Below are 72,089 nucleotides of genomic sequence, written 5' to 3'. Positions count from 1 at the left end.
TGAACTCAAGATCTGAATTAAGTGAATAAATCCTTGACTTCCCTGCTAATTGTAAGGAGTCCTAGGAAACCTAAAATTCACTTTGCCTGGGTATGAATTCATATGCCTTTCTTGTTACAATTATGGAAGACTAATAGTATTTCCCATTTTCCTAGCCTTTTCAAGGAGGAAAGAACAATAGTATCAATTCCCACACAAACAGAATTATAAAAGAGCACATTTTTGTGCAATGAACCATAATGTTTTTACTTTTTTTTTTCTAATTTTTTTTTAATTTATTGGGGTGACAATTGTTAGTAAAATTAGAGATTTCAGGTGTACAATTCTGTATTACATCATCTATAAATCCCATTGTGTGTTCACCACCCAGAGTCAGTTCTCCTTCCATCACCATATGTTTGATCCCCCTTACCCTCATCTCCCATCCCCCACCCCCCTTACCCTCTGATAACCACTAGACTATTGTCTGTGTCTATGAGTTCTTGTTTCTCATTTGTTTGTCTTGTTCTTTTGTTGTTTTTGGTTTATATACGACATATCAGTAAAATCATATGGTTATCTGCTTTTTCTGTCTGACTTACTTCGCTTAGCATTATACTCTCAAGATCCATCCATGTTGTCACAAATGTACCTATATCATCTTTTCTTACCGCCGAATAATATTCCATTGTGTATATATACCACAACTTCTTTATCCATTCATCTATTGAAGGACATTTTGGTTGTTTCCATGTCTTGACCACCGTAAACAAAGCTGCAATGAACATTGGAGCACACGTGTCTTTATGTATAGATGTTTTTAGATTTTTTTGGGTAGATACCCAGGAGAGGGATTGCTGGGTCATATGGTAATTCTATTCATAATTTTTTGAGGAACCTCCACACTGCCTTCCATAATGGCTACACCAGTCTGCATTCCCACCAACAGTGTATGAGGGTTCCTTTTTCTCCACAGCCTCTCCAACACTTGTTACTATTTGTCTTGTTGATGATAGCCATTCTGACTGGGGTGAGGTGATATCTCATTCTGGTTTTTAATTTGCATTTCTCTGATGATTAGTGATGTTGAGCATTTTTTCATATGTCTACTTGCCATTTGCATGTCCTCTGGTGAAATGTCTCTTCAGATCCTCTGCCCATTTTTCAATTTTTGTTGTTGAGTTTCATGAGTTCCTTGTATATTTTGGATATTAACCCCTTATCGGAGGCACTGTTTGCAAAAATCTTCTCCCATTCAGTTGGTTGCCTCTTTATTTTGTTGATGGTTTCTTTTGCTGTATAGAAGCTGTTACGTTTCATATAGTCCCATTTGTTTATTTTAGCTTTTACTTCCCTTGCCTTTGCAGTCAAATTCATAAAATGCTCTTTGAACCCAAGGTCCGTAAGTTTAGTACCTATGTTTTCTTCTATGCAGTTTATTGTGTCAGGTCTTATGCTTAAGTCTTTGATCCATTTTGAATCAATTTTGGTACATGGTGACAGATAGCAGTCCAGTTTCATTCTTTTGCACGTGGCTTTTCAATTCTCCCTGCACCATTTATTGAAGAGGCTGTCTTTCCTCCATTGTATGTTTTTAGCTTCTTTGTCAAAAATTATCTGTCCATATTTATGTGGTTTCATTTCTGGGTTCTCAATTCTATTCCACTGGTCTATGTGTCTGTTTTTCTGCCAATACCATGCTGTTTTGATTATTGTAGCCCTATAGTACATGCTAACATCAGGGTGTGTGATACCTCCAGTATTGTTCTTTTTTCTTAAAATTGCTTTGGCTATTCGGGGTCTTTTGTGGTTCCAAACAAATCTGATGGTTTTTTGTTCTATTTCTTTAAAAAATGCCATTGGGATTTTGATGGGGATTGCATTAAATCTGTATATTGCTTTGGGTAACATGGCCATTTTAACGATGTTGATTCTTCCAATCCATGAGCACGGAATGTCTTTCCATTTCTTTGTGTCTTCTTCAATTTCTTTCAAAAATGTCTTATAGTTTTCAGCATATAGGTCCTTCACATTCTTGGTTAAGTTTATTCCTAGGTATTTTATTCTTTTTGCTGTAATTGCTACCTTTTTTTGTAGTGGGATTCCGCTATGATTGTTTCATTGAATCCAATAGTGAATACTTTTGGGACTTAGCTAATTAACCCTCTTCAGTAAGAAGTCTGACTTCAACTCCATAACAAATATATAAGATTTCTCATTATAGAGCTTTCAAAATTAACGTTGAATTTCTTCAGCTCAATTGTTACTGTTTTCAAGGTTGTCACAGGGAGCTCTTTCTGCTTTATTGTTCTTAGAGTTAATCATTCATTCTTACAGTCATTCATTGCGTTCAAACCCCTACGAGGCATTGTATTTTTTCTCACTTCCTCGTGAGAGAGATTGAGAAAACAGGAGAGGGAGTTGTCTGATTTGCACACCACTGGATGCTTTCACAACAGCTAGCTTATTATCTGTCTTTACCAAAAAAATGTACAGAATTGGTAAAAAGCTACTAAACACTAATTTCTTTCCAGCTTCTGTTCTACCATGGTTCATATTTCACAGAGGGATATAGTGAATGATGGATTTCCAAAAGACACGTGGAGAAGCTGGGATCCTCTTCTTAGAACCTCTCTAGAAGCAAATGTTACCACTAGACAAGGGTTTCATAACACCTGATGCTTCTAAGGATGACTTCTACCAAGTAGGAAAATGTCCCCTCCCCACTGTCTCATTCTCTGTGTGCCCTAACACAGGTGTTCCATATTTCCTATATTCTAACCTAATACCTGACATTTTTAACATCAGGACATTTTTCAACTTCTCTGATACACCTTGCCCCTCCTTTCCCAATGTCATTTTCCCAACTGCACATGGGAATGTGAGAAGACAAAAATCTTTCAGGTACAAATAATGGTTATCTTAGAACGTGGCAGAATTGCCAGTGAATTGGTATTTTTTAGAGGGAGGATTTTCTTTTTAATATATACTGTCTCCTTTTTTTATTACAAAAGTAATCCACACTCAGGGCTTAAAAAAAATTAGAATGTATAAAATAAATATGCAATCTAAAAATTCAAAGTCTGTAATACTTTTATCATTTCTAGAAAAGGAGAAGGAGTACTACCGTTTCATCCATTCAACAGAGCCCCTACATTAAGAAATATTTACTGTGTTAATTATGAAACCAATACATGTCCATTGTAAACCAAAAGTATGAAAAGAAAATCACATTTAATTAAAACAGAAATAACAACTGTTAATATTTATATATAATCTACTGGTCACAAATTTTGATTTCTTAGCTATAAAGTATAAGGGAATCCGATAGGTGAGAAAATATCTCCAATTAGTCTAACTTCTCTGTTTCAAAATATAAAACTTTAAAATTAAAAACAAATAAACTTACCTATGGAATTCACTAAGATCAGTATAAATTTGTGAATAGGGTGAAGCCAGTTTTAAATGTCTTTAAACAGGGAAGAGTGTATCTACATGTTACATGAAGATAATCTTCACAATCGAATTAATGTTGAATTTTTAAACTTTTTTCAACTTTCCTTTGGGACATTTAAGAATATAAGTTTATTTATTGACCAATACATAAAAAATTTAGAACTAATATTAGGTATGCTGCTTTATGCTTTCTAATAAGGCCTAATTTTTAAAATAAATAATATCGCATTCCATTAGATAAACTTCTCTGGAATCCTTTTGTATCTGATAACCTCAAACAAAGTACAAATAGGTTTAAATTTTTTAAAGCCTTTTTTTTCTTTTCCTTTCTAGTGAGTAAATCATTCAGATACAAATAATGGTTGTCTTAGAATATGGCCGAATTGCCAGTAAATTGTGGGTTGCTTTTTTTTTTGGGGGGGGGGTGTTAATATATATAGTCTCCCTTTTTATTAATAAAGTAATCAATACCCAGAATTAAAAAAAATAGACTATATTGTAAATTTGTAATCTAAAAATTGAAGGTCTATAATCCTACTCCTCAAAGATAACTCTGTTAACAGATTGGTCTATATTTTTTCTGATTTTCTTTCTCCTTTTTCTTCTTTCCTTTCTCCATTCCACAACTGTTTGCTACTTTATTCATTTGAAATGGGATTCTGCTATATACATATATGAAATTTTAATTTTCAGAAGTGAGATGAATTTTGTTTCTTTGTGAACTAATAGTCATTTCCATAAGGTTGATTTGTGTGTGGAGGATTAAAGTTGCATTATTACACTATGAAAGTTTAAACCATACTACATACTCTAAAGTGTAGGCAAAGTTATTTTAACTTTTCAAGCTTCAGTTTTCTTATAGGTAAAATGGGGGTCATAGTAGCACCTACTCATAGAATTGTGAGGTATTTAAAATAAAATCATACAGGTGTGTGTATATCCTCTGCAAATTTAGTTAATATTCTCCCCGAAATTATTTTTGCTTGACTAAAATGTTTTACTTTAAGATATCTTTATGGTGTGTATCAAATATTTAAATAAAAGCTAGTTTAATCCATAAAAATATTTATAGTATCCTAATCAATTTTAAAATTATTTTTAAAATTACTTTTTACTAAAATATTCATCTAATGTAGGTTTTAGAACATGGTTGTAAACATGTTCATCATGATATTCATAAGCAAGCATATATTGGGTATCTTAATACAAGTATTGAAAGATATGTTTATAAACAATAATCTTATACTAATGTTGCATATATATTGTTCACATTGAAATACTCAGGGCTTAAAAATGAAAGTAAGACTAGCAATAATTTTGTACAATTGTTTCAATAATAATGTGAAGAAAGGCGTTTGCATTAATGGAATGCATAACACATGTCAAGCACTATATTAAGTATTTTTAGTAATGACTTCATGTATTTTCTCAACAACCCTATAAGTTCTAGGGTATCCTCATTCTCCAAGTGGGAAAATTGAGCCTGGGAGAGGAGACATAACCTACCTCAGGTCACATCACTGGGCAGCGGGGTGGACTCTTAAACCCAGGCAGTCATAATCAGAGACCTCAGCCTTAACCCCTGCACCCTACTGTCCCCTCGGACTCTAATGACAAGTTTTGTAGTAAACTAATTTGAGAGGAAACCAAATGCATATGTGTAATCCATTCTTCAAGCTAGTAAAAAGGAATTAGAAGAAATTCTCTTACTATGAATACTTCCAAGATCAGTACTAACTTTAAAGTCTGATGATAAATTTCCAAGCACCTCTATATGCATAAGCCAAAACATTCAGAATATCTCTTTTCCCTGGATTATCCAAAAAGTGAGTCTTGAATAACCCTAAATTGTATATGCTGTGCCTGAGTGTATGTATTTGTGCATCTTACCACCGATTAAATGGAAGCTATGTGTATCTAAATATAGAATTTAGTCTTCATGGTGGTTTAGATATCCTAAATGAAACCACATAAAACTCCAATGAAAAATGAAAATGAACTATAAGAATACATTTCTAGAAAAAGAGTCATGGTTATTTGTTTAATAATGGCATATTGTATTAATTTGTCCCAATCAGTGTGATTATAAAAATAAAATGTAGGGTTTTTGTTTTTACTATCTCTTGTCCTATAGATGATCCACGCTATTGAAATGCATTTTATACTTTATTATACTTAATAATAGTATACCAGAATGAAAGTGAACATGAGAATAGGGAAAAAAACGATTTAGAAAGAAAAGGAATTTAGCAAGAAGGGTGAGAAAGATCCATTAGAAGTGCTAAGATGAAAATGGTAGCAACATGAGAAAGAAAAGATAGCCCACCCCTTACCACCTTCAAGAAATATAATGTCCTGAGATGTAAAAATTCTCATAAATCATCATGTGCAACTTATCATATAAGGCACTAACTTTACAAATTAAAAATCTGTTTTCTGTTTACAGCAAATACAGAACATTCGTCTGTTGAATATATCTGGAACTTCTGTTGTGTGTCCAGAACAATCACTTTCATAGGCCATTGCATTTTCCCTTCACATCCACCAGAAGATATTATTTACCACTTCAGAAAATTTCTGTGTGTCCAATATGGGGTAATGAACAAATGTTTACACCAGCCTCTCACAGTGTATGTTAATTCAAATTTGTTCTTTTAGAAAATTACAAATTATTGCATATCTTATATTGATGTTTGAGAGACACGGTACTCCAAACTATATTTGAAGAATCCTGTAGTTTGATATACTGTGTACTATGAGTTAAATATATATACTGTGTACTATGTAGAATCATGAACTCTATAAAGGTTCTCAGTAAGAATTATTTGTTGTATTTGGATTATCAGGAAGATGTCTAACATGGGATATAAAAGGTTAGTTTCTGGTAAGTGAAAATTGGTGATGAATTGATTTGATTGCTCAGAAGTAGGAGAGGTTTGTTAATTCTCTGAGGATTTAATTTCAAGGTATTCCTGTGTTTTAAGTAATATTCAAATGATTTATTTAATTCACATAGTTTCCCATCACTAATTCTACCAGTTCATTGTATCATTCAGGGAAACACTTTAACTTGCAAATGAGACTAGAAGTGATAGCCTGTGACTAAGCAAAATAGATTCAAAAGAAAGTGACCTTATGACAATTTACAGCTAAAAAATAATCAGTGGATGCCAAATAGCCTGCTGAGCTAAATACATTGCTAGCTGTCACCTAAAGAAAATGTCATTAAGAGCAGCATCTTGGTTTAAAGATACTCAAGAAATATTTAGGGAAAGAACAGCCAGGCTTTACCTTCCTAACAGCAAAATCAGGGCTCTCTTGGGAAAAGGCTTAATGTTTTTTTATCTTTACTAGTATATAGATCCAGATTGATGGGAAGCATTTATCAAGTATAACTAAATGAATAAATATCAATTTGCCTCCATCTTTTTCTAATCTTACATTTCTCATGTACTATTTACGATATATGTAAATTGTATTGATTTGTATGTAAAATCCTAATATTGTATATCTAGCTACCTATCTATGCACTGATACTTTAAAAAACTTCAAAGATCATATTGTTTAAATTATCACAACAGTTTTATGAGGAAAGAATGGCAAATTTTCTTAACTTCATTTTAAAGATAAGGGAACAAAATAAAGATAAGGATTAAGAGGTTTGTCCAAAATCACAACTTTAAATGTTAGGACTTGGTCTGAAACCTTACCCTCTCCAAAATAACTAACCACCTTGTTTTTATAAATGATAGCATCTGGTGGTGGAAGAGAGATAAATGTTGTGTGTGAGAGAACACTGTTTATGTGCAGTAATTATTAAATATCTTTTAATAAAAAAAAATACTCTAGGTTAACCAAAAGTTTTAAGATTTAGTTCTACGTGTATATAAACATTTATTCATTTAGGTACTTCCTAAAGACATGCCATGATATTGAATACTTATTAAAACACCAGCATATTGGTGTTTTAAACACCATATGCAATTCCTCAAAATCAGGAGCTTAATGATTACAAAAATGTATACTAAATTCATAATATCTAAATTGGGTAATATTTTTCTGATTTAGCTAGAAGAGAATGGTATTAAAATTAAAAGTGTAAAACACTAAGAAATTAATGGAGGCATTCTAATTTTGATTTATAATACATCAAAATTGAGACTCCATTTCTGTAGTATCTATGATTATCAGAACTTCAAAAGAAAAAAAAATCAAGTAATCACGTTACCACTAGATGAAAATAGCATATCTTTGGCCATCATTTTTTTATACATGTATTAGTCCTTCCATCTTAAAAAAAAAAGCACTTCATGACTATTGGATAACTGAGATTTTGAAATGCCCTGTGAGTTTCAAAATCTAATCTTGGCTTGGTTTGCAAAGGCCAAAAAATGACACTGCAATTTCTTAATTTTAAGCCAAGCACCCTGTTTTGAGGAAAAGATCTTGGAAGGTTTGAGTCTAAACTAAACAGATCAACAGTTGATCTTAATTTAATTTACTAAACAATTTCATGTAGCAGTGTAGAGACTTAGGTTCTTTCCATAAGGGTGCACTCTTCTGGAAGGTTTCTGCTAATTGGTCCAATTTATCTTTGTTCACCTTTATTAAAGTACATTGCAAGGACTCAGAAATACCTATTTGTCACAACCCACTATTGAAACAATACATGGCAAATCAATAGAGATTTTATTGTTTTACAATTCATCTGTTGTATTACACTGTGCAGAAAATATACTAGCTCCTTTTGCAATATAAAAGCAACATATTTGAAAGTCTTAGGCTTACTCAGTTTCCAGGTCAAACCTCATTCCTGAATTTGACATGAAATCCTGAATTTTTTTCTCCTGTGGTCAAATAGCTAAACTGTGCTATACATTTTAGGTTCTGGCATTCTCAGAACCTCACTGATTTCTGGTTAACTTCTGAGATCAGGAAATGCACTTTTTGTTTATCATAGGTGACTACTAAAAATATTAGGGTTCATTATATAAATAAGATACAGCACCTAAGTTTCAAATAGTAAAACAATTACATATATTTGATGATGAGTTCATTCTTGCTGCCTCCCTCACCCAATGTAGTGTAAGGGTGGGTCCAGAAAGGCAGTATAAACGAGAGATGATTTAATTATGTCTACAATGTCCACATCAAAAAAAAAAGTAAGATTTCTTTATGCTAGAAAGTATTGCTAGAACTTGTATTTATGTATAAAGATAAATTACTTGATAATGATATTTGCTAAATACCTAATTTAGTAAATATCTAATTTCCTTCTTTCCTGGGGATGGTTTGTTTTTAGCAATGTTAAAATATATTACAAATGCTTTATTTTATTTTACTTACTTTCTTATTTTAGTTTTCTAACTAGATTTCATTATTACTGCAGAAGAAGTATACATTATTTCTCAACCTGAATATCTTGCAAATTTTGTATACTTATCAATTGTAGAAAAGATACATACCACACTTCTCAAATGATTTGTATACATAACTAACATTTTTATTCTTAATAGAACCAAAGACAGATGAAACTATAATTATTTAACTTATCAGATTACTGGTTCCTAATTATAGTAGTTGTTTTATTTTTAATTGCCTTCAATGTTGAAATAGAGAAAACAAAATTTGAGACCAGACATTTCCGACAAGACACAATCTGTTAATTTGTCAATGACTATATATTATGATGGAATTAAATTTCAAAATCAAATTACTGGAGCACAAAGTAAGTTATGAATGAGGTTTATGATTAAAGAAATAAAAACAAAATAAGGTTTTACTTATATTGTATAGAATATTGATTTCACAATATCTTTAATGCTGGGTATACTATCCCTTCAAAAGTTAGTCCTGTGAATGAAAAACATTCATTTTTTCATTCACTTAAATGAATGAAAAAAAAATATTCATTTTTTAAGTGAATGAAAAATATTCTTATTTCATACTTTAATATGTGTAATAAATGTGTGAATGTGTAACATGTGTATATTTTCTACTTTCCATATTTCATACTTACCCAGCCTCTAATTTTATTGACTAGGCAATTTTTAAAGTTTTTTTTTCCTACTTTAAAATAGTGAGGTTTAGAAATAAGTAATATCTATTGAAGTGATAATCAATCCAAAATAGGACATTTGCCAAAATTAGCCACCAGACTGTCAACTCTCTCTTCCATTTTGCATTTGTGGAGAGCGTAAGCTTTACTTATAATTGATGCAGTTCCTCTCATATTTCAAAATATACTTTTATAATGGAGTTAATAGAAAAAAATGTGTAACAAAAAACACTTAAGTATCATCTAATAGTCCTGAATGCATTTAACACCAATGTGCTGATTTATGTCTTTCTTTCTTAACATAATAACACCCAAGGCTTAGTCCCAATATTTTGTTTCCTAAAATATTTTCCTCTCATTTTTGACATATGAAAATCAACTATAAAATAACTGGGGAAACATTATTGGAAGCAAATTTAAGGATTTATTATTTCATTCCTAATCAGTTATCTACCAATTGCACACCCAACACATTCAAATTTTTATGCCATGTTATTTGCTCAGTAGCTTCAAAAATAGATTAGACATGAATTAGAATATTAATATCTAACAATATGTAGAATTACAAAAATGTATATCCAGTTTAAGTTGCAATGAATTTAGTTTTAATATCAAGTAGTGATACATTTAAAAATTATAATCAAAGTCAATTGTTCTGCTAAAATGTTTCTTAATGTGCAAAAACCATGTAGCCACCTTTATTTATTAAAATAACTGAAGTGCAAACCTTATCAAATTCAAATCAATTCAATGACATACATCTCAGTGAAACAGTGTTTAAGTAACACAAAATGGACTCAAAAATGGAAAGGTTTATTGCCTTATAATCAAAAACAAGTTAGCTTTAAATTTCAACCAGGTAACACATTTGTCATTTCTCAGTTGTCCTTGTAGTGGGAAGTTTTCAAGAACATTTGACATTCCTTAAACTTGCTATCTCATTTGTCCCTATTTACAAACCTCAAGTTGAGATGCTAAACCATAGGACAGGAAGAAGAGGACAGCCAAAGTTCCATAAAATATATACATCAGCATTGGCAAATACCCTGCATGGTGTGAAAGGATCCTTAATTGCCAAAAGGAAATACTATCTCTCATTCCCTCAGTTCTTCTTTTCCCCTTTCTGTCCTACCTCCTTTCCTCCCTTCTCACTCCCTTCTTTCCTTTCTTCCTTTCTTTTTTCCTTTGTCTAAAGGTGCAAACTAATTTGGGACAATAAGGGATACTATTAATTAATTGCCCCAGTAGAGACATCAGAGTTCATATATCAGAATGAAAAAACAGTGAATAAATAAAATACTGCTGTATCCAAATAACTACGAAAGCCAGAAATCATTTTTCTCATAAATTCAAGAATGATAATCTTTCAGTCATTTTTTAGCTTTATACGAAATATAAACACATATTTTCAGTAATTTCACAAAACTATAACTAAAGGAAGGGTGTTGAATTGATACATTCCCTCATCTAGTACTTTCTGCTACATCTTATATAAGGAAAGTAGAAGTATCAATGGGTGTAGAGTTCCAAGTTAAGAAAGCGATTGAAGTACAAAAACTGAGCCTTTCTAGTATAATACACCAAGTCTCACCTTTTGACTTGGGCTGACCGGGTCCTTTCTGTACTAACCCTGTTTTGATCTTCAATTTGAACACAGCAAAGTTCAAGCTACACAGATCATTTCCTTCCAATGTTTGATTTTTGTCTTTCTTACAGGAGAGTAGAAGATATTTTAGTGTCAATATATGTTCCATATTCCCTAGCTGTGATAATTTGAACTACTGTAAGAATCCTGGGAATTTTTAATATAGTAGAGGTCCCATTAAACTTAGTTCTCAAATAGCTTCTTAGAGTTAATTCATCAAATAATTCAGGGTATAAAAGTAGCACATAAACATTAATTGAACAGCCATTAAGCAGTATGACTGTTTGTTTTTGGTTGATAGAGGACATAAAGCTTTGTACCCTGTGGTGGAAAACAATTAGGTCTTATGAGGAACATGCCGTTGAATATACTACTACCAGACTTAGAGCAGTTGCACTTTAGAAAATAGCAGTCAGCTGCAGTCAGAAGACTGCCTGAGTTATAGGAAGTCATATTTTCACTGGGATGGCTTAGCTGCTTATAAGTACTGTAGTGTGCCCTATGCCTCATGCTAATACAATGACTGACTAATGGTTGTCATTACCTTCATTCGGTCTCATAAAAAAACTTCCTCAGGAGAGGAAGCTCATAGCTAGAATGCTGCTTGAAGTTAAACGGTTTTCCTAAAACACAGAATATAAAGAGCACTTAAGTACAAGAGGTTGGTTGGATAATTTATTTTGTTTTGAGTATGTCTGACAGCTGCTACTTTGGTTAAATTTGCCATGAACCAACTTGATATCCCATACGGGAATGGCTTATAGATGCCTGCATGTGCAATTGCATAAAGCTTTAACATTGTTCTGCTCCTCTGGGACTATAGGTGAAGATGTGAGATCAAAAAACCGAAGGCTGGACTAAATCGGACACTGACTGTTTGGAGGGTCAACGTTTTTAACGATGGAGGTGAGTCCCCTCATAGGACAGAAACCATTTGCGATTTCATTTATGCACTCTGCTTACTAGATAGGCACAGACCATTTCATTATGAGCCTGAAAAGAAATGCTTACCTGGATGAAGCAGCTCTTTCCACCTCTCAGAAACTAATTGGGACATTAAATTAATGCCAAACAAGTGAGAAACTTTTAGTTTATTATATGTGGGAGCTGCGTAGCAGTAATGTGTTGATTCTCAAATCCACATGCTTTTCATGTCTTATATTACCAAAGTTAATGTTATGAATTTCTGTGTTACAGAGTAAAAACCCAAATGAAAAAATCCATGAATAAGAAAAATATATTGGGTTGAGAAAATGTGATAAATATTCACACTGTTTCTGATAAGAAGGGGAGCAGGGAACAAAAGGTTCCTGAGGAGACTAAATGTCATCTGCCATCCCTGAATGGATTTTAAGGAGCCTCTGTCTATAGAGAGTTATGATAGTTGTCCTTTCTAATATCACCTTTGTGTATTAGCGGGAACATTCAGTCCTATCAGCAAGAGGGCTGATGTATACAGTGGGCTTTCAATAAATGTTTGCGGAATGAAATGTGGTGGAATGGAGCAAAAGGGAACAGACTTGACCGTGAGCATTTGCTCCCTCGTAAAATTCTAATTGGGTCTGAAACAAAAGGAGGAATAAACGTATGGCTGCATGAGTGGTCAGTGATATAGATGAATCAGAAGTTTCTGTTTCCTTCTTTATATACCCTTGTATATAAAAAGGACTTAGAGTGTATACATGACAATGTTTATGTTTGTTTAATGAGACAGGAATTGCGTAAGAGATTTCAGTATCTCTTAAAATACTTAATTTTTTTTTTTAATGAAAGTTCATTTCCCAGGGTCTTATCTTCAGAGAGAACTTAGGAAAGACTTCAGCTAAGTTATAAATAATACAGAAACACCATGCCTCCTATTTTGTCTAAGATGAGCTTGGAACAGGCAGCACCATGCTTTTCTGCCCATCTTGAATCTGACCCCTACATAACATCTTTCCAAAGAGTTCCATGTAAATTCTCCACACCCTATACACTCCCTTGGGAATTTGCTTTCCGCTAGAAAATATACTGTAGATAAGGTGACCATGCATCCGGGCTTATGCCTGTTGTTCCTGTGTAATCATTCATAGCATTCACTGTCAGATGTGTCCCCAGTATGGATGACAAATTATGGTAACCGTATCTACAAATAATAATGAAATGTTAATAATAAAATAACCTTCACTGGAAGCTTGCTATTTGCCAGAGACTTTGAAATGCTTTCGTGTATAATGAATTCATCACAATAACTCAATGAGGGAAGTATTTTATTGTCCCCATTTTACAGTTGAGGAAACAGAGAGAAGTTAAATAGCATTGTCCTACTCTCATAGTGGGCAAATCTGACTCCTAACAAAGGTCTGACTCTGTAACAACATATGCCAGAAGATGACACACTGTCTTCCGATTTGCTGGTCAGTATGATTAACTTGGTCTTACTTAATGCATGCAAAGATTATCAATAGTAATGTGTTATTCTTCCTAGCTGTTATTAACTATATTTTTATAAGGACTGTGCATTTTAAGAGGCAGGAAAAGAGCACTGAACTGAATTCAAAGTCAGCTGATTTTTTTACTACTACTTTAATGATAATAGCAATGGTTTATTAAATGACTAGTTATGCGAGTAACTGTCTATGGGGTTCCCCTGGGTTCTCTCACTGAACCTTAAAACAGCTGTGTAAGGCAGTACAATTGAACCTCACAAAAGCATATAAATTGTTTTAGCTACAAGCCCTAAATTGGTTCAGAGGTTAAAAATGAAGACTGTGGAATTAAATTATTTCAGCAGGCCTCTCCATCTCTGACTGTGTAGGACTAGATTCGATGTCTCTGGGAGTAACTGATAATCAGGATATAAGGCATAGAATCTGGACGCTGAGGAAAAGTCCCGGGGCAAAGAGACTTCCCAACACCTCATTTTTAAAAAATCTCTAATTATTATAATAATAATTACTGTTATTACTATTATTTATTAGTTTCAGGTGTACTAGTTAGACATTTACAGCCCTCACACAAAGTGATAACCCTCCTGCCCCAAGCTACTACCTCATATTTATTTATATTAGCTGTCATGCTAATATATAAAACATTTTTCTTTCGCTTTTCTCCTCACCATAGGCCAAATAAGAAGAGAATTTGGATTTGAACCAATGTAAGTTGAACTGCACTATGCTAGTGATAGCACGCTTCTCTGAAACTGTCTGGGGATTGACCTGACTGGGGAGGGGCGGGGGGGAGGATGTACGGGTGAAATTCAGGAAATCCGGGAATCCATAATGCAGTTAGACCTAGCGAGCTTGCAGCTTGGTCCACCCCGATATTCAGTTGTTTTCTCTCTTTCTCTCCTGATTAACTTAAGGACTGTGTTTTGTTCCCTTCCTCAAGCTACCCATACCTCACTACTCCATTTAATTAACAGAATCCTAATCTGAAAAAAACAATTTCCTACTCCTCAGGCGCCTGGACACCTGATTCCTTTACCAGTGACCCATAAAGCCCCAGGCCGCGATGGCCAAATCCTAGTTCGGAGAAAGCGTTACCTTAAAACAGACCAGGGAGCGATGTCAGCCCTGAGACCTGCCTGACCGACTCTCCCTTTCCTTTGTTCTTCTTGTGTACCCATAAAACCTTCTGACCGATCTAGGACCTGAGAGATGGCCTTTGGACAGGAGTCCACCATCCTCCCAGATGCAGGCATTCTGAATAAACCTACTTTTCTTTTTCCACCAGGTCTCTGGATTTTTAACGTTTTCAAGTGGCATGCAGCCAGAGCCTTAACATGGAACCATCTGAATAACAATCACTAGATTAAAATATATGTGGAACGTATTAATATGTTAAGTATGCAGATTAAAAAAGAGGAGGTAAATTTAGGCTGGGATTGAAAAGGATAGCTTCATAGAAGAGATGAGATTTGAATGAAATATCAGATATGGACAGAAGGTAGGTGAAACAGAACTTTCTTTTTTCTTTTCCTCTTTCAGCTCAAAATTAAATCTTGCCCTTCAAGTTGTTTTTTTCTGTGTTTCAGATTCCTAATCAGATTGGTATGGAATAGATAATAAAACTTACAACGATAAATACCTGGAAATGTTCCACTACCTTCTATTATATCTATGATATGGCTATATGCCACTCATATTTAAAGCCTTGCTTGATAGATTTCATATTATAGATTAACATTAATATCTGAAATAAAGAAATTTAATCACAATTAGTAAATTGTGATTAGTAAATTATTGATTAGTAAATTAAGACTGCAAACTGCCAAAGGGCAGGATCTGTGTTTTATTCAAATTTGGATTCTTAAATTGTTAGCATAGGGATTGGTATCTAATATATATATATATATATATATATATATATATATATATATATATATATATATATGTTGTTGTTGACTCTGATACATTTGGATTTATTTGGTTTATTCATTCCACCTGTTTGTGGAGCAAATTTCAATGGTCTCTGTTTGAAAGATAAAAGTATTTTTACCTGTGAAGGTTTGGGTTTGTTTGTTTCTTGACCCAGGACCAATGATCTGGCAATATATTCAACATCATTAATTTATAAGAGTAAGGTTTTAGGCCGTTTCTTTCCCTACAAAAATACTGAAGGGAAAGGGAAAAAAAGTGGAAAAGGCAAAGGAGTTGCAAAGGGAGTTCTCCACGCAGGTTCATTTATGTCCAGAACAGCTGGCAAATCCCTCTTCTCAGACCAGTCTCTTCAGAGGGAGGAGCACGCAGGCACCAAACCTGTGGATGGGAAGAAAAAGCCTTCACAAGCTTTCCCAGTCTCTATCTGCTAACTTGCCTTTTTGTAGAATGAGGTTGTTGTCGTTTTGCTTTGGGTTATTAAGAGATTTTTAAAGGCACAACTATCAAAAAGATCACTAAAAATCTTTGCATTACCTCTCCCCAGAAACAATCAAGCCAAGCTTCTTTAACAATTTTTTTTGATGTAGAAAAAATGTTTGGAGATATTCATATTCCCTCAGTGGAATTTTATAATACTTATGGAAACAAACAGTTTTGGGGTTGTGGGGAGCTGGGGGAGGGATAATAGGAAGAAAAAGAGTATAGTGAGCGAATGACAGAAAGCTTTAATTTTATTATTCATGGATGTATGTGTTTTGGAGAAGAAAGGAAAAAGCAGAAAGCATCACAATAGTGTGTACCTGTGCACATGTACTTGTAAACTGTTTTTAGTGGTGAGGCAGCTTTGATAATAAGGACAGTCACTTACATTGATAGTAGCGAAGGGACAGGTAGGACCCAGAAGAGGGAGCTTGGACAGAAGCAAACAGTACAGAATGCCTGGGAGCTCAGCCTGGGTGCCACCCGGGGGAAGTCCTACTTTCCCCATTGTTTCTGGTTCAGTTGACATGGCTCTGCTAAGGGGGCGTAAACAAATGGGCACTCCTCCCTAAACGCCTAATGAATGAACTCTGGAGGTGACAATATTCTGTAAGAGACACAGGAAATTCTGATTTGGATCAAAACCCAAAACTTCCAAGTTGCTAAGTGGCATCTTAGTAACTCTACTGGCTGCAAAATAGCCTAAGGAACTATGGTTTTGAAAGTGGATGGTATCTGACTCAACGCATTTATCTATTGGCTATCATGAGTGGTTGTACTTTTTCAGCCCCCCTTCTCTCCTCTCCAGCTGCTGTGTGATGACCTCGTTCCAGACAAGCCTGAGTATCATCAGTGAAACACATCCCCAAAATAAATATGACTACATTATTCTTAATATGCAGTGATTGAACATGAACATATCTAAAACAGTTTTAATTCACACTGAGTTTTATAAAACAGCTGAAAATAAAATGACTTCATGCTTTAAGACAATTTCAAGAGTGGATCATTACCTCCATGGTGTGTATGTCACCTTGAGCACAACAGCAGTTTTCCTCAGCCAGCGGTGTGCTGGAGCCACAGGCTCATGAGATCTGAATATGCTCATCTCTTCTCAACTAGGCCTTGGGTGACTTCACTTTGGTAGCTTCTAGTGGATGCTGGTGGGGCTGTTTGTACCACGGAAATTGACCAAGGCTTTATCTTAGTCTGTTTAAGCTGTTAAAGCAAATACCACAAGCTGGGTGACTTAGAAACAACAGAAATTTAGTTCTCACGGTTCTGGAGGCTGGAAGTCTGAGCTCAGGTTGCCAGTATGGTCAACCGAGGGCGTTCTTCCAGGTCAAAGACATCTCCTTCTATGCTCACATGGTGGACGTGGCTCGGAGCCCCGTGGGATCTGTTTTATAAACACTCTAATCACATACAAGAGGGCACCATTCAAGGCCTAATCACCCCCAGCTTCTAACTCATCACACTGGGCATTAGGATTCCGGTATGTGAATTTGGGGCGATGCAAGTAATCAGGGCTTTTTTTCTTTCTTTCGTTTGCAGAGCCAGTGAGTTTACCAGCTCGCCACTGAGTTACATGCGCATTGTCGGAGAAGAGATCCCGTGTCTCTGTGATTATGTCTCTGGGACTAAGATTGTTGCTTTCTGGGTAAATATTTAAAGAAGACACTGCCTAAGAGAGACTGTATTTTGTTACTGATACACTCGTATCTTTCATTAGCTGTAAGTTAACCTCCCTGTGACTTAGTCTCCCTATCCTCAAAATGAGGACATAATAATATCTACTTCATAGACTCGTTCTGACGATTAAATGAGTTCATGTGTGTGATATACTTTTAAAATGCCTGGCACAGAGAAGGTGCTCAGTAAGTATTTTCCATCAGTATCAACAAAAGATGAGACTAGATCGTTTTCTACAGTCTTCTAAAAGACGGCCTAATTTCAGTGTTGTTTTCCTTGTTGAGCTTTTATATCATTCAGAAGCCCATCCCCAACTTCCACAGGTTCTATGAAGAATAAATGAGAGCAGATCAGATCACTTTGAAATGCATAAAGCACTATGTAATTGAAAAGTGGAATAATTATATTAAAGTCATCATCTTGAATTTTGTTTATACTGCATCTCTCAAATGAGGACCACATTTTTTTCTAGGCAGTTACTGCTCCTACAGAAACAAAAACAGATGGTGCCCAAACCTCCTACTGAATAGTTTTAGGCAATGGTGTTTATCAAAATACCGCAGGTCACTAAATGTACAAAGACTCAAAACAAACCCCACATCTCAGTGTCAGGGCAGCATGGTAATTTAGGCAAATAAGCCTTTGTTTGACAATTCAAGGATTTTCTGATTTCTAGAAAGCACAATAGAATATTTTACATGTTGCCTAAATTTTACAAAATAGGATATTAAAATGCAATTTATTTTAGAGAGAAAAAAATCAGTTTGTCTTCTGATGAGTGTTTCTAGCCAAACTAATACTAATTTGGGGGCTGTGCATGCAGATGTTCCCATTTTAGGATGAACTGGCCAAGCAAAGCAGACAAAGAGGGGAAACATGTTTTGAAGATATTTTTCTTACACTCAAACCTTCTAAGAACCCAGACTTTAAAGTGCAGGCCTCCTTTTTCCAGCAGGGTAGACCCTGTGAATTCTGTACCTTAACTCTCGCAGTTGGGTCTTGGGTCAGTTTCCTCTTGGATCCATTCCTGGTACTTCCTCCGGCTCCATGGCAGGGAGGGAGATCTGACCCTGAGGCTTCCTTTCCCTGAGCTCTTGCAGCTGACTTCTGCCAGTGGGAGCTTGGAGGTGGGGCAATGGCAGAAGACTTGAGGTTGGGGAGAAGAGAGGGGTCGGGGCACTTCTCCTGACACTCAGTTTGCCTCCTGCACCTTCTCAGGCAGCAGCTTTGTCTCTTCCATGCTCCACCTCCCACCGCGGAAGCCAACCACAGCGCCAGTTCTCACCAAAGAACCCAAGGCTCCTGTGTTACACTAGCTCCTCCTGGTCCTTGCATCCTTCCAGCCTGGGGTTGGTTGTGACTTGCTTCTGTTGCTAAATCGGGCTGCCTCACTTTTCCCTAATTGGCTTCGTCTGTCTCTTTCATCACCTGTTTTGTGCTTTAATCAAGCCCCTGTGTGACAGTCCTCCATTTAAATTTTCCAAGTGAATCCTGCTTTCCTTGATTGGACCCTGACTGTCCCAAGGTCTAACACAGGCTACTGAATTCTTAGGCAAGTAACACTGTTGGAAGTGCACTTACTCTGTATTCATCCCAAAGAGCTCAGAGGACCTTCTGAAGCGTGAACTCCTGCTATCGCTCTTCCCTTTGCAGTTAAATGAAGATTCTACCTTGAGCCTGCTCCTGTGCCATGGTCCTAAGATGGAGGCAGAGAAAAGTTATTTTTCTTAGTTTCTGTTAACAGTAGGGTCACAAGACACTCAGCCATTACACTTGTTAGCCTAGCTGTCCCCCTTCTTCAGGCCACACCCCTCAAATTCACTGCAGGGAGCTGATTTACAGCTGGTTGTTAGTAACTTTCCTAAAAAGTCATAAAGGATGATAAGGTCCCCAGATTATTTCCACATATATGACTGGTAGGATTGAAATATGGATCTGTGAGCAGTTAACCACTCTAAAATGTTGTCACTGGTACTTTCTTTCCAAGGAAGGAAATTTGGGCCACAAAACAACCAATTTTTTGTCTTGTTCTTTTGTTGTTTTTGGTAATATACCACATATCAGTGAAATCATAGGGTTCTCTGCTTTTTCTGTCTGACTTATTTCACTTAGCATTATAGTCTCAAAATCCATTCATGTTGTCACAAATGTTCCTATATCATCTTTTCTTACCGCCGAATAGTATTCCATTGTGTATATATACCACAGTATCTTTACCCATCCCTCTATCGAAGGACATTTTGGTTGTTTCCATGTCTTGGCCACCGTAAACAAAGCTGCAATGAACATTGGAGCACACGTGTCTTTATGTGTAGATGTTTTCAGATTTTTTGGGTAGATACCCAGGAGAGGAATTGCTGGGTCATATGGTAATTCTATTCGTAATTTTTTGAGGAACCTCCACACTGCCTTCCATAGCGGCTGCACCAGTCTGCATTCCCACCAACAGTGTATGAGGGTTCCTTTTTCTCCACAGCCTCTCCAACACTTGTTCCTATTTGTCATGTTGATGATAGCCATTCTGACTGGGGTGAGGTCATACCTCATTGTGGTTTTTAATTTGCGTTTCTCTGATGATTAGTGATGTTGAGCATTTTTTCATATGACTATTTGCCATGTGTATGTACTCTTTGGAGAAATGTCTCTTCTGGTCCTCTGCCCATTTTTCAATTGGGTTGTTTGTTTTTTTGTTGTTGAGTTTCATGAGTTCCTTGTATATTTTGGATATTAGTCCCTTATCGGAGGAACTGTTTGCAAAAATCTTCTCCCATTAAGTTGGTTGCCTCTTTATTTTGTCGGTGGTTTCTTTTGCTGGGCAAAAGCTTTTAAGTTTCGTATAGTCCCATTCGTTTATTTTAGCTTTTACTTCCATTGCCTTTGGAGTCATATTCATAAGATGCTCTTTGAACCCAAGGTCCATAAGTTTAGTACCTATGTTTTATTCTATGCAGTTTATTGTGTCAGGTCTTATGCTTAAGTCTTTGATCCATTTTGAATTAATTTTGGTACATGGTGACAGATAGCAGTCCAGTTTCATTCTTTTGCACGTGGCTATCCAATTCTCCCAGCACCATTTATTGAAGAGGCTGTCTTTCCTCCATGGTATGTTTTTAGCTTCTTTGTCAAAAATTATCTGTCCATATTTATGTGGTTTTATGTCTGGGTTCTCAATTCTATTCCATTGGTCTATGTGTCTGTTTTTCTGCCAATACCATGCTGTTTTGATTATTCTAGCCCTGTAGTACAAGTCAGGGAGTGTGATACCTGCAGTATTGTTCTTTTTTCTTAAGATTGCTTTGGCTATTCGGGGTCTTTTGTGGTTCCAAACAAATCTGATGATTTTTTGTTCTGTTTCTTTAAAAAATGCCATTGGGATTTTGATGGGGATTGCATTAAATCTGTATATTGCTTTGGGTAATATGGCCATTTTAACTATATTGATTCTTCCAATCCATGAGCACGGAATATCTTTCCATTTCTTTGTGTCTTCTTCAATTTCTTTCAAAAATGTCTTATAGTTTTCAGCATATAGGTCCTTCACATCCTTGGTTAAGTTTATTCCTAGGTATTTTATTCTTTTTGTTGCAATTTCAAAAGGAATTGTTTTTTGTATTTCTTTTTCTGAGATTTCATTGTTAGTATATAGGAATGCAATGGACTTTTGTACGTTGATTTTGTAGCCAGCAACTTTACTGTATTCGTTGATTGTTTCTAACAGCTTTTTGGTGGAGTCTTTAGGGTTTTCTATATATAACATCTTGTCATCTGCAAAGAGTGATAATTTAACTTCTTCATTCCCAATTTGGATGCCTTTTATTTCTTTCTCTTGCCTGATTGCTCTGGCAAGGACTTCCAACACTATGTTGAAAAGCAGAGGTGATAAGGGACAGCCCTGTCATGTTCCTGAACATAGAGCAAAGGGCTTCAGTTTTTCACCATTAATTATGAGATTAGCTGAGGGCTTGTCATATATGGCCTTTATTATGTTAAGGTATTTTCCTTCTATACCTATTTTATTATGGGTTTTAATCATAAATGGTGTTGTATCTTGTCAAATGCTTTTTCTGCATCAATTGATATAATCATACGATTTTTGTCCTTTATTTTGTTTATGTGATGTATCACATTGATGGATTTGCGGATGTTGAACCATCCTTATGCACCGGGGATGAACCCCACTTGGTTGTGATGAATAATCTTTTTAATGCATTGTTGTATTCGATTTGCTAGAATTTTGTTTAGGATTTTTGCATCTGTATTCATCAGAGATATTGGTCTGTAGTTTTCTTTTTTTGTGTTGTCCTTACCAGGTTTTGGTATCAGGGTAATGTTGGCCTCATAAAACGAGTTAGGGAGTACTGTCTCTTCTTCAATTTTTGGAAGAGTCTGAACAGGATTGGTATTAGATTCTCTTCGAAGGTTTGGTACAATTCACTAGTGAAGCCATCTTGTCCCAGACTTTTGCTTTTGGGAAGGTTTTGGATGACTGATTCAATTTCGTTTCTGGTGATCGGTCTGTTTAGATTTTCTAGTTCTTCATGGTTCAGCCTTGGAAGGCTATATGTTTTTAAGAACTTGTCCATTTCTTTTAGGTTATTGAATTTGGTGGCATACAGTCCTTCATAGTATTCTTGGATGATCCTTTGTATTTCTGTGGTACCCATGATAACTTCCCCTTTTTCTTTTCTGATTTTGTTAATTAGTGTCTTCTCTCTTTTTATCTTAGTGAGTCTAGTCAAGGGTTTGTCAATTTTGTTAATCTTTTCAAAGAACCAGCTCTTTGTCACATTAATTTTTTCCATTGTCTTTTTGTTCTCTATTTCATTTAGTTCTGCTCTGATTTTTGTTATTTCCTTTCTTCTGCTGACCTTGGGTTTCTCTTGTTTTTCTTTTTCTAGTTCTTTAAGGTGTAACATGAGGTTATTTATTTGGGATTTTTCTTGTTTCTTGAGATAGGCCTGTAATGATATAAATTTCCCTCTTAAAACTGCTTTCGCTGCATCCAAAAAATTTTGGTAGGATGTATTTTCATTGTCATTTGTTTCTATGTATCTTTTAATCTCTCCTCTAATTTCTTCTTTGACCCAGTCATTCTTTAAAAGTATGTTGTTTAATCTCCATGTATTTGTGTTTTTTCCTGCTTTCTGTTTGCCGTGGATATCCAATTTGAAAGCCTTGTGATCAGAGAATATGCTTGGTACGATTTCAATCTTCTTAAATTTGCTGAGGCTGATTTTATGTCCCAATATATGGTCTATCCTTGAGAATGTTCCATGTACACTAGAAAAGAATGTATAGTCTGATGTTTTAGGATGAAGTGCTCTATATATGTCAATTATGTCCATTTCATCTAATGTGTCATTTAGGGCTGCTATTTCATTATTTATTTTCTGTTTGGATGATCTATCCATAGCTGTCAATGATGTATTTAAGTCCCCTAGTATAATTGTGTTTTGGTCAATTTCTCCCTTTAGTTCTGTTAGTAGTTGCTTGGTATGTTTTGGTGCTACCTGATTGGGGGCATAAATATTGATGACTGTTATGTCTTCTTGTTGTATAGTCCCCTTTACCAGTATGAAGTGTCCGTCTTTGTCTCGTTACCTTTTTCACCTTGAAGTCTGTTTCATCTGATATCATTATGGCTACACCTGATTTTCTCTGGGTACCATTTGCTTGGAGTGTCAATTTCCACCCTTTCACTTTGAGTCTATGCTTGTCCTTGTAGCTGAGATGTGTCTCTTGGACACAGCATATGGTTGGGTTTAGTTTTTTGCTCCAATCTGCTACTCTGTGCCTTTTTATTGGTGAGTTCAGTCCATTTACATTTAGGGTGATTATTGATATGTGAGGCTTTCCTGTCATTCTATCTTTAGTTTTCTGGTAAGGCTGTGTCTCCATGGTTTCTTTGCCTTTTTGTTGTTGTCTATTATTTCTGTGTGATGGTATTCTATGATGTTTCCCTCTGTTTCTTCTTTTATTACAATATATATTTCAGTTCTGGATTTTTTTTTGAGTGGTTACCCTTAAGTTTATGTAAAAGAAAGTTTGATATTTAGAGTATTCCATTTTCTTCAGCACGCTTACTTTCTCCATCCCATATTCCGGTTCAGGCCTTTACCCTCCCCCTTTTTATGTTTTGGTTGCCACAAATTGTCCCTGTTGATGGTGGTCAAATAGCCTCCTTCAGTATTTCTTGTAGTGCAGGTCGTGTATTAGAAAATTCCCTCAGTTTCTGTGTGTCTGGAAAGGTCTTTATTCCTCCTTCATATCTAAAGGATATCTTTGCTGGATATATTATTCTTGGCGCATAATTTCTCTGTTTCAATAGTTTGCGTATTTGGTTCCACTCCTTCCTGGCTTGTAGAGTTTCTGCTGAAAAATCTGATGATAATCTAATGGGCTTTCCTTTGTAGGTTACCGTCTTCTTTTCCCTGGCTGCCTTGAGGATTGTTTCTTTGTCGTTGATTTTAGACAGCTTCAATACAATGTGCCTTGGAGAAGGCCTGTTGGGATTGAGGTAATTAGGTGTTCTATTTGCTTCTTGGATTCGAGGATCCAGTTCTGTCCACAAGTTTGGGAAGTTCTCATTAACAATTTGTTTGAATATATTCTCTGTTCCTTTCTGTCTTTCTTCTCCTTCTGGTATGCCTATTATTCTTATATTGCTCTTTCTGATGGAGTCAGAAAGTTCTTGTAGAGTTCTTTTATTTCTTTTAAGTCTCAAGTCTCTTTCTTCTTCCATCTGTGTAATTTCCAGGTTTCTATCTTCGATGTCACTGATTCTTTCCTCCATCTGGTCAACTCTACTACCTAGCTGGTTATTTCATTCTTGATTTCTTCTATTGAGTTGTATTGAGAATCTCCAGAAATTCTATTTGGTTCTTTTCTAAAATTTCAATCTCTTTCGTAAAATGCTCATGTTGTTCTGTGATTGTGTTTCTGAGTTCATTAAACTGCCTTTCTGTGTTTTCTTGCATCTCGTTGAGTTTTTTCAGAACTGCAATCTTGAATTCTCTGTCATTTAAGTCACATATTTCCATATCTTTAATTTCCTTTTCTGGAGACTTTTCACTTTCTTTATGAGCTGTCTTGTTGCCTTGCTTATTCATGGCAATTACTGATTTACTATTTCTCTTCCTAGACATCTACAGCAGTGGCTTCTGCAACAGGTTGATAGGAAGAGGTCTTTCTTTTGTTTTTCAATACTTGTTGGTAGAATGTTTTATTTTCTCTCCGACTGCAGCCTTTTTTTTCTCTCTCACACGGTAGTGCTATGTTTTCTCTGCACTATTCCAGCTTCTCACACAATGGGGGGGATTCCCTGGGAGATGGGCTTCTCCTCTGTTAATAGTTCACCTGGGTCACAGGACGCAGTGTCCGTGTGCGTATGCGGAGAGCTTTTGAAGTTCCAAAGCTCTTCTTGCCCCAGATTCAGAGCCCGTGTGTTTCACCAGTTCTGTTTACTCCTGCAGGGATCCGCCCAGATAGGTGGGGTCAGGGGCGGGGTGAGTTGTGAGAGGTGGCCCAGAGCAATGGCAGCGACCACGACCACAGCCGGTCCTGCTTCCACAGCTCCCTCCCCTTTGCCGGAACTAGTTGGGCTGCGAATCTGTGTTTGGGGTCCACAGTTCTCAGAACAGCAAATATTCTGTTCTTTTGATCTGACACTGCTACTGTTCTGCTTCTAGCTCCGGGCAGGTGGGGGCAGGTCGAGCTCTGGGAGGGTAGGGAGAGGCGGCTTGTCTCAGTGCCAAAGTCTTCCGTTCTCTGCTCGGCAGTGAGGGCTTAAACCACCATTTTCAGCCTTCTTCCCTCAGTCTTTTCTCCAAGGTCTCTGCCGTGAGCGTTGGGTTCAGCCGTGTTATATGCTGTCCCCTCAGCCCTGTGGGCCATAAGAGGAGCCCTAGCAGTCCGAGTTCTTCCCTCTCCCACAGCTGCAGTAGTTCCAGGATGCAGCGAGCTCGGAGCACTGAGCTGGGTCTGCGTCCTGCGCCCATCCATGTGGCTCCATCTCCACACTGCTCCCTTCCCTGCTCCCCTGCTCGCGCGATTTGCCCACCTTTAGGTGAATTAAGTAGCGGTCCTCTTCATCTTGCCTGTCTGCTGTGCGGGGAGTCCTTTGTGGAGTTATTATTGTTCGATTAGTTGTAAATTCCAGGGGAGCTTTACAGAGGCTCACCTCACACTGCCATTTTGATGATGTCGAGTCCAAAACAACCAATTTTAAAATGATTTTAGGGCATTGATAATAGTTCTAGAGATATACTCTTAATCCAAAAGTATCAAAGTAGGGTTGTACACTCCGTGTTTTTGTTAAAATTATTTTGAAATTTGAACATTGAAACGTACGTTAATGCTGTGGGGACAGAGCCAGGAGTGCAGTTTCCAGGCTCTTGCCCATAAGTGGAAAGGTACTCACTCAGGTAGTAAATGGCCATCAACTGTGATTGGATGGACATCAGCTGTGGCTAGTTGGCTGTCATCTGTAACCAGTAAGCCACTGGGCACTAATATAACTGCCATGGCTATGCTAACAGCAAATGGGAACTAGCAAGATGGTGGCTGAACTAGCAAGCGGATTGCAGTTAGTAGGGCGGATTGCAGCTAGCAAGTGGGGTTGGTTGGTTGGCAGAGTAGCAGACAGCAGGTTGCAGATCGTGTGGCTCCTGCGTCCTGTGTCTCCAACCCAGCCACCAGCAAGACTATAGTGGTATGACTCCCCTATATATGGCTCCATGGGTGTTCTTTTTTGGCCTCACCACGTCCTGTTCTTATGTGGGGAGCGGGAGCTGAGACCCCACCCCGCATGCCACCTTGCGTGAGAAATGCAGTTTCTAAAAATATTTTATTAAGATTGTTCACCTTTTTCAGCACACCCCATCCTATTGCATTGCCCATGCTGCTTCTCCTTCCTGAAATGATTGTTTTCCTACGATTTTGTTTTGTTCTGTTGTGAATTCTCAAGTAACCATATTTCCAGAAATGTTCTCTGAAATTTCCTACTCATTGTCTGAGCGACTCCGCTTGTCCTGTTCGTGTCTCCATACTGCATCATATGAAATACTCTGTTTCTTTGTCTCACGTTAGTCTTGGAGCCCCAAAAGGAAAGGACTGGGTTGCATCTTTGCAGCGCAGTGCTCCGTAACTTCCTTGCCACTTAGGAATCATTCAAAATATATACTTTGAACTGATTCTGAACAGCACTCTGAAAATTCCAACACCTCTCATGCTGGACAAAAATTAGTATTAGGATCATGAAATGAAAGGTATTTATTGGTTTGGTTTCGTTTTTTGGAACAAGGAATATTTTAATAACAAACACATAGCAGACACTGGTTGTTTCACAAATGCCTAGTGTTTGTGCCCCATACATACAAGTGCTTATGTTTTGTTGAACAACATTGATACATAGGGAAATAGGCACACAGAGGAATCATGGCACTTTAGCAAGTTTAGGACAGAGCTTCTCAGTTCTTTATCTTGTTTGTGTTGTCATTCACTAGTAGTTGCATCCTCTTTCTGTGTTTGTCTTCCTAAATTTCAGTGTCCATCTAAATATATTCCCACTGCCTGCACCATCTGTCATGCAGGGTGTCATGCAGGGTCTCTGCTCCCACACCCCACATAAGAACACAGGATATGGTGAGGCCAAAAAGGAACACCCACGGAGCCGTAGATGGGGGAGTCATACTACTATATTCTCGCTGGCGGCACTATAGTCTCACTGGAGACTGGATCCACACTGTCCGCAACCCGCCATCCTAACTGCAATCCGCGCTTGCCAGCTCAGCCACCATCTTCTTGCAAGGTCCCCATTTTTCTGCTAGCATAGCCATGGCAGTTATTTTAGTGGCCAATGGCTCACTGGTTACAGCTGACGGCCAACTAGCCACAGCTGATGGCCAGCCAATCACAGTTGATGGCCATTTACTACCTTAGCCAGCACCTTTCCACGTGAGGCCGAGAGCCTGTAAACTGTACTCCTGGCTCTGTCCCCACACCATCAATTAAGTAAATGCCATGTCTGTAATTCATTTCCCTTGAAAAGGATGAGCTCAACCATGCTCTGTTTCTCTCATTTAGGACGGCTCCTTTTGTACATTTTGGTCCACTGCCTCTGGTGTTATTTCTCACGCATCTGTTTATTCTACACAATTAAATTCAGAGCTTTGTAGTCAGAGATACTTTTTCTATCTCCTCACAGTATGTTCAAAACGTAGGCTTGTAAAGTAATATCTTCTAGATTTCACCAATATCTGTGCTACTATTTTTAGTTCCTTGTCAAATGAACACATTACTCTGCAGCTGGAACCCTGGGCATTTGGTTCCCCTGGGTGGTTCCTTTATTTCACACCAGGGCGTCTGTGGGCTGGGCTGGGTAGCACAGCAACTTCAAGACACCTTTGGAACTTTTCTTTAGAGCCAGGAATATCCCTAAGCTACCTCCCCTGAGAGACTCACTTGATAATTGGTTCCCACCCTTGATAATTGGTTCTCTGTCACTGAACCTGTTCATTTCTTTCATAGCACTTAGGATAATTCGGAACTACAATGACGGACAATTAAGTTTGCAAACTCATCCTAATAAATATGCTTCATACCTCATTGCTGAATATCACTACGGTCACCTTCGAAGTACTCTCCTTGGGAAGCTATGCACCGACGCCAGTGCCTAGTCCACCCTTCAAAGCAATTTTGGAACTCTTTTTCTGGAATGGCTATCAGAGCTGTTGTTGTATCACCTTTGATGTCCTGAATGTCATCCAAATATCTTCCTTTCTGTATTTCCTTTGTCTTCGGGTAAAGAAAGAATTCATTGGTGACAGATCAGGTGAGCAGGGAGGGTATTCCAATACAGTTATTTGTTTATTGGCTAAATACTCCCTCACAGACAGTGCTGTGCGAGCTGGTGCATTGTCGTGATGCAAGAGCCATGAATTATTGGTGAAAAGTTCAAGTTGTCTAACTTTTTCACGCAGCCTTTTCAGCACTTCGATATAGTAAACGTGGTTAACTGTTTGTCCAGTTGGTACAAATTCATAATGAATAATCCCTCTGATATCAAAAAAGGTTAGCAACATCATTGCAACAAGTTCAGAAACGTAATTGTCAGACCTTGTATATACATAGATATAAAATATATGTAGACTGAGCACATGAATAAAGAAGTTAAATGTATACAAATATGTAAAATATGTAGTAGATATAAAGTATATGTATGTATATGTGTCAGCAATATATGCAAAAAACACCGACATGTATAGCGTACATACGTGCGTGTTTTAGGTTTTCATTTTCTCTTTCCGTCCACAGATTTTCTTTACCACAGCTTGCTTTACCACGTAACACCCAAGCCTAACACAGAGCCTGGCACATCGTAGGTACTCAGAAATATTTGTTGAATAAATAATATGTGAATGCATGAAGCTGCAAGAACAAAGAATTCTTTCCAATCTTAGTCATGTCATCCTAAGTATTAGAGTGAAAAAGTGAAAGGAGGAGAGAAGTAGAAGCATAGAAAAAGAAAGGAATCAATGTTCTCTCTAATCCAAAGTTTCACAGATTTGTAATCTGGCTCCTCCAAGAAAGGGGCTCACAGACTTCTCTGTTTTCACCTGGAGAGGGGAAAGAGGAAGACAAGAAAGTCTCTGCTGTCCACTGTTGGTGCTACCCACTAATAAAATCTACAGGTACATTAGCAAAAAGTTATTGATTTCCAAAAAACAAATTGGACATCCCTACATTTGCTGTTTCAACCTTCTGTTTCCTCTCTATGAGCACAATCCTGCTCTCTTTAGAAGATATCCATAGCATATGCACTCCTTTAGCTTACATAAAACCTCTGATCACTAAAAAGAAAGAATGGGACGTAATTAGGAGTATGCGATAGAGAGCAGTGGTCGGCAAATGACTGTGAGCTGGACTGCCTGGTTTTATCTCCCGGCTCCTCTGCTTTCTAACTGTGAGATTGTAGGCAACATTGGTAAAGTGGAGACAATACGAGTACCTGACTCCTAAGGCTTCTTATGGGATCAAGTAAGTTAGAACATGTAAAGCCCTTAGAACCATGCCTGGCACAGAGTAAACACTCAGTAAATGTTCAGTAATCATATTCTTATTCTTGTATTACCAGTTTTGCTGCTGTCACCGAATTAAGGCAGGTTTACTTCTATACAGAATGATTAAATTCCCATTCTACAGAGAGAGAATGCACACATAAATAATAGTAAGTATGAAAAAGGAAATATAGGTGTAGATGCATTATAAACGTAAAAACACATGGTAGAGGGTCAGAATTCTAAGATTTTATGTCCTGTTGATAAAGTTTTTTCTTTAATCCTTACTCCTGAAACAAAATGTTATTCCATACACCTTTTAAATACCTGATGATAATGATTACTCTTACTTCATCTCTCATGGTCTAAAAGATTTAGAGAACAGCTGACACAATCTACTTCTTAATAACCCCAGCCTTGTTAAGGAATTATAAGGAATTCAATTGAATGACTGTCAAACCTGTTCATTCAAAAGCTATTCATATTCCCCAGAGCTGCCTGAATTCCTTTATTTCATCAAGAAAGGCATTACATTTTCCATACGAAACACAATAGCATCTTTAGCCCTTAAAAAAAAGAAAGAAAAAACAACCTTCCCACCTAACTGCACCCCTCCCTGCTTATTTGTTCTTTATGAGCATATTTATGTATTTCATTTGACAAATGTTTATTTACTTTCTGTCATGTGCCAGGCATTTTATTAGGCGCTAGGTTAACAACAACAACAAAAAGCAATAAAACAAAAAAAGGCAGTGAATAAGACAAAGTCTCTCATTTCCTAAAACCTACGGTCTAGAGAGGGTTTTCAGCAATAGACAAAAACATAGTATGTCAATTACGAGTTGAGATCATTATTATGCCAGCAATAAATGGAGCGCTTGAGGCAGAAGAAGAAGAATGGATGGCAGGGAGGGAGAGGGCTGTGTTAGGCCAATGACAGAAGACCTCTCTGAGGAAGAGACATTTAAGCAACACCTAAAGGAAGGAAGGAAGCGGTCACTCAGATTGCTGAGAGCTCTGCTGCACGTTCGAGCAGAACGGACAGCAGTGCAGAAGTCGAGGTCGCGGTGTGGCAGAGAACATACACAGGGCACTGGGTATGTGATTGGTCACTGCGGGGGATGGCGTGAGAAGAAGGTGGAGGGCAGGGACAGGTCAGATCACGCAGGGTTTTCTGACTTGGGGATTCTCCATGTGGAGCCGGACACTGTTAAAAGGTATTTAAACAAGGGGGAGCATGAGCATGATGTATAATATGTTTCAAAAGATAACCTTGGTTGCCGTATGGGGAATTTAGAGAAAGAGGATATGAGTAAAATAAGAAGACAACCTAGCAGACTGCATTAAATCCAGGTGAGAGAGATTTGTAGCTTAGACTTCAGTGTTGGCGATGGGGGTGTGGAAAACTAGATAGGAGAGGTGCTTAGGTAGAAATGACACAATGTGATGATGGGTTAGATTGGAAAGGGAGGGATTATGTGTGACTCTTAAGTTGCTGCCTCAAATACTAAATGATAGTTCATTTACCATGAAGGAAAACCTGGAGAAGCACCACGAGTTCTGTCTCGATCGGGTTAATTTCATGACATGTATGTGACACCCCAATGGAGATGTTACATAAGCATTTGGTTATACTGATGTGAAGCTGTTACACAAGTGAGCCAAAGATGGCCTTGTGTATTGGTCTCTAGATCTTTTATTTTTTCACTGCAGGCCCATTAGCTCAAAAGCCTGCCAAAAACAAAATCAAATTTTTACACATCCATTTATGTTTAAAATAGGCCAAACAAGCAGGATTTTTTTTGTTTGTTTTTTTAGCCGTTTAGAGCCTGCCTGTTTTTTATACCTCCACGAAATCTCCCCTCACATCTGCTAGCAATAGATAAACCCTGGGCCATGAAGACCCCCAGCCACTGCTGCCCTTCTGAGCTCTCTGACCCAGAGGCTGCCTGCCACGCATGTGCGCAACATTGCCTATACACAGAAGCCCCCTTTCCAATTCCCGTCTCTCGCAGAAATTCCCTCATCCTCCTCGGCTTCTGAGTAGCAGCCATGAGCCTTTGTCTCTAAACAGACTCCTGTGAGGGATCTCCCCAATCTGTCTCAGCTGCTCCCTATAAAGTCTGTGTACGCTACTGCCACCTTGTGGTCAAATCTTTTTCCTTGCTCAGCCACAAAATCCCTTGAACCCTTTGCAGAAGCTCAAAGGAAAAATCTGCCCTCAGATGTCTGAACCGAAATAATTAGCATAGAGATGGCATTAAGGCCATGAGAATGAATGATAATATTCCAGGAGGAGTGTATAGAAATCAGGCAATAAATCTGAAGGACTAAATCTGAAGTTTCAAAATGTGATCTCTAGTGAAGAGGGAAACATGCACATGTAACAACTTGACTGGCTCCTCTAGGACAAAATCCTGTCTCCCCCAGGCTAAGCCAAGCTGTGTCATAATGAGTGCCCTTTTTTCTGCTTCTGGATATTTCTGTATTACTGTTCTACCACACATTTCTGGAAGTATCTGGTTGTTAACTGTCTGCCTCCACATGAGGCTGTCTTTGAAGGTAGAGCATGTGTTCATCTCTAAATTCCAGAACTCCACCACAGCACCTGACGCAAGTTGCTAGATAAAGATTTTCTGAATGAGTGACTGAACAAATGATAAAGTATGCAATCTATTAAAATGGGTATAGAAAAGGGTAGCGCTGATAAAGTGGTGATAGAAGTTTTCAAATGGCTAGGGAACATGAGGACACCTTTTGCTTTCCTACTATCCAGTCCTCTTTCTCAGTCTGAAGTTAGATTCCACTCTCACCCTGAACAGAGACTGTGGGACATCGGGCTCACATATTGTACCGTAGGAACCATATGTAGAGATAATGGAATAATGTGAAAATATTTCAAGTAATTGGAAAGGCAGCTGGTTCATGATGGCATAATACTGAGGGTCATTTTAAAGTATATCTTTTAATATTATACTAATTTGGTTTTGCTTTCTTTCAAGAAATTTAAAATGAAGAAAAAATGGCATTTAGGTCAAGTTGTATGTAAGATCCGAATCTGAGTCACCTTTGAGGCAATTCTCTATTCTTAACTAGAACCCGTTTTGTGTTTCAGCGCTGTTATCTTTTGAGTTTTCATTTAAGGGAGCAAGGCTGGTCCAAGAACGGCATGAATGTGTTAAACCATCACTTGCATAAATTTTTTTAATAAGATACATATTCATCTTTCACAATTTGTCCTTCGAAAACAAAAACTAATACTAGAGAAGTCTGTGACCTCTACGTCAGAGTATATAATGACTAAGGTAGAATAATCATTGATAAATACTTCATAATAAAAAATAAATGGAATTCATTAAAGATCATGGAGGCTAATATTGTAGTATAAATTTATATCCACAGAAAGTTTCTGATATGTGGTGGTACAATATTCTCTACTTCCTTAACTATGAAACAAAATTGGTTGTAAGACATTATTAATGAAAGCTTTACAGTATAAAAGACAGCAAGTTTTTGGATATTATGAGAAGTACCCTGATTTCAAGATTTAAAAGTGTAATAAGTGTGTCTTACAACTGACTTTTTAAATAACTTGTGCATTACACCTAATAACTGAACTGAATTAATTTCTATGGCTGAGGGGGAATGGTTAATAAATGTTTTAGAATTCTGTATTTATGTTATGTAATGATTTATGATTATATATAACTGTAGATAATTACATATTAACTTACATAAACATTATGTTTTACTGACTTAGGAAAAGCTGTGAAAATACTGAGTGAGGTGGTCCCGCCTTTGACATATAAACAACGAAAATTATAGACCTAAGTATAAAAATCCCACACACCATTTTAGTATTGTTGCTCTCAGTAAACATATTTCCATAATAATTTACCATTTACAGAATGCTTTCTCAATCATTTCTCAGTGATCTTATTTTATCATTAGATTCGTAACAGTAGGGGATATAAAGACAACAGAGGTTGCACATTTAAATATGCGCCCTAAGTACTCATTTCCTACTTGTTCTTTCCTGATAAAAGTTGAAAAGAAAAAGGGCCAAAAGTTTAAAAAAAAAGGGTACAAGTATCTGGGCTGGCTGGTGGCTCAAGTGGTTGGAGCTCTGTGCTCCTAATGCTGCAGTTGCTGGTTCGTATCCCGTTTATGCCGACTTATTATTATTACTCTCAGTAAATATATTTCCATAATGATTTACCATTTACAGAATGCTTTCTCAATCATTTCTCAGTGATCCTATTTTATCATTAGATTCATGACAGTAGGAGACATAAAGACAACAGAGGTTGCACATTTAAATATGCGCCCTAAGTATTCATTTCCTACTTGTTCTTTCCTGATAAAAGTTAAGAAACAAAAGGGCCAAAAGTTATTAAAAAAGGGCCCAAGTATCTGGGTCGGCTGGTGGCTCAGGTGGTTGGTGTGTTGTGCTCCTAATGCTGAGGTTGTTGGTTCGATTCCTGCTTGCACCAACTTATTATTGTTGCTCTCAGTAAATATATTTCCATAATAATTTACCATTTACAGAATGCTTTCGCAATCATTTCTCAGTGATCCTATTTTGTAATTATATTTATAACAGTAGAGGATATAAAGACAACAGAGGTCGCGCATTTAAATATGCACCTTATGTGTTCATTTTCTACTTGTTCTTTCCTGATAAAAGTTAAGAAAAAAAAGGCCAAAAGTTAAAAAAAAAAGGGCCCCAGTATCTGGGCTGGCCGGTGGCTCAGGTGGTTGGTGTGTTGTTCTCCTAATGCCAAGGTTGCTGGTTCGATTCCTGCTTGCACCAACTTATTATTGTTGCTCTCAGTAAATATATTTCCATAATAATTTACCATTTACAGAATGCTTTCGCAATCATTTCTCAGTGATCCTATTTTATCATTAGATTCATGACAGTAGGGGATATAAAGACAACAGAGGTTGCACATTTCAATATGCGCCCTAAGTACTCATTTCCTACTTGTTCTTTCCTGATGAAAGTTGAAAAAAAAAGGGCCAAAAGTTTAAAAAAAAAAGCCCCAAGTATCCGGGCTGGCCGGTGGCTCAAGTGGTTGGAGCTCCGTGCTCCTACTTCCGAGGTCGCCGGTTCGATTCCCACAGGGCCAGTGAGCTGCGCGCTGCCCCGGGGTGCTGTGAGCTACCGTGTGCTGCCATGAGTGGCCAGCAGCCAGTGTGTGTCGCTGCGGAATGCAGCTGAGCGGCTGCTGTGTGCTACCATGTGCTAGCCATGAGTGGCCGGCAACCTGTGTGGCCGCAGCCATCATTGTGCTACTGTGTGTTGCCGCGGGCTGCTGTGTGCTGCCCAGAGTGGCCGGCACCAGAGTGTCCGGCAGCCGGTCTTGTGCTGCTGTGTGCTACCCTGGGCTGCCACCGGGCGGCAGCCAGCCTCAGGCTCAATACCAGCCTCACCCCTAATACCAGCATGGGCCAACAACTAGACTGAGAAACAACGGCTTGAACTGGAGGGAAGGGGGAAAATAATCTGGTTGCATAGTTGAATGAATTTCTGGATTTTTGTGAACATGGAAATGATGATCACTAAGAATGATTTAGGCAAACGAGAAAGTCTATTTTAGGGATTCTGTTAAGAGAGTATATTTATGAGAGATGAGATGCATGGGATGATGAGAGGAAAAACAAGTGAAGAAATAAGTGAAGAAGTAAACTCTACAACGTGCTTCTACTTTTTTGTTTCAATTGTTTTCTCATAAGAGAGTTGCCACTTATTAATAGAGCTGATTGGCAGATATGAAGTGGAAAATTGTAACTGATTTTGCCAAGCTGGGAAATCAAAGATGGTATAATTCTCAAAAGCAACTTTCCAATGACATAGAACCTAGGTAGTTTAAATAATCTTGTTGAAGAAAAGCATTCAATTTAAATTCCAGGCCTCGCATGAAGGTTCTCACCATGCAAGCAGACTTTTCAAACTCTCCCCATCTCTCTCATGCCTTTTGAGAGTTTTGATCTAAGTTTATCCTCATTAGGACAGGACGTAATTTCATGTGATATGTAACTCTAATACTGAAACCTCTAAAAACCCCAGCTACAGAATTGTCTGTATGCTTAGTAAATTTACTCTTGATTAGTAACTACACTGTTCGTTTGTTCTGAAAAGATTCACTAACCCTTTGAACGTTCAAACCTCTCCGCACAGGTTATATGGTATTAAAAGGAGGGAGAAGAGGAAGCAACTGTTGAAGAGAAAGTCCCCGTGAGTCACCACTTCCCTTCCTTTTATCCCCACACCTTCTTCCATTCTTGCCCAAGTCACCTCTGACTTAGATCTAAGGGGCATTTTCTGAAATCACAAAGACCTTCTATCCTTTGTTTGCCAACAGGCTAGTGTATCTATTTTAGAAATTCTTACATTTTTTGAGATTATGATATTCCAAATTTAAATTTTTGGTAGACACTCCCCACCCCAAAAAAATGTGTTCTTTGAAAAATATAGATGCAGTGAAGTAATAGGAGATTAACTCAATAAGAAGCAATGAAAATCTAGAGAAATTGGTAGGCAACGTTTAATCTCAGGCACAAGAAGTTTTTTTTTATTATTTATTTTGTTAAATTAGCAAACTCTAGCTGCATAAGCAGGGAATTAAATATTGGTGGAAATTCAAGACAGGGTTTTTTTTGTTCCTAGCAGTTAGATATAAAATAGATAATAACCGGAAGAAACATGAATAAGTGACACAAGTTAAGAGGCTGCTGCAGTAATCCAGATGTTCCTTTATCAAAAGCAGTTTATAAGTATCCACAGTATTAATGGCACTTTATTAGAGATAAATTAATGCTTACTTGAACTAGGGCAGTGACTAGACATGAAAATGGTCCTATTGAATATTAATGAAATGATTCAACCAACTCAATGCCCATTTTTTCTTGAGGCCTTTATTCCTACATTTGCTAGACTTTACATATTTGAAACAAATCCACCGTTTCGGGATGCTTGCCTAAAATAAATTGCATTAAGAATCACGGGGAGAATTTTGCTGATAGTTGCCGATCAACTGCTTCTCTGTCTGTACCGAGATGACATACTCTTCTGAGTTAAACAGCACCTGGTTGTAAAGAAGAGGGGTAGGAAAGACGGTGGGGAGCAGTGCAGCTTCCTCCAGGTTTTCTCAAAGGCTCTATTTCTGTCGGTCACCAGAGAATTGAAATCCGTCCCAGTCCTGCAAGAATGTCTCTAGTGAGTTGTGAGGTCTGTTCATTAAAAGAAACGAATGAACCGAATAGCCACGATTATTGATCATTTCTGTCCTTATGGCTGTAGACCGGAAGTGGTTTTCAAGGGTCCCAAAAGCAATCTTCAATTTTTTCTTTTTTCTTAATTTGACCTGCAGCATTGTGGACACAACTCATTCTAGCTACATCTGATCTGTTCTATCAGGCCATTTGGAATGATTGCTAATGAATAAAGGAACATATTTGAAAGCCTTTTTAATCCCTCTATATACTTTAAAATTTATATTTAACTAAATAAAAGACAAGACACCTAGATTGACAGAAAACTAAATTTTAGTCCCATTTCTGACTTTGGCTTGAAGCGTGGATCTAAAAAATCTAAAAGATCCAAGAAATCTAAAAATGTGGCTGAGAAGTGAAATCTCTCAGACATTCTCCTTCTACCTTATTCACATAATATTCACCACTTGGAATGTTTAAAGTAATATTAATTACAATCACTTGCTTCTTTGGTATTTTATAAAACTGTTGAAGAGGTGTAAATGAGTTTTCTATTAGGTAACTTCTTTTCGGAAGTATAAGATATTCAAACATAATCAGTGATCAAATCGGCAATTTTAAATACTTGATTAATATAAAAATATCTCAATCTATACAGTAATATATACTCTTTTCATAAAGAATTGCCCAAATGATCAGGTTTTTTCCCCTCTCATTTTCTCACATTCGGCAAGCATTTGTTGATCCATCTATGTGTTAAGTGCAGTACCAGGGACTGGGCACGTGGGGGTGTATAGGACAGCTCCCCATTCTCAAGGAGTTGACAGTCTAGTAGAAGAGACAATCATAAACTGGGACACACAGAAAATGTAAAAAGTACGACCACAGAGATGAGCACTTCGGAGAATATATAAGTCAGGGTAAGGGTTTGTATTGTAATATTGTTTATTCTTTTTCCAGCATATTTAAAATCCTGACAAAAATCTCAGAAGTTTCCTATGAAAAACGGCAACGTGAACATGTGACTTTTATAAACTAGTCAGTGTTTTCACAGTCTCTAAAAGGCTTAAAGGGATCTACTAGTTTCTTTTATGTAAATTCATCAAATATTTTCCACATTTTGACATTCCTAGGAAATCTTTTAAAGCCCACCACATTTTATTTTGGGAGTATCATTCTGAGTCAAAATTACTGTATTTGTCCCCCCTCTCCACCCCCCCGTTTCTCTCCCAATTTTTCCCTAAATAAGTCTAGATGCATTTTTTTTCTTTGGCTTGTAAATATGATTTATCTGCTTTTAGAAGGAAAGAAAGGGAAACTGAAAAACCTGTGGTGCATTTTCTGCTTCAGTAAATGGGTCACAATTTGTCAAATACTGAATATATTAAGCTTTTGTGAAGTTCTGTTTTTCTCAAATACTGGTTTGCCGCACTGGCTATCAAAGGGTAATTTATTTTGTTCTAAGTAAGCTTTTACTCAGTCCTTTTTTTCTTTTTTTTAATGTCAAATTATGAATACTTCAAAAAAGATAACTCAGATAAATTAGAATGTTTAAAGAAAAAGAATATTGCTTTTGACTTACATTTGGGCAAGTGCACCCTGCCCGTCACATTTGGAGATGATTACTGCAAACTGAGATCCGAAAAATATCTGACTTATTAATTTTCTTGTGGCAGTGATGAATTTGAGGTGATCAATCCCTGAGAAAAATGGCCCTGTCAAAAAGTAGCTTCTACCAACAGGAAGATCAAAAGTTGCCATCCTCATGGGGACTGAACCTAGAGCACACACACCAACAACTGTAATTACATAGAAACAAAGGTACGAATTACGTATAATCAAGAATATGCCATTCACATTGTTTTTAACTGTTTTTAAATTTATACGAACGTTTACTTTTTGACTCTAAATTATTTTTTTCAGAATTGTTTATTGCTACAACCTTATTTATTAGGATGAACTCAATGTCATTCCATTAAACTTCTCAAGTAAAATGATAAAATAGGACATGTACACATTCAAATTCAAGAAGTTTTTTTGTTCTAATAAAGCACCTAGCACAATGTCTGGAATAGCATAAGTTCTCCTTAAATTTCTTCTTCCTCCTTTTCTCCAGTCTATTTATCATGATAAATTATTTTAAGTGGGGCTTAATGCTCATGCTAAGACTAACCCAAGTGTCACATAACACAATCTTTTCCAAAAATCATTTTGGTATTAAAATAATATTTATCCATTGCTAGGTATAGTAAAATTTATTTTAATTCACAAATTTGTATTGGCCATATCACATTATTTGGCCAATCTTTTCAGAAACACAGGCATTTCTTTGTTCTTTTAGAACATTTCATAATGCTAAAAAACCACCGCAGCCCTGCTAAAGGAATAAGTGGGCATGCAAATGGACACTAATACCTTCATCTTGGAACCAACTTTTACCTTCTTCCCTGTTTACATCTATTTTCATTTCTCTTTCAGAACCTGTGTTTACATCTCACAAGAGTTTCATAATCTTTGAACCAGTAATCAGTTGAGTGCCCTCTGCCTTTGTTGATTGATTTATGGCTTTCTTCCCTCCTCTGTTTTCAATCAAATGACTTCCTCCTGACTGGGAAAAAAAAAAAAAGAAGAAGAAGAAAAGAAAAGAAAAAGAAAAAACATTTGAGACAAACTCAGATCCTGACTCACATTTTGACAATTTGTGTTTTCCCTATAACCACCATCCTAGATTCAGGTCTCCATGACCTCACACTTAAGTTGTTGACAACACATATTACCTCCCTGCCTCCAATCTCTTTTCACCTGATTGCCCTACTGACAGAAAGCCTTAGAAGCATTTCTGCCATATTGTTGCTTCCAGCTTAAAATCTTAGATGATCTCTTATTTCTATCAGATCAAAATTCCCCAGTTTGACAGTCAAGGGCCAAAACTAACTCATCTTTGATAGCACTGATATATTATTTGTCACAACTCAACAGATAGCCCTGTACACAGTCACAAGCACATGTATTTGATATTTAAACTTGTCTCAGCCACTATTCTGAAAATATTTTCTGACCCTTCCCCATTGTCCCTGATGTCAGTTAGGTATACCTCCCTTCCCAGAGTACCTCCGGCAAATACGATTTCCATCAGAGAGTGGAACATACTGTGCTGTCATTTTTTGCTTATTTGTCTGTATTCCTCCATTAGGATGTAAGTTTCTTGTGGGCAGAAACATGTCCTACTCATCTTCATAGCTCTATCTAATACCTACCAAAGTACTGGCATGTAGGAAACGTTCAAAAATGATTGTTGAATAAACAACATTTCCTGAATTAGGTATTGTGTTTCTGATGCCAAAAAACTTACTGATGTGTCGCTTCTGGGTGAAGTGCTGCATTTCTCTTACTTTATCTTTTTTCTACCTCCTAAACTTGGATCAAATTTAACTTCTTTGAAAATAGTCAGATAGTCATCAAAGAAAGGGAGAAATGTGACTTGGGGCTTCCAAGATAAAACTTAAAATAATTTGTTTCTAGCAATACTGCTTCTCACTAAGGAGCTTAAAAAGCCACAGAATCGAGAGACAAATAGGCAGTGTGTGCAGAATTGTGAAATTCTGACATACAACTTTGGCAGTCAGCTCGGCCCCTGGAAACATTCATCAAACTCCAAGATATTATTTGGGGCAGTTTACGTCCTCCATGCCTAGAGCCCCAGCTCTTGGTAATATGATATGATCTATTCCCTGTTCACCTCTCTGGCCACTGTCTCCTGGCCACTTTCTTCTCTGGCCCAATGTCTGAGGACTCCTAAGAGAGAAAACCCAATACATCGGTACTTATTCTAACGTTTCCTCATTTCAAGCACAATTTCAGAATTTCACTCTGCTCTATAAGCATATACCACACTGTTGCCATAACACAACCTTTTATTGCACGTGAGAAATTTCCCAAGAAGCCTTTCTCAATCCTGTACCTCTGGTTTGGTTTCAGGTAGTCTCCTCCGAAGATAATCCTGTTCACCATGGAAGACATCGGGACTTCCAGTACTTGGAGCTGGGGGCCTTCACCAGAAAGCCGTCATCCATCTGTGTTTTTGCTCTTCTGTTCCTGAAATCCATTCAGGTCCAAGTATGAGCTTCAGTAACCAGACCTTGTCATACATCTGTAAAATTGGGAAATAAAGAAGTCTTTAAACTATGTATATGTTTACATTTCTTTCTACTAGTCTGATTTCTTGCAGCTCAATATAATGCTTAACAAGTAACTGAAGAAGCAGAAATAAGACAGTAAAAATAACAGAAATTTTCAGTTGCCATCTCATTTTATAGAGCATTATGTCAGTACATAGCTTTTGCTATCACTTTGAGTTGATGGTAGCTAATTTTAAAATTTCCTTACTGTTTTCAAATGTGGATTGACCCACAAACCCGTAAATGGTTGCAAGTACTATTTGAGAGAAACCATTAACTCAGGTGTAGGGATATGAAACCACTACAAGATTAGATTTGACAAAGCAAGATCTGTAAAAATGTATTTCCATTGACAGTACGTAAAAATAATGTGGACTCTTACAAGGAAATTTGAAATTTATCAGATAAGACTTACCAGAGAAGTAAGTTTTCACTATATCTCTTCCATTTATTTTCAAACACGTTCATCTTTATTCACAGATTAGATGTGCTGTACTTTAAAATTCAGCTACATAGCATCCTAGTATTATTATTGATCAGAGAGTCTCAGAACATCTATAGCTCTTTAAAACAAATGTAGACCTAACACCCCAGAACCCATTTGCCCAAAAGGCTTAGTAAACTCCCAGAAGTCACTTTCAGGATTTGACATTTTTTTTCAAGGTTGTGTTTTCTCACAGAAAGGCCATTTCTCCCTAAGGCATATCTCTATTAAATGAATGCTGAATCGTGTAGCCTTCTTGATTAGTGAGACTGGATTCTTGTTTTGCTTCTCTTTGCCACAAAATAAGAAACTGAAAGAATGCCAATATTTAGTCTTTGATTATATGTGGGCATGCGGGTAGTGGGAGAACATATGCCAACTTGAGGACTGCAAAGCTGCTTAAATAGTGTTTGGGGCATAGCGTCCTCCATGTTCGGAAAATAGTGAGGGCTCCTGTATTATGCGTATAAGTGCAAGCAGGATAGTAAGGACAATATCACCTCTAAGATTTCAATGACATTAAATTATTGGGTTGATTAGAACAGCTTCAGAATTAGTTATTTTCCCCATCTCCATTATTTTTACAGATCAGACTTGACTGCTTGTGCTGATTAGATAGAATAAAAGAAAATCTATATAAAAATTGAAAAGTTTATGCACTTTTTACATGTTAGTCCTTGAGCTCACACACACAAAAATTATACTGCATTTGCCTCTTTTCAAATTACCACGGCACAGTTTTCAAAAGAACCTGGAAAAAAAATAAAATAAGTACAATTTTCAGGTGGTCTACTAGACTAAGGGCCAAATGAGAACTGCATACAATACATACAATACACATACATTATGTGCTAGGAGAATTCAGAAGTATGAGCAATCCCTGAGGAATGAAAAGTCCAAGAAGGCTGACGGAGGTGGAGCTTAGACAAGCAAAGAGGGAAACGGAGCATTTCAGGCATGCAGTTTGTTCGATGGAATGGAGATGGACCCATATTGTTTGGGAGCAAAGTAATAAGTAATTGGATCGGAACAAAGGATTCATTTATGGAAGTAAGAGAAGATAGAGTTGAAGAGATGCGTAGGGACCAACTTGTGGGATCCTAAGGAGTTTGGACAGCAGAAAGACATTTATTCAACAAATAAATGAGTGCCTGCTATTTGAGAAGTATTACAGTGGACGCTAAACAGACATCTCTGAAAAAGGTGTTTGAGCTTGAGGGGAGGCTAGAGGAGAGAAATTTGAACAATATGGACTAGATTACAATAAGGATAGACCAGTTTAACTTGTATTGAACTGAAGGAGATGTGTGTGAGAACTGTCATGGAGGAAAAAGAAATTGGATTGAATGGCTGATCATGTGGGAAGAGATAGAAAGTGCAGCAAATAAGTTGGTTGGCTATTAGAGAGGATTATGCTTTGCTTTAGGATTTAAAGAATGGGCAATGCAGTTCTGACGCTAACAACCAAAGTTAGGTCAAGTGTGACCTAAGTTAGGTCAAAGTTAGGTTAAAGGTCAAGACTCCCTCAACACTGCCCTCACTTCAGACGCCAGCCACAATCTCTAGGGTTCCCAGACCACCCACACTTGGAACCAACTGGCTACAAAGTTGGGGGTTCACTCAGATTTTATAATTCTCCAGAATGACTCACAGAATTCAGGAAAGTCCTAGTTTTATTATAAAGGATAAAAATCAGAACCAGCCAAATGAAGAAACATACAAGGGAAGATCTGGAAGCTTCCCAAACATGAAGCTCCTGTGTCCTCAATGTGAATCACCCTCTCAGCATATCAGTGTATATCACCAGCCAGAAAGCTGAACTAAGCATCATTGTACAGAATTGTTACTGGAGGTTCATTATAGAGGCATCATTGATTCAATCACTGGCTATGAAATGAACTCAATCGCCAGCTCCCTCTCCCTCCCCCCCAAAGGTCACGCTGATATCACAGAACTCAAAGCCCCAAACCTCTAATCACGACTGGTCTCTCTGGCACGGCCAGTCCCCATCTTGACTCCTCTTGTTAGTATAAACTATCTAGAGGCACTCCATAAGCCATCTCATTAGCATAAATTTAAGTGTTGCCCAAGAAGCCCACCATAAATGAGAAAAACACTCCTATCACTTGGGAAATCCAAGGATTTAGAGGATCCCTCCCAAAGCAGAGACAAAGGCCATCCAAATTCTTTGTTAGACAACAGAATGAATTTGAAGTAAATCTAGCCTCCTTCAGGTGGAATCTCCAGCAGACAATTGAAATTCCAAAGCAAGCTGGAGAGAGAGAGAGAAAAGAGGAGTTAGTGATATGACTTGGGTCAGAAAGTAAAAGATCACACAGTATAGATCAGTGTGCATAGCTACTTAGCAAGAGGTACCATTGCGGGGCCAACTCCTTGACAAGAGGATACACCTGGGAAAGCAACCCAAACACATACTGCGTATTTTTCTAAAGAAATCAATGCTTAGCCTGATATTAACATTAGCTTGAATAGAAACAATTCTTTTTTCATCTTTCTTGATCAGATGTCTAAAATGTAGCTTTTACAAGCATAGTACAAAAAAAAATCTCTAAAGAAAATGTGATCAAAAAATATGTAAATCCAAAATTGACATCGCAGGCATTTAAATATTTTATTCTTGTTAGACAAATGCAAAAGTGATGAGGTCAGCATTATTAATGCTCTCTTTATTTGGAAAGTCCTACATAGGATTATTAGGAGTAATGGTAGATGGTAAGTGGCACCACTCTTTTTCTACCTCCTGGTTCTTGGGCCCATACAGTTTTTCTATTCAGACCTATGACTTGGTGTGCGGAGTATGTCCTGAAGTATGGTAACCCATCTTTGCACAGTACTGCCATCAAGCTAGCACTCCGTTAGAAGGTTATTCCAGCGTTCTGCGACACCAGCTGCCTCTGCATGGTGTAGTATGTGATTCAGTCAATGCATCCTGCGGTCATCGGTCCGTTCCTGTAGTGAATTTGTTGTGAAGTGGATTCCCTGTCGGATGATGTTATGAGGGATTCCACGCCTATGATAGAGCTTCTAGTAAGCTTCCACAGTGTTGCTGACTAAAGCTCATGGGAAGGTAAGTCAGAACAGTAAGTGTACCCATACTCATGACAGGTATCTGTGAGGATGAACTCCTGGTCCTTTTAGTGAAGCAACCCCCGTGTAATGGAATTGTTAACAAGTGTTCACTTGGTATCTGTTGCTGGAAGTTGAACCTTCTAGTAGCTGGATCAGCTTTGGTAAGTGGGAATCCATGCTGTAGGGCCAATGTATAGCCTCCATCTCTGCTACTACTGGGTTCATATACCCATTTTGCCAGTTCTGACAAAAGGCTGGCTAAGATCACTAGCCAAATATTTTGTCTACTTAGTTAATCAGTACCTCTGCAGTAGGAGATGATTTCTGGTTGACATTGACTTATAATACAAAAATCTTCAAACTCTGTGTCCTCTCCTATTTGTCTTTCCACATACTTCTACTCCAGAACACCTTGTCCTCCCTGCTCTAATCCTTTCTTTTCCAGTCCTAAGCCACTGGCCTCTGCCCAAGAATTTGCATGCATTTTCACCTCAGGTCACTCTTCTTTCCCCACAAAGTAGATAACTATGTGAATTGCTTGCAGCTTCAACCATTGGGAAGGATTTCTCTCTCCACTGAATTTCGAAGCCACTCCTGAATGTTATAATAATGCAGCCAATATCCATTTCCAGCTTACATCCACGTATCAAACTGACCTACCCATAATCCAAACTGAAGCTTTTTTCTTTCCTCAGCTGATCATATCAAACCCCTCCTCCATCAGATCATATGTGCAAACTGAGGGAGGGCCACTGGTGCAACTGTGGTGGGTGACAAAGTGGTTTGGCCTATCTGCTTTTGTGTCATACTCATTCTCTCTGGTCCTGCTCAGGCTCATCCAGGATGTACTATTTCCGTCTTATGATGGAAAGCTGATGAGCCTGTTCAACTTTGACTTGGCAGGTCCAAAAGAACTCAATAATATATAGTTCTGAATGCATGGTCATTTGTTACCCCACGGACAGGGGTTCCGCTCTGTCTGTACCAGAACCAGTAATACTTACAGCAGGAGTGGTTTCTCAGAATGCATATACCCCTCTGCTGCAGATGGTGAACTGCCTTGCTCCAGAACCCCAGGGACCTATGTTTTAATTTTCCCCACTAGGTCTTATAAACTCCACACTGCATCATTACCTGCCACTGGCATCTCTTACACCATAAGATCTGCCACAAAGACTGGAGGAGTCTTTCCAGTCTATACTTGTGGTATTGTTGCATATCCTTACTGTTAGAACTCCCATCTTTTTAGTCAATAGACTTCATATCAGAAAATTTGTCCAGGTACAGGAACTGAGCAAGGGATCATGCCTTTTATAGAGGTGACCTTTTTCAGACTCATGATTTCTCATTTTTACCTTCTCCTGTGTGTACATGTTAAGCAGCTCCCTTGTTGACCACACATCAGTTTTGACCTTAGAGAAGCCACTAAACACCATCACAACTCCCTGCAAATCCCCATGGCAGCCCGCCATCATTACCCTTGCTATAGTGTGAAATCCTATGTTCCTAGAAAACACACACAATATAATGAATTCTTGCATATTCCGACTTACATTCTGGCCTACTTGATCAAGCAACCTCAAAATCCAATCTTAAGGGCATTCCTTTGGATCCAGGCAGTACGTGCGAAGTAATTTTGGCAACCCCTTTGGATGTATTCTCTTTCCTCCATTATCAGGCTCAGCTTGTCTCCAGCCAGGTTATACTGAGATGTGAGCCTCGTTATTGGCCCGGCAGCCGAGAGAGGAGGTAGCGCAACTCCTGAATGGGCATCTGTCGCCTTGCAGGAGACCTTTACAGTGTCTTTACTGAACATGCTATCCCTTAATAAAGGGGCAGTTTCTCTTGAAGGGACATCTAAGCATCACAACTCCAAAACTACCACATTTAATTTAATCTTTAAGAGGTACATGTTATTGTTTCCACTTTGCAATGGTGAAATTTAGCTCAGAGACACTGACTAACTTCACAGAACCACACTTCTTGTAAGTAGCAGACCCGGGATGCTGTCAGTCTGGTTCCAGAGACCATGTTGTGTCTTCAATAACAAACTATAATTCCTAACTATGTGTCTTCGGGTTCAGCACAGGAACTTTGGGAAGAATAGATACTGCCTTAAATGTATAAGATATAAATATGAAACAAATCTCAATTAAAAGTCATTGAATTTACTAATGAAACAGGCCCTTTGAGTCTATTTGTATAGTCACTAGAATAAATGAAAAAAAAATTTTTTAAATTACCAAAGTAGGTGAGAAAGAATGAGTGAAAGAGATGAGACTAGAAGCAAACTTCTCAAGGTATAAATTTGCATACAGTTTTGACTTTTGAATCATATTGTGCATTTTTAAAATGTGTTTTTAAATTTGAAAATAAATCAGGTAAATAAAAAAACTACACATGATGTTTGGGGGACAAATAGCTAAAAGCAATGGAATGATTGTGGCAAGCATTTTTCTAAGTGACACATAACTATTTTTTTGATCCTTAAAACAAACCTTACAAAAGTAATCTCATATTACAGAGACTTGAGGTTTTAATGCAAAATAACTGACTTTGATTAAAATTTCAATATTTTTAAAACAAAAATTGACAAAATTTAGCTCACCTACTCTTCAGCATTCAGCATTACTATGTGTGTGTGTGTGTGTGTGTGTGTGTGTGTGTACATATATATATGGACAGAGTTCCTTACAGACAGATGTAAGTTTTCGTTCATTGTGCTGCTGAAAATGAAATAGAACAAAACAAAGACAAAAACTTTTGCCTTCATGAAGCTTACATTCTAGTTCGAGAAAACAACAATAAACAAAGAAAAACATAAACAAGTTAAGGCATTAAAGAAAGAACATGATACATGTGAAAAAATACTTAGGATCAGTTATACAGATGTCAGCAGATGCCCACTAAAAGAACTGTGACTTCCTGAGTGGCTGGGTATAACTCAAAATGCTTATCCACATTAAGACCAATAATCATTGAACAGAAAAACGTCATGTGAAAATGAAAGTATTTTCAAAATTCCTTTAAAAATCATCCTCTTCCCTGAAAATTGTCTATGTTATGCATTTATTCTAAAAAAAAAAAAAATGTTCCATGTATAACAGCAGACCGAATTCTAGAACTTCTAGGCCAACTCAAGCTCTCCACCATGTTGGAGAAAGCCGTTTCCCAAAGTTATAGCCCCTGAGGCAGCTAGGTTCAAAATACTGTTCATAGAGGGTAGAGTCGGTATTTCTTGATTGCTTGATTCAGGAGCCTCTATAGGAAATACTTTCCTTCAAAAATGTTATAATTGCTAAAAGGACATCATTACTTATTATGATGATGACTTTCTACTCAGGTTCAAATTCCTTCCTAATTTCAAAAACTCACAATTTGATATGAAATTTTATGAGAATCTTGGAAAGAAAAAGGAAATAAATAGCAAATTGATTTGAAATAGTTCTAGATTTTCTTAGAAAAGATAAAAATTTGGGGGGAAAGTTAGGATTTATTGCTTATTTTTTAACCTTAATCTTATGTAGTATTCTTGGAAATCCAAAGGTTGGGAAAAACAATGAAATTCTGTTAATTATTTCTAGGAAATATGTAGAAATTAATGATTACTCAGTATCTAGACATGGACAAACTCTTCCTCATACAAGTTCAACTTTGTTTGTGCTTTTATAAGTTATTAGCATTCATTTGGATACAGTTTTGTTATTGTTAAATTGCCTTACTTAATGAGGTGTGCTATGAGCATGATATTGCTGCCACTAGATACTCAAAATAGATTAAAAAATAAATAAATAAGAGACTTCTCCAGTTAATAGGCTTTCGGAACAAAATAAATTAACATTCTTTTTAATTTGTATTTCTAATATTTAATTCTAATCACATACTCTGGCTGTCTAACATTTAAAAATAAATGTGGTCTGTAAGACACTGGAATGTTACAAAACATTGCTGCAACAATATATTCAGAGGTAATTCTTTAATAATAGGTAGTAATTTAGACAGAAGTTCATCAAAATAAGATGATGGCTGGGACAATGAAATAGATAATCTGGATGAAAGCATAGCTATCCTTCAAAATCAATACCCAGAATATATGCAGACAGCCACACTGGTCATTGAGAAGGCTGAAACGAATCCATTTTTCATGCAACAGTCTTTAAATTCCATGTTTACAGACACGTAAGAGACTACAGTTTAAAATGTGGTATGGGATTAGTTTCTGTTTCTATGTTTAAGACAAAACCCAGCAGTTACATATGTATCTAGATAGGTAAGTTATATTTTTTATGTATTTTAAAATCCCAATAGTCCGATTATTTTGGGTGAAAATACTTAATTGCTTCACATCTGCATCTACACCTACATTCTTATTTTCTCTTGTTTTGAAATTGGTCTCAACTGGCACTAAGTTTGGTTGTGATCTCCATCTTATTTTCTGCATATATAAAAGAAAAACCAATAGCTACTCAATAAAATAACTTGTCGCTGAGAATTAGAACAGTCATCGTAACATTGATGGTTTCAGTAGGTTCAAACCTAGCCTAATTCATAATTCTTCATGAATGTTTTAAATTTTTCTCCACTTAAGTTGGGAAGTCAGGGAGGAAAGCTCCACTGGAAAATGCAGGGAGCTGGGCTATTCTACGCCTGGTATCAATGGCCTAAGTGGGCTTTGCAAGACACTGGACTCCTGTGAGCCCAGACTTCTCATGAGTATGCTTCTCAGCAGGATTGTTAGGATAAAGCAAAAGGAAATAATATAACAGGTGACACTCCACATGTTTCATATATGCAAGTTTATCATGCATATTTGTTCTCAGCAAATGCCAAGGATCCATTCTAGCGTATCAGTCAAATTAATTAAATCACTTGATCAACTATAAACATTACAAAATAGTTTAGACTAGAATTCACCAGCATTTGAAATATATATGTTTTCATGTAATAGCTAAAATGCTGTTAGAACATTTTTACTATAGGATCATCACATTCCGTGTTGCTAGCTAATTACTTGCCAACAATCCTTCCCTCAACCTCACACACAGCCATTGTGTTCATGATAAAACACTACAATAGTGTTATAATGTAATCATGTCCTAATCTTACAGAAAGGCGTTCAAATGGGGGAGGCTTTCATGTATTTTAAAGCAAACAACAGCTTGGTCACATTCTTAAATCATAAATATTTGCACTTAAAATTCTCACCCTCATCCTTCTATCCATTCATACTCAATGTTTCTGCTGCTGAAGAGTTCAGGGAACACAGGAATAAACATTTGTCTACAGTCAACTCCTTTCAGGAAGGAAATGCCATTTTTAGACAGAACCATTTTTAGACAGACTCAGGATTCTGTCTCTTAACAGAAATAAAAGTGACACTGAAGGAAAATATGACTGTTATTCTTTATAATATACCTGGAACAGCACTAAATGTCTTTTTCATAGATTTTTATGGATTGGTCAACTTTGAACTTATCCAACTGACATTATAAATGCTTATAAAGATAAAACAACAAAGATGAACCAATTTGAGCCATTTCTCCAATTTCTGTTTTTGGTAAGTAATGTGTGTAGGCTATAATCAATCAATGACATTTAGGGAGTCAATGATTCCCAAAGAAAAAGAAGAGAGTATCTGAGTTTAGGGAAGGGATGAGACGAAATATGAAGAAGCTGCACTGTTGCTCGTTTCTTCATTTGCTTTTAGTTCCGATTTTTTATGTTTTAAATTTTGAATGATGTCCACCTACAATTTTCCAAATAATATGAGCAAAAAAGAAGGTTCAGCAGACTCCTCGCTGGGTCAAGTTCACCAACTAGTATATATATACTCAAGGTTTACTATGAACCACGTACTGTTATGTGCAGTACCCATTTAATCTTGATATTAAGCATATGAAATATATTGTTGTTGTTGGTTCCATCTTGAAGATGAGAGAATTGAGGTTCCTCCAGGCTCACGTGCTAAAGTACACTGAGCTCACATGTCACAGGGCTAAGATCCAAACCAAAGTCACGCTGCCTCAGAGGCCTGACTTTTTAACACTGATGCAAAATCCCAAAGTCATGGTTTTAAAACAAAACAAAGCAAAAACTCCATTTTACTCTTGGAAGAAACTAAAAGAATCTGATGCCCATGATGATGCCTCCATTGACGATGAAAATGTTAGTGGACTAAGTGACCCATCTCACCATTCCTTTTGTCGGAATATAGCGCAGAATGTCATTTATGGTCAATTTCAGTCCTACCCTGAAAGACTAAACAGGAAGGCACTGAAAAGATGAAACTATTATCATTCCACAGATTAAACCGTTATATTTAATCAGAAGAATCAACAATAAAATTCCTTTACCTGGTACTGCATTAAGATTGTCACACTAGGAAATGTTTGCAAGCATTGTTATCCCTAGCAAGGAAGAGGAGGAAAGTAGCAGACTGTGGATCTATTCTGATAATCACGGCAGGCGAATTCACAGCTGAGTCAGCCTGATTATTTATGTTATGACCAGAATCAATAGTGATGTCTGTACTTCCCACCCACCCCACAAGCATGGAAGATCACACGAGATGCTAAGAGATCACAAGAGAGGCCACGACATGTTCAGTAAACAAACACAGAAAACTAGCTTCAAATCCTGGCTTTCCTCTTAATATGCCATTGTGGGCAAGGCGTCATTTGGGAGCCTCAGTCTCTCCTACCTAAAATAGGGCTAATGGTACCGCTGGAGAAGTGAGTGAAGTAATGTGTCTTAAAGTGTCAAGCACCACTTCTGGGTTGAAATCCATCTGACTTGAATCAAAATAAATGGGAGCATAAATTGACTTTATTATCTTGGGTCAAGATGATGAAATAGCCATGAGGTAGGCCAGTTAATCTAGGAAATGGAGAGATGACTCAAAACATCGTGTGATAAACTGCTTGAGTAGAAAAAGCCCAAATATTGCTGTCTGTTTGCAAGTTCAAGGGAAGAGATTATAGGTCTCTCTGGTGGCAGTTGTTTGGAATGCACATCAATAGCTTTCCTCTAATTCTTTGAGACACAAATTTGCATTATCCAGTAGAATGAATACTGTCCAGAGTCAAAGGGCACTTTTATTTAGAGTTATGTACAGTGATATTAAAAATAAACACTGAGGGTTTCTTATAGCTAAAGAAAGCAAGATAATAATGACTGCACAAAGATAATCGTAAGGAATAGGTATAAAAAAAACAGGAAGAAATGTAAACAAGTAAGAAATACCTTAGTCTGACAGACGTAGGATCTGATTCTTCTTCTAAGTGCTCTAATAATCAGTATATGATTTTCCACAACTAATAATTTCCCTCTGGGCCACAGCTGCCTTATTTGACAAATGAATGGAACAGACTCATTAGGTTGAGTCCCAGGGTCTCAAGCATTCTATGATTCTATCAAGTTTTGACAAGAGCTGTTATAAAATTAAATGTTACTAAACATAAACATTCACTCACTTAAACATAAAAGGAAAATTTATTGAGCAACTATTGAGTTCCAGACACCATTTTAGGAAGAGAGTTTACAGCAGAAAATAAGTCAAACAAGGTTCCTGTCCTCATGACCCTTATATTCTAGAGGAGGAAATGCTAAAAAGAAACAGTAAACAACTAGACGGAAAGCTACATTTCAGACTGCATTAGACTGCTTTACCTATGGGGAGGATATAATGTGGTGGTGGTAACTGTGATATTGTTACCTTAAAAATGTAAAGAACAGGAAATCCTGAACACTGGAGGGTGATAGGAACAGGTGACTTCCCTACTTGGAGGTGCTGTGTTCGACCATACACAGGTTGTCCCGCTCTGCCACACACAATGACAGTGAGTGCTTTCCTCCTAATTCTGAGAGCTCCATAACCAGTGAGTTGAGGAATATTAATACAACAAAAAAGTATCACATTTTTATGGAATCTCAAAAAACCCTAAACAGTCAAAGCAATCCTAAGAAAAAACAACAAGGCCGGAGGTATCACATTCCCTGATTTCAATTTACATTTGTACAAAGCAACAATAATCAAAACAGCATGGTATTGGCAGAAAAACAGATACACAGACCAGTGGAGTAGAACTGAGAATCCAGAAATAAAACCACGTATCTGTGGGCAAATAATTTTCAACAAAGGAGCCAAAAACATACAATGGAGAAAAGAAAGCCTATTCAATAGATGATACTGGAAAAATTGGAAAGCCACATGCAAAGGAATGAAACTAGACTGCTTTCGATCATCATACACCAAAATTAACTCAAAATGGACCAAAGACCTAAATATAAGACCTGAAACAATAAATTGCATAGAAGAAAGCATAGGTACTAAATTTACGGGCCTTGGGTTCAGAAAGGATTTTTATGAATTTGACCTCAAAGGCAAGGGAAATAAAAGCAAAAATAAAAGAATGACACTATATCAAACTAAAAAGCTTCTGCACATAGGAAAAAAAAAAATCAACAAAACAGAAATAACCAACCGAACTGGAAAAGATATTTGCAAACAACTTCCAATAAGGAACTAATATCCAAAATATATAAAGAACTCACACAACTCAACAAAAACAAAAACTATCCAATTAAAAAATGGGCAGAGGACCTGAACAGACACTTCTTCCAGTAAGACAAACAAATGGCCAACAGATATATGAAAAAATGCTCAACTTCACTAGCTGTTACAGAATGCAAATCAAAACCTCAGTAAGATACCACCTCATACCTGTTAGAATGGCTACTATCAACAAGACACATAATAACAAGTGTTGGAGAGGTTGTGGAGAAAAAGGAACTCTCATAAATTGCTGGTGGGAATGCAGATTGGTTCAGCCACTATGGAAAACACCTATGGAGTTTCCTCAAAAAATTAAGTCTAGAATTATCATATGACCCAGCAATCCCTCTTCTGGGTATCTACCCCCAAACTCTCAAAACATTTATCTATAAAGATATATGTACCCTTATGTTCACTGCAGCATTATTCACAGTGGCCAAGACATGGAAACAACCAAAGTATCCTTCGATAAATGATGGGATAAAGAAGGTGTGGTACATAATGATGTATACAATGGAATATTACTCTACCACAAGGAAAGATAAAATACTGCCATTTGTGACAACACGGATAGAGCTTGACATTATCATGACAAGCAAAATAAGTAATACAGAAAAAGGTGAGAACCGTATGACTTCATTAAAACACCTTATTGGGATTTAGGCAGGAATTGTATTTAATTCAAAGATCAATTTTGAGTAAATCATTACCTACCTTTTTTATTTCTTCATTTGGTTATTGGTCCATTCACAATTTCTGCATGTTCTTGAGTTAATTTCTGCAAGATTTAATTCTAGAAAGTCATCCATTTTGTCTAAATTTTCAAATGCATTGACAAAACGTTATACAGAATTTCTCACGCATTTTAATCTCCCTTGAATCTATATTTATGTTTTCTTTCTCATGTTTAACTTAGTTCCATATTCCCTCTTTTTCTTGATAAACTATTCCCAAGGCTTGTCTATTTTATTCAATAAAAACAAAAAACAAACAAAAAAACAGCTTTTTTCCCCTCTCCATTCTTACATTTAATTATTTTTTTATCTGAATTAATTTTTTCTCTTTTATTTTTATGTTTATTTTATTGTGCTACACATTCCATCCTTTTCTTAAACTTTTCTTGAAATTTTGAAAAATTTCCAGGTTAACCTCCAGGCTCACAAAATATACTCTGTTGTTATGTCTATTTTACATCCACTCCATTTTTTTCCAACAAACATTTAGTGTCCAAAATTTCTAACTTGTTCCCTTTTATGATCATAATAGTCTTTGTAACTTCTCTGAACTACATTAATTATGCTTATCCTGAGGTTTTTTTCCCCTTTTCTCAATTACTTTGTTTTGTCAGGTGTTATTGGTACACATGTTTGTTTTGGTGACTTTTTCACATTGTTAATTCCGTCATATATTTCGTGATTCGTGGTGATTCATATATTTGGCTCTTTGATCATGTCTACTTTGAACAACACCTGCCAACTGTGATAACCGCATCTTGCCCTTCATACTGACGGGCAGAAGAGGGAAGGGCTGTGGTGAATTTGAGATGTGAGTTACACTTTCGTGGGTAGAGGCAATTCTGTCTTTCTTGGATACCGATAGCTATCTGGTATCTTGCCTTGACTATATTATTCTTTTCTGGCTTTCTGCTTTATCCTGTGACCAAACAACACGCAACCCACTGCTGGGTCCAGTGCAGGGGAGGGGGAGGGGCTTAGTTGCTCTGGGAGCACAAGCTGTAGCTCCGCAATGAAACCGTCTGAGAAATATCCCAAGATCCATCCAACAGTTTACATTCATTACGTCGGGCCAAGATCAATCAGGAGTATTACTACCACCTCAGGCATAGCTTATTCATGCTTTGTAGTTTGTTTTCCTCTTCAAAAATCTATTCACATTTGCTTTTTACCTTTCAGGAATTTTATGCGAGTTCTGGTTTTCTAATGATCTCCGGTATAGCTTTGGCATAGTCGTGGATTTATTCATTGAAGAAATGAATCTTCTCTTTCTTTTCATTGGCTTTTAGAGGGGAAGGTGAGCAAGCACATGTTTTCAGTTTTTTAATGAGGGTGCAATATTCCCACTACTGGGAGTTTATGTTGGGAAAAAATGAACTTTTGTGAGAAAAAAAATTGAACTTCACTGTATCAATAATGAAGGACTTCACTCATTATTTCCCCCACAATTATAAGTCCCTGAAGCACAGAATGAGAAACAGTGATCTATTAACTCTCCTTGTTCTGATTTCATTTCCACGCAGCAACATTTTGCATGTGGTCTGGCTTCCCACATAGGTCTTCCTAGAAGGCAAGAATGCATAAATAAGCACTTCGATGTTCTAATCTCTACGGTGGCAATTTCTTGTAAATTATAAAGCAGACATTCTGGTTTGAAACTTCAGTCTCTTCATTTGATTTAATGTGCCTCCAACCCTACAGATGAAGCATCCCATGACTTGTAAGCAGAATCAAGTTTCTAAAAGTTCAAGGTTTGAGGACAAACCTTAATATGTAGTGATCAAATGCCTTTGGCACCGAGCTACCTGAGTGTGAATTCTGCCTCTTAACAACCACAACATCTTGTTATCTCAGCTTCCTCATCTAAGAAAGTGGCTTGGCATATAGATAGCACTTTCTAAATGTTGACCAAAAAAAATCAGAAAGAAAATAGGCCCACAAAGTAAACCCACAGGATATCACTCGTTTCAAAAAAGAGAGATTCAATGATGTGAGACAAAGCCAAGCAGGTATATTTAATTCATGGCTTCTCAGATCCCTTGATGTATTATCTGCAACATATTTGAATCTTTAGTGAGATATGATATAGAGATAAACTTATTTGACTCCAAAATGATTTTATTTCACAGTAGCTCACAAAATTTATTTCCTCAGACAATACTTTGGGAAAAAAGGCACATCCAATGGTAGGGTTTTCTGTTACCGCAGTGGGGCTATTTTTGAGCGGTTGAACCTTTTGGACTTTGAAAGGATACCGTAAGCTTTCCTCCTTCCACTGATTTTGGTGGGACTGACTATAACCCCCTCAGAGGATGTGGGATGGATTATTTATTATTCCTCTGTGTGGGGATGGGGGGAGGAAAAAAACAAACTCCAGGCAAAATGTAACTATAATGATTATTTCTCAACAGTCACAAACTTTTCAACATGCTAAACAAATTTCTCCCCTTCTACTACCAAATGCCTGCTGCACAGAAGACACAGAATCGGAGCATCACCGCGTCTGGGGTTGGGAGGCCTTTCTTCCTTAACTCTTTCTTACTCAGGTTACAGCTTGTTGTCAAATTATGTCCAAATAACAAAAAAGGGCATTTATGCATTTTAATTCTATAAAAGCCTAGTTAAGAAGGCTTTTCAGGTTGCACTAACCTAAGAAACTTGTTAACAAAGAAAATAAAATGTTATTACTGATGAGAAAATTAAGAACAACAAAAAACTTACTAGAACTTAGTTGCTGGAATACACACTTCTTCTCAACTATAGGAGGATATTCAGGTGTTGTCCCAAGATAGGCAAGCTGTCTCACCAATAATTCTCATTTTCAGGCCTCAAATTATCTGAATCATCTAACTATTAATACAATCATGAAATTAACCAGGTATCTGTAAAATCTCTATTTTTTCAAATGTTACATCTGGGTATAATTGTGGAGATTTCCAATTTAAATCACAGTGATTTATAAATGATCACTCTCATATCCTCAGGCTATGCAACAATAATCACAAATACCAGAGTGGCTGTTAGAGAAATTTTAGTTTTCCCTAAATTTGTACAACCTCAAAAGAAGGGAAAGTGGAGAGAAGGCGAGAGAAGAAAAATACAAAATAAACATCAGCAGCTGTAATGAATGCCCTCTTTATCTCCTTGTTGCTTTTAGTTATTGACACACTCACTTATATTTGTAGCTATATGAATTATAACTGAAGATCCATGAAAAACCCTAATAAATGGAGAGTTGACTAAATGGGAATAGAAGTGAGAGCGCCTCAACTCATCTTTCATCAGCTAGTTTGATGACAATAGGGTGTGGTCTTTTCTTGTTTGTCATGGTGTCTGACTCATAATATGCACTGAATAAATATCTGTAGATTAAAAGAACTAGAAATTGATAACTACAGATGAAGCAGTCCATTGTCTGAAATACAGTTTCTTAAGCATTGATTTGAATGCAAGAATAAGAAAGATGTCGACAATTCGTTTTCTAAGCACTTGTAACTAGATAGTAACACAAATCTCTATAAGGGAGAGATTGTTCATTCAAAATGAGTAAGTGCAAGGGACAGTGGATGGGCAATTGGAAGAGATACACAGTCAGAGAAAAGGACAGGGAAAGTTTATTGTAAAGATACGTACTGTAACCAATGACATTTTGAGAGTTACCAGCCCATTGTTTTGATACAGTTAAAGAACCACCATTTGTCAAATAAAGTATACCATCCATTTGGCCTCAATTGTAGTCCCTAAGTACCAGTACTGTATTAAAACTGACCCCAGGTTAAGGAAGGGAGGGACATCCATGCCAACCTTAGGGCCATTTCTGAGTATCTAGAAATTTTTAAAAATGTAAGTTGCCCATTAAAAAACAAAACAAAGATAAAATGCAGTATCAAGCTAAACCTCTGCAAAGTGATGATTGAGACTGGATGTTTCCACTGGTTTGGAGATGTGCTCTGATAGCTGGCTCTGCCTCAGAAACCTGTTTGCAGAGACATAAAAATGCTGTGTCTTCACAGTCTTCCAGCACCAGCTGACTATCACTAGGCAGAAGGTCAGCAAAATGATGGTGAGATTTCAGTTCATCAATTCATATGCAGGCCAGTATGTTTTATTTGGCAGCTCCAAAAGCAATGTCTGCTAAGTCTAGTTGATATAAGGCTCCAAGTGGTGATTCAAACAGCCTGCTCTGGCTGTTTCCTCCTTAGGAGGCTTGCTGTCAGGAGAGGCAAAGGCAGCACAGAGTGTGGGGAGTGAGTAGGGAATGCTATCAGTTTCCCCAACACGATGAGTGCTTCAAATGCTGAGAAAAGATAGAAGTTAAGGAGAGAGTGAAATAAGCAGGTGTGCAGCTGAATTAGTCAGTAGGTATCTTTACATACACAGAAGTGTGAACAAGCTTTGCTATGTATTACTAGCTAGGTTTTGAGAAGTGCAGAAACCTTATTCATGCTACATTAACCTCAAAAAGGAAATTATTGACTAAAAGAAAAGAGAAGTTCAAAGATAAAGGTAGCTTCTGGCACGTCAGAAATAGTGGTCTTGAATGCTATCTTCTGGGAGCCCTCTCTCCCTCATTTCTGCTTTTTTCTGGGCTGGCTTCATTCTTTCTAACTGCACATGCGTTTCCATTGACAGACTGAGGACAAGACTGTTGAGAGCCCCAAACTCAAATCCTCCCAGCCTAGAACCCCAAGCAGAAGAAAGGTCTCCTCTTTCTAAATGTCATAGATTGACATAAAGAAAACTGATTGCTCTATTGAGACACATGTTCAGCCTTGTACCAGCCACTCTGCCAAGAATGCTGGATTCCTTGATTGCCCTAAGCTAGTACAGGTACCTTGGAGATTGTCATTAGAAGCACGAAAAATACACAAAGAGTCACCACAGAGTTCCCATAAGGGCAGTGCAGAAGTGGGGTGGAAAATAGGGAAGATATTAACAAAGGAAATGGGTATGTTTCATAAAGAAGGGTGATGGGAAACAAACAACAAGTGCTGGCAAGGATGTGGAGACAAGGGAACCCTCGTACACCATTAACAGGATTGTAAATTGGTGCAGCCACTATGGAAAACAGTAAGAAGATTCTACTAAAATTTAAAAATAGAGCTGCCATATGACCCAACAATTCCACTTCTGGGTATTAAACCAAAGAAAACAAAAACACTAATTCGAAAAGCTGTATGCACGCCTTTGTTCATTGCAGCATTACTTACAATAACCAAGATATGGAAGCACCCTAGGTGTCTACCAGTATATGAATGGATAAAAATGTGACCTATGTATACAATGCAATATTACTCAGCAGTAAAAAAGAATGAAATCCTGCTATTTGCAACAACACAGAGAATCTAGAGGGTAATAAGCTAAGTGAAATAAGTCAGACGAACAAAAATAAATTCTGTATGATTTCACTTATTTGTGGAAAATGAAAACAGAAACAAATGAATAAAAATAAAAATAAAACTGAAACAGACCCATAGAGACAGAGAACTGACGGTTGCCAAAGGGGAGAGAGATGGGAAAATGTTTTTTTAATTTTTTTAATTAAAAAAAGAAGGGGGGTGGGAAATGTACTGAGCAGGAAGATAAATCCCTACTAAAGGTACAATATACTGATATTGGGACAAACACACACATGGGGAGACAAATGTTCTTTGAAGCCTGACCACCTAGTATGTTTAAAACAAAGCATTTCCCCAATTAATATTAGCAGGATGTTTTTTGATTATAAGTAATCGGTACCCAAACCAAACTAGTTAAGAGCATAAAGGAATTTAAGCAGCTGAAAAAAATCCAAAGGTTTTGGTGTTTTCGGGCAAGGCTTGATTTGAAAGCTTGAACACAGTGGCTGAGACCTCGATCTGCTTCTTCATTTTACAGCCTGTCTTAGTGTCAGCTGCATTATCAACAAGCTTCCCCTGTGTGATCCTGAGACAGCTGAGGGCAGGTCCCACGGTGTCGTGCTTTCTCACTCATGAGAAGCACAGAAATCAATCTTTCTCTCATTTCTAAATAAGAAATGTGAGGTAGATAAATTAAAATATGAGGTCTAGAGAAAAACAAGACCAAGAAAAGGTGATTACAAATATGCAACCATATGTCTATTTGAACTTTAAATTTATGTTTGTGCTTCTAAAATACCAAGTCACATACTAATCATAAGGAATGTAAACAACTTATCTTTACCAGATTGTGAATTTTTATATGCTAGCCTTATAAAATTGTAAAAGCTATTTTCTTTTTTTTCTACATTTTGAAAAATTTTATATGATAGGGGAATTTTGTTCTTTAATGTTTGAAGAAATTGCTTATTAAACCACCTCATTTGTGAATCATTTTATTAGTACTCTGAACACTATTTTATTTTAGTTCATTGTCTGCTTAATGGTCTATTCAGGCATTATACTTTATTCTGAGTAAATTTAGGTCATTTATATTTTCTCAGAAGTATGTAATTTATTTTTAATATCTGCTGTATCTATTTTTATATCATTTTTTTTTCTTTCCTGCATCAGCCTTCTAGTTTTTTTTCATGTATTATTTCCTAAGAAAAACAAAACCAAAAAATAACACTTGGACTTGCCCATCTTATTACATCGTCCATGTGAAATTATTATTTTTTGCTTCTTATTCCCTTCTACATACTGTTCTTATGTTTGTTTGTGGGTTTTTTTTGTTTGTTTGTTTGTTTTGGTCTAACTAAGCTAAATGCCTAGCTCATTTATTTTCACTTTTTTCGCTTTTAATATAAAATCTTGTAGGTAATTAATTTACTACTGATTCAATAGGTTTTTCATTTGGTTTTAACTTATATAAGTTGTAGTATCTTTTAAAAAAAAATCAAGATTCTTTTTTTAAAAATGTCTGTTTTGGGACATTTTTCCCCCTATACTTATGTTATTCATGTCTAGATTTAGTATTGGAGAATGTGGTTGCTACAATTTCTAATTTTCCTTTTATTATGAGTGTTTAGAGGATAAGTTTTAAAGATGTTCCCTTGACATTTGACAATAACGTATATTCTTTTTGATTCTTGGGTGTAGCTCTTTCCATTTATGTTTTCTCAATCTTTTAAATGTTATTCAGATTCTCCATTTCAATATATTTTGGTTTAATTGAGCTGTCATAAAAAGAGTGATATTTTTAGATGTCCCACATCAATTATATTTCTGTTCACTTTATGTATTTTTTATTATGCTTTATTTCACCCATTAAGCTTCATAGATTTTATGTCATCACTACTTGACCCTTGGCTTTTAATCAAATTTTACATTAATCTTGGTATTCTTTATCTTTTACATATTTGGCTACATATACTATTTAAAAATGATAGTCACTGGTGTCAGAAACATAGATTAAACAAGATAAATAAAAAGAAAAGTTTGTTGGGTAATATTGAGGTTTTTCATAGAATTGACCGCCCAAACCACAGAAAGGGGGTAAGGCGAACATCTCATGTTGAGAGCACAGAACAAAGACAGAGGGAAAGGAAGAAAATTTCACGATTTGGAAAGTACATGCTCAATAGCTTGACTGAGGCAGACAGTTTCTGTTGGGAATGAGTGTAAAATGGGGGTTATGACGTCAGTCTTTGAGTCTCAAGATGAGGCCTGTGGTTCAGAACTGCGGCAGCCTTCACAAGAGAAAGCTCGCTTTGGCTCCCCAGTATCTCTGCACTATAACCACACACGTTTTCTAACAAGTTTTGATCTGGTAGTCAGAGTCTGTGTGTAAGGACCAACGTTTCCAAACATTGAGTCCAAACCATCATCTCTCCTTCATTACCAAGGAGGGGTTGAGCTGAGGCCGAGTTCCATGCGCAGAGCTGAGCTGGGCACGGAATTAAGAAGGTAAAGCGAAGGAGTGAGGTTCCCAGCAATGGCAGGAACAGCTCTCTTTACTGCTGCCAGTGGGATCCTGCACTTGTACTTTTCCAGCCTCATCCCCACCCTCATCCTATTCTACATTTAAACTGAGCACTGACAGCCCACCTCCCTCTCTCCCTGCTTCAGAGACCAACTAAAACTAATATTTTGTGACATGCTGTCACACTTCGAGCTTGTTTCAATAGGGATAAAACTATTACTGATCTTACTCCCCAGCTGACAGAGGAAATTACCAGTAACATGTAAATCCCATGGAAAGTACAAGGTGTTAGATGCAAACAAAGTGCTAGCCAAATGTTAAAGAGGATGAAGAGGAAAGAAAAAGTAAATCCTCTTCTCGTCTTCAATAAATTGGAATTTCTTTTATTTAATTGGTAAGGATAGTTTCATTGTCTAAGCATCTGATTGTAATAGCTTTACTACTGACAAAAAGATAACTTTATCACATTAAAAATATCTTACCACTACAACTATGATACAGATGCAATGGAGCAGCCACACTTCTTTTTTGATGAATCCAATTCGGTTTTTATAAGGCACATTTTTACCAAAAGAGCTTTTAGATGAACTGTAGAATGCAAGGGCAAGGATATTTGCAATACTTTATCTGGCTGAAAGCTTTATTGCTCTGGAGATAAAAGCAGCTGACCTAGTAAATCAGAGACTTCCACAACGCATCTATAGAAGTCAGGGATCTTACAGCCACATGCCTTTTCAATTTCACAGGCAATCATGACATGTAATTGTCACTATAATCACTCACACACATATTTTTGACTACTCTACTGTTTTTCTGAATGATCACTGAATTCTTAAGTGAAAATAAGCAAATAATACCAGACGCTAGACAAAATGTTAATGCAATGTGCCAATAATGAACTCCAAAGACAATTTTTTTTCCGTTGTGACCTGCCCCCCACCTCCACCATTTTCCTCTGTGCTCACTGCCTTACCCCAGCTGGGGACACTTTACATTCAGCCTTTTTTCCCAGGAGTCCAATGTATTCTACCCTTATGACTGAGGCTTCTTTATGATTCAATGGACAAAAAACACATATTTGCTTAGTAAAATAGTAAGAGTTAAGTTTTATTAACGAAGACAGACTTTATAAGTTCTAAAATATGTGCCTATTAATGATATTAATTTTGCTGTCAAGTTTAACTTTGTGAAATAATCACTGAATTAAAAATTCTGGGGGAAATATTCTCAGTCCTTGACTAAGAGTTTTACAATTCCTATGCTGGTCATGTTGAGATTATAGAAACAAAAGAAATGTAGCATTTAGCTGTCTCAGAACAGTAACTCTAAAACGTTAGTAGATATTTTACTATAAGAATATTATCTCTATATTCTTAATTTTATAAAAAACATACATTGTTCAAAGAGCATTTCACTTATTAGTATAATTCTGATTTTAGTATCATTAATCTGTATGTACAGTCTGATTTCAAGGTCATAATTTTGGAAAGTGTCTTGGAATACATGATTTCTGAAAAAATGCTCATATCAGTCACGTATATCCTTCAAAGTCCTTAGGAAGTTTGTGTTTTTGTTTTGATTTTATTTTTCCTCAATATCAAAAGTCTGAAGTCAGGTAGAGGGAGGGAGGTTTGCTGGTGTTGGGTCAGTGACTCTGTGGCAGCACTGTTAATGGCCCTGCCAGTCTCTAGGCCTGTCCCTCATGGTCAGAAGATGGCTGCCGTCAGTCAACATTTATTTCTCCAGTTGAAGCTGAGAACTCAAGAACTTACTCTGGACAACCTTTTTTAGTGCATGGAGGCAAGGAAGAAGGTGATTTGGATGTAGTTGGTGCTGGGTGCACTAACCCACAGTGTATACCCTAGTGATAAACCAAATCACTACTTTACACAAAAACTAGTCAGAAGAATTCATGGAAGAAAGATGCCATATTTACAAAAATAATTCAACCATAAACATCTAGGAATAAGCTTAAGAAAAATATGCAAAACCTAATAAAGAAAAGTTAAAACACTACTGAAGAATATAATGGAACACCATTGAAAGGCTTACTATAATTTGAACAGAATGACTCAACATTTTCCAGATAACAATTCTTTCAAAGAAAATACATGAATATAATATGATTCTCACCATATTTTGCATAATTGACAAGATGTTTCTAAATTCTACATCAAAAAGTAAACAAGCAAAATTAAATAAAGAATTTCTGACCAATTAAAAATAACAATTCTGGACTGATCCTATCCTATTTTATAGGGTCACAGAAGTTAAAACAATGTGGAACTGGTTCATGAATAGACCACACTTGAATAAATAGGTAGCCAAGAAATATACCCAAATGCATACTGGAATTTAGGATATGCCAAATAGCTATATTAATAAATGATGTTAAGACAGTTAAAGAGCTACAAGTGTCTGTGTGGGGTGGGTGGTAGTAGGGATACTGGCTCTACACTTCATATTTTACTCCAAAATAAATTCCAGAAAAACAAACAAAAATACTGAAGAAAACATGATGGTTTAAAAAAAAAAAAAATCTGAGCATGGGAACCAAATACCAAATTCCACAAGAGAAAAAAAAATGTAAATTCGATTAAATTATATTCTATCTTAGATAGAGTAGCAGGGGCTACATTTATCCTCCCATCTGAAAAGCTAGACATAATATGTGAAACAACAGTTTTCTGGACACTAGAATCAGGTAACAAAGCACAATGATCCCTGAGAAATATGAAACAAACTAGGCAAGCCTTAGTTTCTTCAAAAGTAAAATTAGAAAGTATTTTTAACTGAATAAAAATTAAAATACAATATATCAGATTTTGTGGGAGGCTGCTGAAGAGTACTTACAAGGATTTTAAAAGAACATGAAGAAACTTTTGGGGTGATGCATATGTCCACTGTCTTGACAGAAGTGATGGTGTCACAGGTATAATCAAAAGTTAAAACTTACCAAATTGTATACTTTAAATGTGTGCAGTTTACTGTATGTGAATTATACTTCAATAACGTAAAAAAATACATTTTTATTCCATAAAGATAAAAATGACAAAGTTAGAGAAACTCCAAGTTTCAAAAAAAATGCCTGCAACTAATATCACAATCATAGTCTAATTTCTTTAATATATAAAAAAGCACTGTAAATTAATACGAAAAAGACAAACAACAGACAATGGTAAAAATATATGAACAGATGGCACAAAGAATAGGAATATGTTAAATAAATGAAAATATACTCAACCTCCTTCATAATAGAAAAATGCAAGTTAAAATTACCAAGCAATACCAATCAGAAAATTTGACAGTACATTATGTTGATAAGGAAATAAGAAAACAAAGATCTTCATATATTACCGTTTTGTTGTGGAAGTATAATTGATGCAACCCTTTGGAGAATAATTTATTCAACACATTTTAGATTCTGCAATGCTTTTATACGTATATGTATGTACTATATAAACCCTACATATGCCTAGAATATTGATGGGATGATAATGTACGGATGGCTAAGGGAGAGGGCTGTACCCTATTGAAAGCTTGAATATTTTTACAGTTTGCAGGTATAACTTATTCAAAAAATGTGATAAAGAATTGTTTTTGGAATCCTCTGGGTTTTTGTTTTTGTTTTTGTTTTTTTTAAGTAAATTTAAACTATCTGGGAACATTTTTTAGTTTACATAGCAATTAATATTTTATTCTGTATATCACAAAATTATGTAACACCCTAAATACAATAAATGTTACAATGATAAAGGTAAAAACTATGGACCAGTATAAAATGCAACTTTAGCAATCATTAGCCTCAAGTCATATTTTTACTGGAAAAAAGAAAAGTAATTTTCTTGTTGTATCAAAATGAATGTAAGCAAAGTATCTACAAATATAACTGGGAAAAAATAAAAAACAATTTGTGAAGAGGCTTCAGAAATGAACAGAGAGAGGAACTGGTATAAAATTATGCTTTAAACTAGTAGTCAAAGATATTGTGAGTGACAGAAAATACTTCTAAAAATTTCATTATCAGTTTAAGGTCTTTTATCTTGATGGCTTAACTAGCAGCTAAAGTGGCAGAAATATGGTGACAAATTTTTGTTCTAGGGCCAATTTAGTAAGAAACTGCAAAAGAAACTTTTGTGCAACTTATAGAGCCAGGGTCTTTCTTTTTCCTAATTACATTAAGCCACTATTAGCTTCTAAAGTTCTGAAGCCTTCTTCTTATTATTGTTTTGTTGTTTTAATTTAAACTGTGTCTTTCCACTAAATCTCCTATTACTCTGCCACTGGAAGTCTGGCATATTCCGGCTACTGTGTTATTGCATGTATCTCCTGAAACGTCTTCCCCACTTTCATTCACCTGTTTGAATCCTGCCCACCTTCAAGGATCACCTGTAAGCACCTTACTTTTTCCTTTTACTCTAAAGGAGACATTGACTCACCTGGCAGTTTAAACCATCAGATCATTATTAAGGGTGATAATAGCCACCATGTATTTTTAGCTTTCTCATCATCTTTTCCCAAACTGTGGGATCATAGACGTGAGGTTTTAATAGTTATAAATATTAACAACTCTTTTTACTGTTTAATAAGACATAGCAAGTGAATATTTTTTTTTACTATAAAGCCAATCATCAGTAAAATATAGCTTGCATTGCTCCTTGTTTAATGAACTTTAAAAATAATTGTCATTACTAAAATGAATGTAAGCAAAGTATCTACAAATATAACTGGGAAAAAATAAAAAACAATTTGTGAAGAGGCTTCAGAAATGCACAGAGAGAGGAAGGTTTTCTAGGAGTTGAGAGGGGAGAAGCTAAGTGCCCGGTTTAGGAGCGTAGACGTCGTCCTACAAGCAATGCGGGGCCGTTGTACTTTAATTGGACCAAAAGGTAATAAACGAAATTAAATTTAAATAAGGATAGGGAGGTGCTGGTACAAACTGTCCAAACTTTCCCTAGATCCTCTGAAGACCAAATTGCATATTTGGGTGACCTATAAAGGCTAGAGACCTCATTTAATATCCATAGGCCAAGAGTAAAACATCTTTATTTTGTGTCAGTGGGGATCTTGACAAATACTCATTAAGCATCGATTATGTGCCAGGCACCATGCTAGAAACTGGAAGTTCTCAGCAAAGTCCCTATACAGTAGAGATGACTCTTTCTGATTGCTACGTGTGCCCCTGCCACCACCACATTTCACTCTGCCCTCCCCCATTAGCCTGGAAGCTGCTGAACCCATCTGGACCCCCATCTGGACTCTAAGGACTGCCACTCTGTAAGATGAGACTTCAAGGGCCACCACAGCACAGAACTGGAGGTGAGGGAACGATATCCATTTCCTAGGGGCATAGAAATAAGTAACATCTTCCTATGCCTGCCTCCCCATGTTATCAAGGGGTGGAGGGTAGGCTATCTTTTTTTATGGAGTTTACAAAGAATTATAACAGCTTCTATCCACCTCTCCCTTCCCCACTCCCACTATACAGAGCGCTCATTTTATAATGAGACTGAAGAAAAGTACATTTGGAGGCTGAGGTTTAGGCACCAGCTTCAAATCTGAGCTGTTAAGAGAAGCAAATGAAGAAACAATGGAGAGGTGGCTCCTCAAAGTCTGCTTTAGGATTTAACGATGAGGAAGGAGGTAAAGTGGGGTGAGGGGTGGGTAAGGAAAAAAGATTTCCTTTCAACTGCCTCGCCCTGTTCCTGGAGTAATTTAAGTAGAATTCTGGGCCGTGGTCCTGTTCATGGAATTAGAGTACATTTGGCCTAAACATCCCTTTTGTTATTCCTTTTAGAACATGGCAGGGTGAAGGTCACAGGTAATCAAACACTAGTCCTGTCTTTCCTTTACCCATCCGTTTCCCCCAGGCTCCATACTGTGTTTTACTGTTTTATAGGTAAGTACTTACCTGAAAGTTAGTTGTACAACTTAAAAGATTCCCGTGGAGCACAGTGCGCTCTTAAGAAGAGAGGTGTTGTATCAATTCAATAATGAGTAAATATTTGATGATCCACATGCCGTTTGTCAGCAGTACTCTGTCAGCATGAGTAAAATAAACAGGCTCAGAAAACAATTGGCCCAAAGGGATCACTACCAATCCCATTATAAATATGTAGGACTCAAGTCAGCAATAGTGACATCACCCTCTACCATATCCTGAGTTCCCGCCTTCCCCGTTTCTTTTTATTAAATCATCTCCTTTGAGAAACAGACACGTATACTTTGATTATCAGTGTGTATGCTTTCAATTCTGTTTCCAGGACAATCGCTGTACAGCAGTTCACACAAGTGGGAAGAACATCCATCTTCTTTTCTTTCTGATGGAAGAAGAGTTTTATTATGCCCTATCAGTCTCCACTGAAAGTCAAGACTACGGTTTATATGCGTTGTGCCTCCAAATCTTGAGCCCTTCTCCCTCCTGTGGGCACATTAAATTCTCCAAGAAGGGGAAAAAAAATGTTAGTTATAGCTGAATTTCTATTAACATGAGGAATTTTCTTCTACTTCCAGGTTTTGGGTGTACATATGTGGAAAGATAAGCACAGCCACAGTATAGAAGGATATAGATGTTCACATATAGAAAAGTATATAAGAATACTTCTTTTTATTCACCTGCACCAGAATTGTGATACTTTAACAAGAAAAGGGTCTCAAAAGATATATTTTTTAATTTATTGGGGTGACAATTGTTAGTAAAATTACATAGATTTCAGGTATACAATTCTGTATCACATCATCTATAAATCCCATTGTGTGTTCACCACCCGGAGTCAGTTCTCCTTCCATCACCATATATTGGATCCCCCTTACCCTCACCTCCCACCCCCCACCCCCCTTACCCTCTGGTAACCACTAAACTATTATCTGTGTCTATGAGTTTTTGTTTCTCATTTGTTTGTCTTGTTCTTTTGTTGTTTTTGGTTTATATACCACATATCAGTGAAATCATGTGGTTCTTTGCTTTTTCTGACTTATTTCGCTTAGCGTTATACTCTCAAGATCCATCCATGTTGTCACAAATGTTCCTATATCATCTTTTCTTACCGCCGAATAGTGTATATATACCACATTGTGTATATATACCACAACTTCTTTATCCATTCATCTATCGAAGGACATTTTGGTTGTTTCGTGTCTTGGCCACTGTAAACAAAGCTGCAATGAACATTGGAGCACACTTGTCTTTATGGATAAATGTTTTCAGATTTTTTGGGCACATACACAGGAGAGGCATTGCTGGGTCATATGGTAATTCTATTCGTAACTTTTTGAGGAACCTCCACACTGCCTTCCATAACGGCTGCACCAGTCTGCATTCCCACCAACAGTATATGAGGGTTCCTTTTTCTCCACAGCCTCTCCAACACTTGTTCCTATTTGTCTTGTTGATGATAGCCATTCTAACTGGGGTGAGGTGGTATCTCATTGTGGTTTTTATTTGCATTTCTCTGATGATTAGTGATGTTGAGCATTTTTTCATATGTCTATTTGCCATTTGTATGTCCTCTTTGGAGAAATGTCTCCTCAGGTCGTCTGCCCATTTTTCAATTGGGTTGTTTGTTTTTTTGTTGTTGAGTTTCATGAGTTTCTTGCATATTTTGGATATTGGCCCCTTAACGGAAGCTAACTGTTTACAAAAATCTTCTCCCATTCAGTTGGTTGCCTCTTTATTTTGTTGATGGTTTCTTTTGCTGTGCAGAAGCTTTTAAGTTTCATATAGTCCCATTCATTTATTTTAATTTTTACTTCCCTTGCCTTTGGAGTCAAATTCATAAAATGCTCTTTGAACCCAAGGTCCATAAGTTTAGTATCTATGTTTTCTTCTATGCAGTTCATTGTGTCAGACCTTATGCTTAAGTCTTTGATTGATTTTGAATTAATTTTGGTACATGGTGACAGACAGCAGTCCAGTTTCATTCTTTTGCATGTGGCTATCCAATTCTCCCAGCATCATTTATTGAAGAGTCTGTCTTTTCTCCATTGTATGTTTTTTGCTTCTTTGTCAAAAATTATCTGTCCATATTTATGTGGTTTTATTTCTGGGATCTCAATTCTATGCCTTTGATCTACGTGTCTGTTTTTCTGCCAATACCATGCTGTTTTGATTATTGTAGCCCTGTAGTACAAGCTAAAGTCAGGGAATGTGATACCTCCAGTATTGTTCTTTTTCCTTAAGATTGCTTTGGCTATTCAGGGTCTTTTGTGGTTCCAAACAAATCTGATGATTTTTTGTTCTACTTCTTTAAAAAATGCTATTGGGATTTTGATGGGGATTGCATTAAGTCTGTATATTGCTTTGGGTAATATGGCCATTTTAACTATGTTGATTCTTCCAATCCATGAGCACGGAATATCTTTCCATTTCTTTCTGTCTTCTTCAATTTCTTTTAAAAACGTCTTCTAGTTTTCAGCATATAGGTCTTTCACATCCTTGGTTAAGTTTATTCCTAGGTATTTTATTCTTTTTGCTGCAATTGCAAAAGCAATTGTTTTTTTTCTTTCTTTTTCTGAGATTTCATTGTTAGTATATAGGAATGCAATGGACTTTTGTACGTTGCTTTTGTAGCCAGCAACTTTACTGTATTCATTGATTGTTTCTAATAGCTTTTTGGTGGAGTCTTTAGGGTTTTCTATATATAGCATCATGTCATCTAAAAGATATAATTTTTAAGTTACTAAAAAGTTCTGAGGGGAGAAGGAGTTCCACAGTACTGTAATGACTTCTGACAATTAAGATCGAGAACCTGTTGCAATCAAGTTGTTAACCTTTTTTGATATCAGAGGGACTATTGTTCATTATGAATTTGTACCAAGGTACCAAGTTTACTATTTGGAAGTGCTGAAAAGGCTGCATGAAAAAGTTAGACAACCTGAACTTTTCGCCAACAATGCATGGCTCTTGCATCACGACAATGCACCAGCTCAGATGGCAGTGTCTATGAGGGAGTTTTTAGCCAGTAAACAAATAATGGTATTGGAACACCCTCCCTACTCACCTGATCTGGACCCCAATGACTTCTTTCTTTGCCTGAAGATAAAGGAAATATTGAAAGGAAGACATTTAGATGACACTCAGGACATCAAGGGTAATACGATGACAGCTCTGATGGCCATTCCAGAGAGAGTTCCAAAATTGCTTTGAAGGGTGGACTAGGCACTGTCATCGGTACATAGCTTCCCAAGGGGAGTACTTCGAAGGTGACCATAGTGATATTCAGCAATGAGGTATGTAGCATTTTTTTAGGATGAGTTCGTGAACTTAATTATCTGACCTCGTATGAATAAAGTGGTTACTCAGAATGGCTGCATCCATGAGCTGCTGGGACACAGAGGGAGCACAATTTTTTGTCTTGTTCTTTTGTTGTTTTTGGTTTATATACCACATGGCAGTGAAATCATATGGTTCTCTGCTTTTTCTGTCTGACTTATTTTGCTTAGCATTATACTCTCAAGATCCATCCATGTTGTCACAAATGTTCCTATATCATCTTTTCTTACCGCCGAATAGTATTCCATTGTATACATATACCACGACCTCTTTATCCATTCATCTATCGAAGGACATTTTGGTTGTTTCCATGTCTTGGCCACCATAAACAAAGCTACAATGAACATTGGAACACACGTGTCTTTATGTATAAATGTTTTCAGATTTTTTGGGTAGATACCCAGGAGAGGGATTGCTGGGTCATATGGTAATTCTATTCGTAATTTTTTGAGGAACCTCCACACTGCCTTCCATAACGGCCCAACACACGTAGGAGTGTATAAAAGATGAGAGTAAATCAGGAAACAGTCCAGAAATATACCAACATTCAATATTGGAGTCAACCATGTATCAGAAACTAGTCTGGCAAGACAGAAACCATGATGATTCCGAAGAATTAGGAAAAGTGGTATTTCAAAACTTCTGATAGATAAGCAATGGTCAGGATATTTACAAGACTGCCCCCCCACCCCGCCAAAAAGATAGGACAAAGAAGGCAGGAAACCAAATATGAAGAACCTTTAAAATGAGGGTAACACTTGAAATTGTCAAAAGAGGTTTTATGCACTATGTGCAAAAGTGGAAATAAATTCCCAGGCATGGTGAATGTTAGGGGTTCATGTAGAAATCTGTAAGTAGAATCATTAAAAAACAAAACAAAACTAACAAAAAGAAGCCCTTACAGTTACTGAATGGTTCTCATGTGCCAATCACAGATGTAATTGCTTTCCATTTGTACTATGTGTATTGA

General features: G+C 36.9%; 1 long non-coding RNA gene across 1 annotated transcript; it reads left to right on the top strand.

The window, feature by feature from the left end:
- The first annotated feature begins 11,817 nt into the window (after positions 1-11,817).
- Positions 11,818-41,113, top strand: LOC117016138 (uncharacterized). The gene is made up of 7 exons (XR_004421834.1): positions 11,818-12,044; positions 13,408-13,534; positions 14,241-14,274; positions 14,853-15,065; positions 17,534-17,639; positions 38,622-38,766; positions 40,924-41,113. It is a non-coding gene; the product is annotated as an uncharacterized LOC117016138 (long non-coding RNA).
- The last annotated feature ends 30,976 nt before the right edge of the window (positions 41,114-72,089 follow it).

Source organism: Rhinolophus ferrumequinum, chromosome 3, assembly GCF_004115265.2.
Source record: "Rhinolophus ferrumequinum isolate MPI-CBG mRhiFer1 chromosome 3, mRhiFer1_v1.p, whole genome shotgun sequence".
NCBI classification, from domain to species: domain Eukaryota; kingdom Metazoa; phylum Chordata; class Mammalia; order Chiroptera; family Rhinolophidae; genus Rhinolophus; species Rhinolophus ferrumequinum.
Note: the sequence above shows the minus strand (reverse complement) of the source record. Positions and strands in the feature narration are given on the sequence as shown.